Raw genomic sequence first — 72,089 nt, 5'->3', positions numbered from 1 at the left:
ATCTTCGCACTCTGCTTATGGATGAAGCTCACAAGTCTCGTTATTCTATTCATCCTGGTGCAGACAAAATGTATAAGGATCTTCGAACCCAGTACTGGTGGCCGGGTATGAAGAAAGACATTACCTTATATGTTTCAGAATGCCTTACTTGTCTTAAGGTTAAGGCAGAACATCAACATCCCTCTGGATTATTAGAGCAACCAGAGATTCCGATTTGGAAATGGGAAAACATTTCTATGGATCTCATTACCAAGTTACCGCGCACTAAGAAGGGTCATGACGCCATTTGGGTTGTTGTTGATCGTCTTACAAAGTCAGCACACTTCTTGCCAATCCGTGAGAGTCTATCTGCTGACGATCTTGCCAAGATATATGTTGATGAGATTGTATCTCGACATGGTGTTCCTTTGAACATTATATCAGACAGAGATGCTCGATTCTCGTCTCGCTTTTGGAGAACCATGCAATCTGCCATGGGTACTCAACTTCATTTAAGCTCAGCGTACCATCCGCAGACAGATGGTCAATCTGAGAGAACAATCCAGACACTGGAGGATATGCTTAGAGCGTGTGTGATTGACTTTGGTGGTAGTTGGGATTCGCATCTACCTTTGATCGAATTCTCTTACAACAACAGTTATCACTCTAGCATCAATATGGCTCCTTTTGAAGCTTTATACGGTCGAAAATGTCGTTCACCGGTCTGCTGGAATGAGATAGGTGAAGCTCAGCTTACTGGACCTGAACTCATTCTAGAGACTACAGATAAGGTCAAGAAGATTCGTGAAAACCTTCAGACAGCTAGAAGCCGTCAGAAGTGTTACGCGGATCGACGACGCAAGCCCTTGGAATTCCAAGTTAGTGATCACGTCCTACTCAAGGTATCCCCCTGGAAAGGTGTGATTAGATTTGGGAAGAAAGGAAAACTTGCACCTCGTTATGTTGGACCATTTAAGATCGTTGAAAGAATCGGAAAAGTAGCCTACAGACTTGAGCTACCTCCTGAACTTGGAAATGTTCATCCAACATTCCACGTGTCCAATCTCAGAAAGTGTTTAGCTGATGAGAACCTCCACATACCACTTGATGAAATTCGTGTTGATAATACAATGCACTTCGTTGAGAAACCTGTGGAGATAGTAGACCGTTCGTTTAAACAGTTGAAAGGCAAGCGGATTAAATTGGTCAAAGTTCGCTGGGAATCTAAACGTGGCCCAGAGTTTACTTGGGAACGTGAAGATCAGATGAAAGCGAAATATCCGCATCTATTCTCACAAGTTTCCTCTAAATAAATTTCGGGACGAAATTTCCTGAAGTAGGGGAGACTGTGACATCTGTGCTTGTGATATCATTTTTACAAACTCTGAACAATACAATATTAATAAAACAGTTTGTTTTTATCCCAATGTTTGTCATTTATGTTTGGTTTTGTGCCCATGTTGATTTTTGATCGATTTTGAACTCTATATCGTTTTCTGGAAAGTTATACGCAAACTGATGCGTAAACACGATCAGTTTAACGCGACAAACACTCCGGAACATCATCATAAACTTAACATACCTTAAATAACCTTTACATAACTTAGAAATAAGTTTTAAAGGCTTTGGTATGGCAAAAACAAGTTTATTCGCTCTCAGGGACTATTTGCGTCAACTTGCGAAAGTCTGCCGTTTCGTAAGGCAACGTACAGTCCGAAACTTGATCATAAGTTAAACATACCATAAATAACCTAAACATGGCTTAGAAATAAGCTTTGATAGGTTCGGTGTGCAAAAACATGCTTACATGATCTTACAGGGACTAAAAGTGTCAAAAACGACGTAAGTTTGCATTTTCGCGCATATCTTACGTTCTGGACACATCTGGACATCCAAAATTTTTGTACACACTAAAATATTTTTATTTTAGTGATCGCCATGCAAAAATTCCATTCGTCACTTAATTTGGATCGGTTTTGCGTTCGTTACGACTTCCGTCGTAATTAACCGAACAACGCAATTTTACGATCAAACGAACCGACATCCGAGATGTTTTTGAGCATGTTTTGAGTCCCCTATACTTTAACTTCATTTTAGAGCCTTGAAATAAGGATAACGGGGTTTAAACGCATCGAAAAAGGCTTTAAACACGTGCAGGGACCATTTCTGCCATTTTTGAAACTTTGCTGAACCTGATACATGGTAGCGTAGCGCGAGCACCTACTGCCTATGCCGTCGCGCTACGCGAGCATCACATCTGGGCAGAAAGTGTGTTTTCAGCAACAGTTTGTAAATTCCAGGGCCAATCTTGCAATTTCTTTGTGTGGTAACCAAGTTACCACCTCTCCAAGGCTTTGCACCTGCTCCTAACAAATGTATGGTTGTGATTTCATGCTTAATGACTAAGAAAAACACTTGGAGTGATCTTGTTCTTCTCCAACTATAAATACCATGCTCCATCAACTCATTTCTTTGCTCATTCACTCATTCCTCTCTTCACATCTGCTTTGGAGCTCTCTCTCAAGCATTTGGGACTTTGTCTTCTTGTAGAAAAGATAGCAAGGACCTTAAGTGAGCTTCTTTCATTCTTTTTATTTCCTTTTTCCTTATGTAGTGCAGAAAGTCAAACGTTTGGCCAACAGTTTGACTTTCGGTTTTGACCATCAATTGGTCAAGTCAAAGTTCAATTGAACTTTGAAACGTGATTGTAATCACGATAGTTATAATCCTTCGTGATTATAACCGCTGATTACCACGTTAGCTAGTTGTAGTGTCGAGTCAAAGTTTCGGTCAAAATGCGTTTTAGCACGCATTTTGCAACGGAACTACTTTAGGGTATCAAAACACTTTGTTTTGATACCAAATCAGTAGGTTAGACATGTTTTGACATGTCTAACTCGACACTATTAGTTTGTGCTTATTTAGGATCGCAAGGTAAGCGGTCTAAACAACCGCTTATACTTCCGAACCCGACCCGTTTGGTCGATCTTTAGGATCCGACCAAGCTTAGTTAGTGATCATAGATGCATAGGTAATAACCACTGAGGTTATACCTTATGATCACATAGGAATGGTTAGTCATTTGCTTGTTAGCTTGTATGCCCATAGGAAATGACCAAAATGCCCTTTTTGAAGCATAAATCCGTATTTTGACTATGTGAACATAATTTTGACATGTAATCTGATTTAGTAACATGTTTAGGGATAATTGGGCATGTAAGACTTGACATAGCACATAGTTAACCATCCGATCATAGTTTTACGCTAACGACGCCTTATAGTAGCTTATGTTACCATAATGTGTCGAAACGGGTCAAAAGCACTTAGGTAGGCCTTCCAATCAGAATGTTGGGACTAATAAATCATATCATATGAGTTCAATCACTCATTTGATTTATAGAACCTCATTCTATCCTATCTCCCGATTTAGGAGCCGATTATTAACATAGTTACCTATACTAGGTGTCGGTTGATTCCGTGACCCTTGGAGCTTAAATTGGTCTTATTCTCAAGACTAATTAGCAACCCAAGTGAGTACATAGTTCCCCTCTTTTACCGTTTTCAAATATTTTGGGGTGATACACATGTACATACATGTTACTTTTGTGCATTTCATGCTTTTATGACATAAACATGCTAGTTTCACCTAGTACATATATAGTACATGCTTTCCATTGTGTTTTGCTATGTATGTCAAGCATGCTAGCACATTGATTTGTTACACATTTGTTGCATATGTTTACTTAGCATATGTAGCACATTGTTTTACATGACGTTTCTGCTATGTATGTTTACTGAGCATGCTAGCACATTGCTTTTACATGAACATTTCTACTAGGCATGTTTACTTAGCATTCCTAGTACATGGTTTTCACATGCTACATTGGTTATGACATTTGGTATGTTCAATCGGGACAATAATACATTCATTAACATTAGCTACGCCGCTCGGACTTATGTAATGGTACCATAGGAATTGACAACTCTCGTTTCCGACTTCCTGGGTTTGTTTGGAAGTTGGGGATGACAGAATCCGACAACATAACTTTAGATGAACCTTTAATTCGTTTAAGGGTTTGTCGCCACAGTCTCAAGGCTTGAATGTATGTGATTAACATTACTGCATAAATGTTTGTAATCATAAAGCATTGTTTTTCTGCAAAGCATAACATTTGATTTAAACTTAGGTTTATTCAAAAACATGTTTTGTACATTTTCTATGGGGTTGAGTAACTTCTAGTTATTCACCATACATGACATTTGTTTTCACATTAGACATCATTACATAGTTAAGCAGATGATTTCCTACTTGCTATGCATTTCATTGGTTATACCTGATACACATGACATCGTACACGGTTTACACATACACATTTTGACATGAAACAAGACATTTTGATTGGTTATCGATAAGTGACTTATGTAACGGGGCTATGTGTCATATGATAAAAGCATGGTGGATACGCCGCTGGTACTTCCTATATATAAGTGCTTTTATCGTATTATACATCGTTGCGTTATATAAACCACTTGGGCAACACATGAAACATTTCATACATAAACATGACATTGTTTTACAAATTACATATTTTATACAAATTCACTTTTACTTGGTTATTCATTTAACCATGCATTATCATTTCATCATCATTTGATTTTCATTGATTTTCACATGGTTTTACAAAGGAAAACATTTTACAAGGTTCATGACTACATTTTATTAAACTCTCCTTTCAAATACAAGTCATGAATCTGCATAAACAAAACCTATGTATCCCACAGGCATTTTTATGCTGACGTACCTATTTTTACATGTGTTTCAGGTGCTAATGCATGATGATGCTTGTGCTACACTTAGGCGGACTCGGGCCTTAGTGACTTAAAAGACAGTTATTATGTTAGTTTAGTGTGAACTCAAAGACAATGTAACTTAAATTTTAATAATACATAACTTTAATTGCCATGGTTGTTGAAACAATAATTCTGTCGCCACTCACCTCCCCGGCGTTCCCGCCGCGGTTTGTTGTTTTACGCGGCCGGGGTGTGACAGAAGAGTTGGTATCAATAAGAAGAGTTGGTATCAGAGCCAATGGTTATAGGGAATTAGGTTATTAGCATTGCTTTGACCTAGACTATAACTTTAGGACCCTAACACAAGTTTACTTGTGTTTAGAAATTTTAAAACAATATTGTCACCTATCCTTAGGTGATAACCACAACAAGAACACAATAACGAATCCGCTTCGAAAATTAATCATCTATCCTTAGATGATTGATTACTAGGTTTTGAACCTTCTATTATAAGGTTTTGAACCCTTCCAGTCTGATTCATCTTTGGCTTTGTGCCTTTCGAGTTTTCAAAATCTCGTCAAAGTTTGGGTTTAAATAATGTGAACACGTGCAAACTGGAAGAGTGAATGCCTGTACCCTGAGTTTTCTGTCTAAGGCTAGAGTGTTCGTACAAATCCGCATTATCGGACCAGTCACTCTTACCTGGGAACTCTTGGGGTGAGTGTTCACTTATAGGCGAGCATGTCTTCGCGATACATTATTTTGACCTATTTACTTTGATTTGTCACTGCGTGTCGTTTGTTTGTTCAAGGTAACGAACAAATGATCGCCTTCCTTGTGTGGTGTTGATATTTTCAATACCTCTTTTGTTCCTCCAATTGTCAACCTCACGCGTTTCCCATGTTTCCTTTTTAGACAATGCCTCCACGACGCAATACTCAAACCAATGCTCGAACTTATACTGCTGAGGAACTCGCAGCCCTTGTCTCTCAACAAATGGCTGCTGTGCTTCCAGGCATTGTGACCCAAATCCACGAGCTATACAATAACAATAATAACAACAACAATGCACCGTGTAATTTCAAGAATTTCAATTCTGCGAAGCCGCTTAAGTTTTCTGGGTCACAAGGAGCAACCGCACTCCTGCAATGGTTTGAGAGTATCGAGAGCACATTCAGACATGTGCAGTGTCCGAATGCGCGCAAAGTTGAGTTTGCTTCAAGCGTATTTGAGAAGCGAGCTCTTACATGGTGGAACGGAGTGATGCGTGATAGGGGTGCCGAAGTGGCACTAGCACAGACTTGGGATGAGCTCCGAGCTCTCATGATGAGAGAGTTCTGTCCCCGACACGAGATTCGAGTGTTGGAACGAGAATTTGACGATTTGAAACAAGTCGGGGGAGAACACCGTGCTTATACGGATCGATTTGAAGAGCTTAGTTTGTTGTGTCCCACGATGGTTACCCCGTTGGATAAGGCAATTGAGAGGTATATCGATGGTTTACCCGACTCCATTCAGGACATCCTGACTGGCGTTAATCCTACTACCGTTCGTCAAGCGATCGAGTTGTCTGCTACCCTGACTGAATCTCAAGTCAGGAAGGGTAAACTCACCCGCAAGGGTGATAAAAAGAAGTCAACCGATTCTGAAAAGGGTAAGGGTGAGAAGCAGGATGAGGCATCGAAGAAGTCAAGGAAGCGCAAGGCTTCCCAAAACTTCGCTGTCACCAATCAGACTGCACAGAACCCTCAGAACCCACCGACTCAACCTCCTGCAAAGAAAGCATATGCTGGTACCGCACCTCACTGCACTCGATGTAATGGTCACCATGTTGCCCAACAGGCCTGTAAACAGTGTGCTACATGTGGTAGGCTTGGGCATTTGGCCAATACTTGTCGTTTTGATCAAAATCAGGCTGCCCAGGTTCCAGCACAAGCTCAAGGGAATGCTGTGAGATTCCCACCTGGTTCATGTTTCAATTGCGGAGAAATGGGTCATTTTCGCAACAATTGCCCGAGATTGGTAAACGCGAATGCGAATGTTAACCCAAATCCGAACGCGAACGTGAATGTGAATCCCGCTCGTGGACGAGTGTTTAACATCAACGAGGTGATCGATGATGCAGCTTTAAACAATTAGTATTTTGTATTTCTTCTGGTTGTTATCTTTTAAACATTTAACAGACAATGCGGTTGTTATATAAATAAAATTTGTGGTTTTATTTTAAACTACTGCAATTGCATGAATGTTTGAAGCAACCTTGTAATGTCAACACAAAGACAAACTGCTCGTGTAGTTCTGTCAATCCCATGATCACTTGTGATCTCCCCTAGAACCTTAAACGCTCATTTCTTTTAAAAACCCATTGTTATTTGAGAAAAGGATCCATCTGTCCGAGCTTTTTCACCTTGGGGAGCTCCTGCCCTCTTTGTGAAAAGGAAAGATGGATCTTTTTGTATGTGTATCTATTATCGTAAGCTTGATAAGCTTACCATCAAGAACCGAATTCCTATTAAGATCTTCCTATCTTCATGGTTAGACTCTTGGAAATATTTAAAGTGCCAAATGAAATCCACGGATTGGATTCCTGGCGTACTTTAAATACCCTGGTCCAAAGATAACAAATTAAAGGTCGAATTAATCAATTATGCGATTTTGTGATTATGTGTTTATGTGTTCTCCTTTGTGTTTTGTGCGATCCGATTTGTTTTCGAAATCCTCATAGAATCTCCCATATCTTCATATGAGGGATTCATAGTAGGATATTCAAAGGTACTACCTTAAATCCTTAATGGGCTTCTACGTGGTAGTTAAGACCCTTGGATTATATAAGTGCCATTTCATATTTCGAAAAAGACCCCTTGAGTGGTCTAGTTAAAGATTGATTCAACATCTGGTCAAGAATGATATGTGATATAGCTGGAAAGACTTCTAGGTAGTCTGTTTTAAAAGATCATTTATTGATCTAAAGGACTCAATGATGGTCTAGTCATGCTCATCACAGGTTCGTTCATTTGGTTCCTCCCTACACATTATCAAATACACTGTGTGGACTATGCAAGGAATTACGTAATTATGGACGCGTACATAATTATGAAATTCAGTGCACAGAAACCACAATAGCATTTGATTTAAACTTAGGTTTATTCTTTTGGGTAAAGGGTTACCCCGGTGATTTTATATATCAACAAACAAATACAAACCAAGTAGTGTAGTGAGTCTACACTAGTTCAATCATGAGACATACCTCATGAAAGTAAACCAAATAAACCACAATCAAGCAACTACAAAACCAAACTCAAAAAACTACTAGCCTGACCACTAGGAAAACAAAAAACAATTCAACAACTAGTTAGCCACCATCGTCCAATAACTCTTTGCCATGAACATCCCATTCGCTTAGAAGCCTGCGAACGTTACCAGTATTCTTCAGTCTCGCACCCATTAATTTGTATCGAACCAATTGTATAATATGAGCACCAACAGTCTCTGGCGGTCTTAGCTGGTTTTTGAAAATCCTAGCATTTCGCTCCTGCCAAATAATGTAAGCCGTAGCCGCGACCACCACTCTAGCTACATAATCCGTAGCTAGTTTAGATTTGGATCGAATAATCAACCAATCTACAATATCTGCCCATTTGGGTTGAACCGAATCCATGCCCACCTTTCGTTTCACTATATCCCAAACCTTTGTCGAATAATTACATTCAAAGAACAAATGGCTATGGGAATCATGATTAGCATAGCATAATAAACAACACATCATGTTCATATTTTTCCGACGAGAGAAATCCCATTGTAGAATCTTATCCTGCGTAAGTAATTTACCTCGCATGATCAGCCACATGAGAAACGCATGCCGCGGTATACATTGAGCAAACCAGACTATAGTACTCCATTCCACTTCCGTCTCCTTAAACCGAATCGAATTCCACACACACGAGGTCGAAAAATCTGTCCTCTCATTACCATCTCGCCACATGACTCTGTCAAGTTTGTTCGGTGTGATTTGAAATTGATCAAGCTGAATTAGGACTGGGAATAAATCCCTCCAAGCAACCGGCCATTTCCACTCACCGTTTAACTGAATTTGAGAAACAGAATCCTCAAGCCGAAAACCTGCATTAGCAATAGTTCTAGGCAAGATGAAATTCCCAAGCGGCCCTAGCTCGCACCAAGAGTCATACCAAGCCGAGGTCCTAGTACCATCTCCGACATCAGACCAAAAATATTGTCTCATTTGTGGCCTAAGTTGGAGAAGTTTTCTCCAAGAGTAGCAGCTATTCGAAACTATCTTTGAGATCCAGAAATTTTTACCTCTTAACCTGTAGCTGTGCACCCACTCCACCCACAACGAATTTCTCTTCGTGATAATACTCCAAATATGATTAGTCATGAGAGCTTTGTTTACATCCCCTAATCGCCGAATTCCCAAACCACCTTCGTACTTGGGAAGACAAACGACTTTCCAAGACACCTTCGCTTTACCTCTATGGAACGCAACATCTTGAGACCACAAAAAATTCCTCATCTTAGCTTCCAATTCATGAATGACTCTATTCGGCAAAAGAAAGACAGATGACCAGAAAATGTGCATAGAAGACAAGACGGAAACAATGAGCTGCAATCTTCCAGCAAACGAAAGCAGTTTGTTACGCCAATGCTTGATTCGTTTGTCAAGGCTTTCCATCAAAACACTACAATCCTTATAAACGAGCCCTGAAGAGATTAAGGGAACACCAAGATAACGCACAGGCAAGGATCCCTCCTTAAACGGCATAATGTTCAGAATAGCACTTTTTATATAGCTTGGGACATTACAAAAGAACACCGTGCTTTTCTGGATACTAGGCATCAACCCCGACATTTTAGAAAAATCAGAGAGAGAATTCATAATACACCTGGCCGAAGCGATTTCCCCCCTAGCAAACAGGAACAAATCATCAGCAAAACATAAGTTGATTATCTGCTGCTTCTCACATTTATTATGAAATTTAAATGAAGAGTCGATCCTGATCATATGATGCAGAATACCCGTGAGAACCTCCATCACCAAAGTAAAAAGATAAGGGGAGAGCGGGTCACCCTGACGAAGCCCCCGACTACCTTTAAAATACCCGTGAACATTACCGTTAACACAAACAGAGTACGAAGCAGTAGAGACACACACCATGATCCAGTTGACCATCTTGCTATTAAAGCCAAAACCAAGCAGGATATTCTTAAGGAATTTCCAATCAACTGTGTCATAAGCCTTTTGGATATCAACTTTAAACGCACATCTTGGGGGACCAGAATTCCTATGATAATTGTGCATCAATTCTTGGGTTAACAGAATATTGTCAGAGATCTTCCTTCCTGGGACAAACGCAGACTGATTTATGCTGACAACATTATTCAAAGCCACCTTCACTCTCTCCGCCAGAATCTTGCTAATGCATTTATAAATGACATTACAACAAGCTATCGGCCTGAACTCAGTGACAACCGAAGGGGACGGAACCTTTGGCACTAGCACGATAAGAGTATGATTTAACTCTCGGAGAAGATTTCCCGTATCAAAAAAATCAATAATCGCTCTTGAGACGTCATTACCAACAATATGCCATGCACTCTTGAAGAACGCTGCTGTGAAGCCGTCAGGACCAGGAGCCTTGTCAATGCCAATAGAGAACATGGCCTTCTTAACCTCATCTTCAGTAACCTGTCTACACATATGACTAGCAATATTCGGATCCAATACATTAGTAAATAAATCCGGAGCCGGATTCAGTGGAGTATCGCCCCTACTACCCAAAAACTTTTCATAATGATCAACGATAGCCTGATACACCTGATTACCCTCATGTATAACACCCCCAGTATCACGGATAACATCTATACGGCTATGATGAGTTTTGCTCTTAAGCGATGAGTGGAAAAAAGCCGTGTTCATATCCCCCGCTCTCAACCAGTCTACCTTGGATTTCTGTTTCAGAAAACGCTCCTCATCCAATAAGGCTTCTTTGTATTCAGCACTTAACGTCGTTTCCTCTACCCGAAGACTCTCAACATCCGGATGTTTATCAATAGACTTCTGAATGACATCAAGTTTCTCTCGGAGAGTCTCAACTTTTTTATGCAAGTTACCTTGCTTAAATAACAGAGCACGGAGAGGCTTCTTAAGAAGCCGAAGACGTTTGACAACGCTGAACTGGTGCACTCCATTTATTCTAGTATCCCACATCCTCTTCACAATATCGCAAAATTCAGGTTTAAAAACAAGAAAGTTTGCGAATTTAAATGACCGATGTTTCAAGATATCTGCATCTGGGAGCTTTAAAACACACGGGCAATGATCCGAGAGACGATACGGCTGGAAAAAAGCAACAGCATTCGGAAATTTAGTTACGAAAGGGGTATTACCAAGAACTCTATCAATCTTCTTTAGCAGCCCAATTCCCTTTTTCGGCTTTTGACTCCATGTGAAATGAAGACCGGTTCGATTAATATCCAGCATTTCGAGATCATCTACACACTCTTGGAACTCTATCATACTACAAGTAACCGAAGAAGCCCCCACCGATTTATCCTCTAGATTTAACGCTGAGTTGAAATCTCCCATAATAACCCATGGATTATTGCCAACAAACCTTTTGTGCATAGAAAGATGGTGCCATAGCTCCCTTCGCGTCACATAATAATTAGCCGCATAAACAACCGAGCAAAAAGCTAATTTGTTATCTTTCTTGAAAACTAGTTGTAAATGAATAACCTGATCAGTCTGAGACAACACCATAACATCAAAAACAGCTGGATTCCATCCTATAATGATCCTAGTACCTTTACTACATCGAGCTCCATTAGAAGTCCAATCCCATGAGCGAAAAACAGATCTGCACACTTGACTCAGTCTACTAACATCAACATGCGACTCGAGAATAGCACACAAACTCAAACTATAGTCCTTAACAGCTTGACGAACCTCCGTTTGTTTCAGAGGGCGGTTCAACCCCCTTACATTCCAAGACGCAAGACTAACCATTATTAACCGCTGAAAAAGGAGTGCTTGCCCCTTGTTTAGTTACAGGTTTACTCGCGTCGTTAACAAGAAATTCATCCGTCTCGTTGTAGACCTCCTGGACCTCATCATCATCCGAGTCATCTTTCGTGTCCCCTGCTCCGCTTCCACCAGCTTCATGGTCATTACTCGAGCCGTTTAACACATCAAAGGGGTTCCTTGAAAAGAAACTCGAAGATGGGGCTGATTTATTCGGTTCTCCACTGGTTTTTAACCCAACCGGACGGTACTCAAATCTTTGTTTTTGTTTGTTAACCGGAAACCCAGTTCTCTTTGCCGTTTTCCTAGCATCCACATCCGTGAACCCGTCTTTGTCTACCACTGGTTTTTTCGTAGTCCCTTTAGAGTTAGGAGCTTTATGAGCTTTTGGAACACTAGCCGGAGCCTTCGTAACCTGCCTGATTTGCCTCGGACAATCCCCATCATTATGCCCAAAAACCTTGCAAAGAGAGCATCGATGAGGGCTCCATTCATATTCCACATACAACTTTACCTTAGCAAACCCATCCCCTTCCAAATCTGGAACAGCAATCACGATCTCCTCCTTGAAGTCATTGTCCGCCGAGATTTCTACTAGAGCTCTCGCAAAGCTGCTCCGACCCCATGAATCTAAGCACATTGAGGTAGTATATGAATCTAAAGCTATTGGTTTACCAATGGCCGTTGCAATCATGCTTAAGCCATCCTCTGTATATGCCGCAAGAGGAACCTCGTGAATTTTAACCCAAAGCTGCACCGTTTTAACTTCCTTCTTTTCCAGTTTCGAGGATGGAGACCATACATTCAGAAAAAGCGGTTGTGATCGGATGATCCAAGGACCTTCTTTCATAGCATTCATCATACCACTCTCATCAGCAAACTTGAAAAAGAAAAAACCACTAGCATTCATCATAGTCTTTTGGAGGCCAAATTTCTTCCAGTTGTTCCTCACGAAATACTCGACTACCGGGTAAGCAACACGATCACCAAGAAAGTAACCATATAACGTATTAGCAAGCTTATCTTTAACAACCCTAACAGATTCTTTCGGCAACACTACATCACAACCCTCCTTCTCAACCGGACTTGCAAGCGTTCGAAAATTTACCTTTCTGCCACTAGACGCCCCAATAGAATCCGCATACGACAACGGAGATTTACCTGAATCCCTACTAACATTCTGACTTCCTTGCACACCAAGCTGACTGCCCAAGACCCCCATATCTGCCGTGCTAGGGTTTAGATTCGAAACTCCACTAGGGTTTGCATGGGAGGTATTCATCGCCGCCAAGTTATTCTCTCCACATGTAGTATTCAATTCCACCGGTTTAGAGATTTCCAACAACCCATCAAGAACCGAATGATTGTTGGTAGAGTAAATACCACGCCTAGAGAACATATTGTTACCCTCAATGTTCGTCACCCGCAATCCTATACCACGAATTGGAGGTGTTTTGTCTTCCGTCCCTGGAGTGCCTCCACCCTCCATCGTACTGTTTCCATCACTCCTACCCTCCATGCACACGTAACACCAACAGAAAACTCAACTCCAGCCACCAACCAACGAAATCAGAAAAACCCTAATCCTGAAACCCTATTGCCGAAATCAAAATCCTTAACACATTAATCCAGTGTATCAATCTAGCTAAATTAAACTCAGTTAACCGCGACCAATAACACTCAGATTAATAAGTCAGGACCTCAAAGACAGCAACTAAGGCGGCGATTTTAGAAAGAAACGAAAAACCCTACTTAACAGATCGATTACTATTGCTAACGAGTTCGTTATAGAGATTGGATGAACAATCCCTAATCACAGACTGTTATACAAACGAATCTCAATGAGAATTAGGGTTCATAGTGCGCAAGAAATCGCCCAGGAGAGAGGGAGGGTTTTTTTTTTAAAACTTAGGTTTATTCAAAAACATGTTTTGTACATTTTCTATGGGGTTGAGTAACTTCTAGTTATTCACCATACATGACATTTGTTTTCACATTAGACATCATTACATAGTTAAGTAGATGATTTCCTACTTGCTATGCATTTCATTGGTTTTACATGATATACATGACATTGTACATGGTTTACACATACACATTTTGACATGGAACACGACATTTTGGTTGGTTATTGATAAGTGACTTATGTAACGGGGCTATGTGTTATATGATAAAAGCATGGTGGATACGCCGCTGGTACTTCCTATATATAAGTGCTTTTATCGTATTATACATCGTTGCGTTATATAAACCACTTGGGCAATACATGAAACATTTCATACATAAACATGACATTGTTTTACAAATTACATATTTTATACAAATTCACTTTTACTTGGTTATTCATTTAACCATGCATAATCATTTCATCATCATACGATTTTCATTGATTTTCACATGGTTTTACAAAGGAAAACATTTTACAAGGTTCATGACTACATTTTATTAAACTCTCCTTTCAAATACAAGTCATGAATCTGCATAAACAAAACCTATGTATCTCACAGGCATTTTTAGGCTGACGTACCTATTTTTACATGTGTTTCAGGTGCTAATGCATGATGATGCTTGTGCTTCACTTAAGCGGACTTGGGCCTTAGTGACTTAAAAGACAGTTATTATGTTAGTTTAGTTTGAACTCAAAGACAATGTAACTTTAAATTTTAATAATACATAACTTTATTTGCCATGGTTGTTGAAACAATAATTCTGTCGCCACTCACCTCCCCGGCGTTTCCGCCGCGGTTTGTTGTTTTACGCGGCCGGGGTGTGACAGAAGAGTACTCTTCTGTCACACCCCGACCACATTAAAACAACAAACCGTGGCGGAAACGTCGGGGAGTGTTGCAACAGAATTATTGTTTCACAACCATGGTAACCAAATGTTTTGTTTTATTGAATTATTATGTAATGTATATTGTCTTTAAAACAAACAAACTACATATTGTTTATTGCTGTTTTTAGATCACTAAGGTCTCGTCCAGGTCCTATGTGACGCAAACTTCCTAGCAAGCAACATCAAGCAATATCTCCTGAAACATATGTAAAAAAATAAAGTCAGCAAACTAGGTTGCCAGTAGAATGATATATGGGTGGAATGATATATGTTTGCCAAAAGCGGAAGGTGGTTTGGGTATTAGATGTATTGCGGATGTCAACAGGGCCCTCATTACTAAGCATATTTGGAGTATCCTCTCAAAAAGGAACTCGTTATGGGTGCAGTGGATCTATACTCATAAACTGAAAAATCAGAATTTTTGGGAGGTTCAAGGTAAAGGTAGTATGACGTGGGGTTGGAGGAAGATTTTATCCATTCGGAATGCGGTTCGGCCGTTTTTTTGGAGCATTATTCGGAGTGGTAAGCAAACGAATGTGTGGAGCGATAATTGGTGTCACTTGAGTCCTCTTAGGTCTTTTATAACACCAAGACACATTGCGAACGCGGGGTTTAATCTTCAAGACACGGTGGCAGAATTACTAGATGAGAATGGGCAGTGGAAATGGCCCCAAGCATGGTACGATGTATACCCGGTTCTGATTGGGTTAACTGTTAATCAACAGGACCCCCAGTTAGCGGACCGAATGGTTTGGAAGGACGTAGAGGGTCATGATCAGCACTTTAGCTCATTGGAAGTATGGCATACATTACGGACTCGTGACACTCCAGTTAAGTGGGCTAGTATGGTTTGGTTTAGTCAATGTATCCCGAGACACTCATTTCATCTTTGGTTAGTCATAAAAAACAAGCTCAAAACACAAGATCGATTGGCGGTATGGGAAGTGGGCAGCGAAACGAACCGGAGACTCATGTGTTGTCCTCTTTGTAAACATGGTACGGATTCTAGAGATCATTTATTTTTCGTGTGTCGTTTTGCTTCACAAGTCTGGTCGAACATAAGGATGTTGGTGGAATTGGATAACGTTAATGATTCTTGGACCTCGATTGCGGATTGGATGGAACACAATTCGGATTCCAAAAGATTCAAACACATCGTGTGTAAGCTAGCAATATCGGCCTCATCTTATTACATATGGCAAGAGCGGAATAATCGGCTGTTTACGTCAAAGGAGTGTACGGCTAAACAGGTGATCGAGAAGATTAAAAACATTGTCCGGCTTCGGCTAATGGGTTTCGTTTACAAAGGAGATATGGATTATCAAAGGACGCTTACAAAGTGGCAGAACCTGTGTAGGGCATCGGATGAAGACCCGGGCTAAGAACCAAGATTTTGTGTTGTCCGTTTGGTTGTAATTGTTTGTCTTGTTGGTAGTTTTTTTGGGCTGTGTGTCGTCTTTGGTTGTACGTTGATGTTGGTCGTGTTTTCTTGTTGCCTAGTCTTGGTATGCCAGGACTAGTTGCGTGTGCTATGTCAGGCACATGCTTTGTTCTTAGTGGTTATTTATAAAATTTACCGGGGTAACCCTTTACCCAAAAAAAAAATAAAGTCAGCAAAGAAATGCTGGTGAGTACATAGGTTTTGTGGGAGTATTGGATTCATGGCTCGTTTATATGTTGCAGTACCTCGTTAGACTACAAGAGTCAAAAATACAAACCTCGTTTTGAAAAGTGTATTGCAACATAATTAACCAACTCAAATCAAATTGGTTATAGTTTATAAAATCTCGTAGCCATGAGTCTTAACCCAAAAACATTTGTTTTAGTAAAATAATTTGGAAACATCTCGTAAAAGCTCGTTAATAAAACTCGTATGGTTTATATCGTTTCGAAAACCTCGTTGTGTGATATCGTTTCAAATCGTTTTCCCAAGTGAACTAAATAATGACACGCAATGTAATATGATAGAATCACTTATATATAAGAAGTACCAGCGGCGTATCTACCATGATTCTAGCATACTACACTCGTTCCATTATTTAATCACTACCCAAATCCAATCGTTTAATTCGTTTATCTCGTTTCAAATCGTGTATCTCGTTTCAAATCGTTTAACTCGACCCAAAATCGTATTCGTTTTAATAGTGAAAAATACTTTTGGTCGTCTCGTTAACAACATTTAAACCTTCGTGACTCGTTTAACTCGTTTCTCGTTTCGTATTAACAAACCACCAAAGGGTAAGTTAACAATCATCAGGTCCGGTCGTTACCTACATAACCCCCACACATAACCATGGGTGTAGTCTGATAACGGGATTTGTCAGATCCTATGGTACCATAACCTAATACTGGTCGGCTTGATCAGAGCTAATGAATGTCATTTGTTATGTAAATACAACCAACAAGTCTTGTTCACCTTATTGAAATCGTTATTAGTTTTGTATAAACCATCTTAATCGTTTTTGATATCATCGTTTAAACCTTGAAAATCGTTTTGTACATATGTTTCACCCCAAAACAATTGAAAACAATAAAATAGGGGAACTATGTACTCACTTGAGATTGTAGGGTATCCTTGATTTTGTGAACTATCGATGCACGGGCAATCAAGGAATCAAGTGGTACCTAGTATCGGATTGCTAGATAAATAAATCGACACCTAAATCGGGAGATAGGATAGAATGAGGTTCTATAAATCAAAGGAGTATTTGAACTCATATGGTATGATTTAATAGGCCCTACATTCTGATTGAAAGGCCTACCTAAGTGCTTTTGACCCGTTTCGACCCATTATGGTAACATAAGCTACTATAATGCGTCGTTAGCGTATAACTATGATCGGACGGTAATCTATGTGCTATGCCAAGTCTTACATGCCCAATTATCCCTAAACATGTTACTAAATCAGATTACAAATCAAAAATATGTTCACATAGTCAAATTACGGATTTTAGCTTCAAAAGGGCATTTTGGTCATTTCCTATGGGCATACAAGCTAACTAGCAAATGACTAACCGATCCTACGTGATCATAAGGTATAACCTCAGTGGTTATTCCCTATGTAATTATGATCACTAACTAAGCTTGGTCGGATCCAAAGATCGACCAAACGGGTCGGGTTCGGAAGTATAAGCGGTTGTTTAGACCGCTTATCTTACGACCCTAAACAAGCACAAACTAATAGTGCCGAGTTAGATATGTCAAAACATGTCTAACCTACTGATTTGGTATCAAAACAAAGTGTTTTGATACCCTAAAGTAGTTCCGTTGCAAAATGCGTGCTAAAACGCATTTTGACCGAAACTTTGACACTACAACTAGATAACGTGGTAATCAGCGGTTATAATCGCGAAGGATTATAAGTATCGTGATTACAATCACGTGTCAAAGTTCAATTGAACTTTGACTTGACCAATTGATGGTCAAAACCGAAAGTCAAACTGTTGGCCAAACTGTTTGACTTTCTGCACTACATAAGGAAAAAGCAAGAAAAAGAATGAAAGAAGCTCACTTAACTCTTGATCAAAGATTGCAAAATTTTGGTGGAGCGTATGTCTTCCAAAGGGAGCTAAACCCTAATTCTCTCTCTAGCTTATGGCGATTTTGTTCCCTCATCCGAAACCCTAGCCTCTTCAGCGTATTTTCGTCAAGATCAGATTAGGGTTTAGAGTTTCGAACATCTAATTCTCAATTCTGGTTTGCGGATATCTTTGATTTGTCCCTAGGGTTTTTTTTCTCTTCAATCGCCGCCGTCACTTCTGCTTCAAGCTTATTGGATTGAGTTTTTGGTTCGATCAGCCTGATTTATCAATTTCTTGGTCCGATTGGTAAGAATCATGGGTTAGGGCAATTGCTAGTTTAGGGTTTCGGTTTTTCGTTTTGTTATTTGTTGTCGGCTGGTTGTGTGGTTTCTTTTGATTCGTCTTTGATTGATTGGGTATAGAGAGTTGTTTTGCTTTGATATGGATGACCGGTTTAAGTCTGGTGGAAGGTCACCTTTGACGTTCCAACAGATTGCTGATCGTCTTCTGGATGTTAATGGTAACTCGGTGCAGCCAAAACGTGGGATTAACATTATTGATGAACTCACAAAGGTTTCTCGTCCCGTTCAAGTGCTTAATCTGGAGTCATCAACAGCTGAGGAATTGGCTAAGGATTCGGGGCACACCAAGGATGGATATTTACGGTCAAGCTCTAGCAGTACTTATATGCCTCCAAATTCTGATCATGTTGCTGAATCGGATGGGTTAGAGAACTTAAGACCGTCCGGGATGTCTAGTAATAGTGGTAACAACTCAAAACCGATGTCATATGTAGAATCGGTTTTAGCAGCCAAACCTGTTAAGGTTAATTTCAGATCTCTTGCTAGCACTGGTACGTATGAGGGTTGTGATGTGGTTCTACCTCGTGATTCGATTAGAGCAGTGCAAGAAAAATTAGCGAACACTCTGTACGGTTACTTCCTAGGTGACAGAGTTGCATATCCGGTTGTGGACTATTTTGTGAAGAACCAGTGGAAGAGGTTTGGATTACAGAAATCAATGATGAATGCTAATGGGTTCTTTTTCTTTAAGTTTGCTGATGAAGCTGGTATGTTGAATGTTCTTAAAGAAGGCCCTTGGATTATCCGGTCACAGCCTTTGTTTTTGCATATTTGGTCTCCTACTTCTAAGTTAGAAAAGAAGGAGGTAAAGAAGTTGCAAGTGTGGGTTAAAATCCATGATGTTCCGCTTGCTGCGTATACGGAGGATGGATTGAGTATGATTGCTACGGCTATTGGTGAGCCTAAGATGTTGGACACGTATACTTCATCTATGTGCATAGATAATTGGGGGAGGAGTAGCTACGCGAGAGCGTTAGTAGAAATTTCAGCTGAAAATGGGTTTAAGGAGGAGATAGTTATGGCAGTTCCAGAGTTGGAGGGGGAAGGCTTTAGTAAAGTGGTTTTGTCGGTTGAATATGAATGGAGTCCTCTTAGGTGTGCTCATTGTAAGGTGTTTGGTCATTCTGATGATTCCTGCCCGAGTCAGCCTAGGAGGGCTCCTAAGGGGCCGATCACTGGTCAGAACAAACAAGAGGGAAGCAATTCCCGGAAGCAAGTGAAACAGCCGGCTGTAGACAAAGAGGGGTTTACGGATGTGGAGCGCAAAAAAGCGGCTTGGAAATCAGGGTTTCCTGTTAATAAGCAGAAGCAGAAATTCGAATATCGGCCGATTGGATCCAAGCCGCAGGGTGGGGCTACTACCTCAGGTCCGCCACCTAGTGTCAAAACGCACAATCCGTTTGATGTTCTATCGGATACGGGTAAGAATGTGGGTAAAAATGGTGAAGCTCAGCATGACCAGCAGGATTCGGAGGAGGAGGAGGTTGAAGAAGTCTACAATGAAACTAGTGCATTTATGACATCGGGCACTCATCCTTTCTCCTCGCAAGCAGGGGCAAGCACCTCTTCTACCAAGTCCTCGAATGGATAGGCTAGCTGTTTTTCGTCTGAAGGGGCTGCTGTTTTGTGGCTTCTTTATATTTGATGATGGTGGTTGAGGATTTTGTTTTGTGTTTTTGCATTGTTTGTCTACTAGATGTCGTGTCATGATGTATAGTAGACTAGGATATGGGGGTTTTTGGTATTTGGTTTGTTTGTTTTACATATATGGGGCATGTCCTGTATATGAACTAGTGTGGAACATATCCTCACTACTTGTACTTAATTGCGGTTGCATTTTAATAGAATCACCGGGGTAACCCTTTACCCAAAAGAAGCTCACTTAAGGTCCTTGCTATCTTTTCTACAAGAAGACAAAGTCCCAAATGCTTGAGAGAGAGCTCCAAAGCAGATGTGAAGAGAGGAATGAGTGAATGAGCAAAGAAATGAGTTGATGGAGCATGGTATTTATAGTTGGACATGAAGAACAAGATCACTCCAAGTGTTTTTCTTAGCCATTAAGCATGAAATCACAACCATACATTTGTTAGGAGCAGGTGCAAAGCCTTGGAGAGGTGGTAACTTGGTTACCACACAAAGAAATTGCAAGATTGGCCCCTGAATTTACAAACTGTTGCTGAAAACACACTTTCTGCCCAGATGTGATGCTCGCGTAGCGCGACAGCATAGGCAGTAGGTGCTCGCGCTACGCTACCATGTATCAGGTTCAGCAAAGTTTCAAAAATGGCAGAAATGGTCCCTGCACGTGTTTAAAGACTTTTTCGATGCGTTTAAACCCCGTTAACCTCATTTCAAGGCTCTAAAATGAAGCTAAAGCATATGGGACTCAAAACATGCTCAAAAATATCTCGGATGTCGTTTCGTTTGGTCGTACGATCGCGTTGTTCGGTTAATTACGACGGAAGTCGTAACGAACGCAAAATCGATCCAAATTAAGCGACGAATGGAATTTTTGCATGGCGATCACTAAAATAAAAATATTTTAGTGTGTACAAAAATTTTGGATGTCCAGATGTGTCCAGAACGTAAGATACGCGCGAAAATGCAAACTTACGCCGTTTTTGACACTTTTAGTCCCTGTAAGATCATATAAGCATGTTTTCGCACACCGAACCTATCAAAGCTTATTTCTAAGCCATTTTTAGGTTATATATGGTATGTTTAACTTATGATCAAGTTCCGGACTATTCGACACCATACGAATCGTTATAGTTTCGCAGTTTGACACAAATAGTCCCTGCGATCGAATAAACTTGATTTCGGCATACCAAACCATCCAAAACTTATTTCTAAGTTATGTAAAGGTTATTTAAGGTATGTTAAGCCTATGTCACTATTCCGGAGTGTTTGTTGCATTAAACTGGTTATATTTACGCATCAGATCGCGTATAACTTTCCAGAAAGCGATTTAGAGCTTGAAATCGAACGAGAATTGATATGTGCAAACGATACACATATTTATAAAAATTCCAAGTATGAAATACAATATTTCATTGATTTGGTATTTGTTCGATGGTCTTGGAGGCACAGATGTCACAGTCTCCCCTACTTCAGGAAATTTCGTCCCGAAATTTAATCAGAGGAAACTTGTGAGAGCTCGAAACATGAAGTCGAAAAGATAAGACAATACTGGTTGGGTTCTGAACTTCTAGTAACTTTAATAACATTATGCTTGCAGTGTAAGAGGGACACTTATATACAAGTATATGAAGTGTCATTGGTGCGTCCATCGTACCTCATTACATCGTTCACATTCCGTCATTGTTGCCACTATCAGTTCTTACACATGATAAATCTTGTTGTGGTTTTTTGGGTAAAGGGTTACCCCGGTGAATCTATTAAAAATGCAACCGCAAATAAGTACAAGTAGTGAGGATGTGTTCCACACTAGTTCATATATGGGACATGCCCCATATATGTATGACCCAGCAAAAACAAAAACAACTATGACAACCCGTAACCTAGTCTACTATATATCATGATCTAGTAGACAAACAATGGAAAAAACAATACAAACTCCTCAGCCGCCATCATCAAAAATAAAGTTGCCACAAACCGGCAACCCCTTCAAACGAACCAAAAGCAGCCTATCCATTTGAGAATTTTGTGGAAGAGGTGCTTGCCCCTGCTTTCGAAGAGAACGGATGAGTACCCGATGTCATAAATGCACTAGTTTCATTGTATACTTCTTCGACCTCCTCTTCATCCGAATCCTGCCTGTCACTCGACTTTTTCTCCTTCTTCTCTCTACGACCCACAGTACTACCTCCCTGACCACCATCATCATCCTTAAGAGCATCAAAGGGGTTGGACGTTGATACCTGATTGTTCACCGGCTTCTTCAAGGACGAGATTGGTTTAGGGTTTACAACTGGTCTGTACACTACCTTAGGCTTCTGATTCTTCATGGGAAGACCTTGATTAGTAGATTTCTTCTTCTTTGCACCCACAACCTGAAAATCATCAATTTTCTTACTAGTCTCCCCACTCGAAGCGACCTGAGGCCTCTTTGGACACGAGTTATCCTCATGACCAAACACACAACAAGAGGAGCACCGTAAAGGCTCCCAATCATATTCTATTCTCACCTCCACCTTTGAATACCCACTACCATCCATAGATGGGATAGCAACCGTAACACTCTTTTTTAAATCAGCCCCCGCTTGCACTTCAATAAGCGCTCTAGCATAGCTACTCCTTCCCCAAGATTCAGCACACATCGAGGCAGTATACGTATCCAACATCTTTGGTGTCCCAATCATAGAAGCAACCAGGCTAAGTCCATCCTCAGTAAATGCCGCTAACGGCACATCATGCATCTTGACCCACACTGGAACCACATTAATATCCTCCTTTTCCATCTTGATAGAGGGCGACCACTCCTTCAAAATTATGGGAACACTTCTGATTAACCAAGGCCCATCCTCTAGCATTTGATTCATCCCTTCCTTAGAAGTAAACTTAAAGAAAAAGAAGCCGTTTGCATTCATCATGAGACGGGAAAGACCATATTTCGCCCAATTGTTTTTTGCAAAGTAATCGACCACAGGAAACGCCAAGCGTTTACCCAGAAAATATCCAAATAAGGTGTTAGCATACCTATCAGTAACTTGTTGAACCGAAGACAAAGGAATAACAACATCAGCCCCATCCACTCTCTCGGCAGATTCCATCGCCCGAAAGTTCACTCTAACCTTTTCTTTAGCATTCTTTACAATGTGAGCGAAGGAAGCAGGGCTTGCAGTCCCCGAAGAACGATCTTTACCATGAGCATCCCTATTATCCGCCGACGAAGCTGCACCAAGAAAACCTGAATTTGGCGAATACTTACTAGGGTACTCCCAAAATTTTTCAGATTTTTCAACATCCCTCTTTTCCTCATGAACCGGAACCGAGACCTTGGCAAGATTGTCTATGATGTTAAACCTTGCTGCAATTTCTTCAAACGTTGCCCTCGGTTTGACACGAATATCCTGTTGCTTACCACCAGAACCTGTTATATCATCCATCCCAAAAAAACTTCGTACAAGATCACCCACTAGTCAAATGTAGTGCAAACAGATTAACCTCTAATATGTATGAACGGCTGGAATTAGACAAAATATGGTTGACAAAAAGAAAACCCTAATAGCCGTAAGAGACAACCTCGATCAATGTAACAAAGAATCAGTCAAATGAAATTTATGAAGCCTCGTAAAGCATGAACTGTCTTTGTCAAAAAGGAAAACCCTAGCAGCCGAAAGCAATAACCTCGATCAAGGGAACAATAATCCGACAAAGAAATTAATGTAACCTCGTAAGAAACAAACTGTTTCTGCCAGCCCCACTAAGATACGAAACCCTAGTCAAAGATGAAAGAAGCAGCCGCCAACTTCAACTAAACACAGATCCCAAGAACGCAAAACCCTAATATGATAATACCAAACCTGACGATTTTGATTGATTAGTGCCTATGAGCAAGAAGAAATCTGATTCTTAGACACTAATCCAAAGATCAATTGAGACCAGGATTGAGATAATTCTCCTAGGGTTTCTTGTTCGCCGTTTTCGCCCAGAGTCCTTCAATTGGCATTACAAATCTTGTTGTGGTTTCTGTGCACTGAATTTCATAATTATGTACGCGTCCATAATTACGTAATTCCTTGCATAGTCCACACAGTGTATTTGATAATGTGTAGGGAGGAACCAAATGAACGAACCTGTGATGAGCGTGACTAGACCATCATTGAGTCCTTTAGATCAATAAATGATCTTTTGAAACAGACTACCTGGAAGTCTTTCCAGCTATATCACATATCATTCTTGACCAGATGTTGAATCAATCTTTAACTAGACCACTCAAGGGGTCTTTTTCGAAATATGAAATGGCACTTATATAATCCAAGGGTCTTAACTACCACGTAGAAGCCCATTAAGGATTTAAGGTAGTACCTTTGAATATCCTACTATGAATCCATCATATGAAGATATGGGAGATTCTATGCGGATTTTGAAAACAAAATCGGATCGCACCAAACACAAAGGAGAACACATAATCACAAAATCGCATAATTGATTAATTCGACCTTTAATTTGTTATCTTTGGACCCGGGTATTTAAAGTACACCAGGAATCCAATCCGTGGATTTTATTTGGCACTTTAAATATTTCCAAGAGTCTAACTATGAAGATAGGAAGATCTTAATAGGAATTCGGTTCTTGATGGTAAGCTTATCAAGCTTACGATAATAGATACACATACAAAAAGATCCATCTTTCCTTTTCACAAAGAGGGCAGGAGCTCCCCAAGGTGAAAAAGCTCGGACAGATGAATCCTTTTCTCAAATAACAATGGGTTTTTAAAAGAAATGAGCGTTTAAGGTTCTAGGGGAGATCACAAGTGATCATGGGATTGACAGAACCACACGAGCAATTTGTCTTTGTGTTGACATTACAAGGTTGCTTCAAACATTCATGCAATTGCAGTAGTTTAAAATAAAACCACAAATTTTATTTATATAACAACCGCATTGTCTGTTAAATGTTTAAAAGATAACAACCAGAAGAAATACAAAATACTAATTGTTTAAAGCTGCATCATCGATCGCCAAAGAGTGGTGTAACAAGTACAACTCAAAGTGACCAGAAGAATTCGGCTCCTATCCGAATAGGTAATCTGGATGCGAATTTCTGGGATTCCCCGGGTATGGGATACACGCCATGGTCAAGTTTGGAGAAACTGAAGTCGATGGCCGATCAGGGTGTGGAAAAATCGTCCGGTAGTACAGCTCCTATGTCCTTTTTTTTTTTTTTTTTTTTTTTGGGTAAAGGGTTACCCCGGTTAAATTTCATTCATCAACCAATAAATACAAGTGAGGAATAGAGTACACCTCAATTCTCTAGAATGACATGCCATTGCTAGAGTACACATAAAAGAAAACAAGAAATAAAGAAACATAACTCGCAATTGCATAACCACGTCACATAGCGACACACCCGAGCCCACACGGCCCTACGCAAAACTATTACCGAAAGTCAGCCACACTCATCTTGATCCATCAATAGCTCACGTGGGAGCCGCCAATCATTTAACACTTGGGAGATGTTACCCGTTCTTTTGAACTTCATAGTGTGCAATTTCATTCTGATCGTCATTAGAATTACCTCTATTAGCTGGTTTGCACTCCGTTTCTTCGAAGTGAACAATCTGTTATTTCGCTCTTGCCAAACCAAATACGCCGACGCTGCCACCACTAGCTTCCCAATAATGTGAATGGCCCGTTTAGACCCCGCGTGCTGCGTAAGATAATTCATAATTTCCTCCCATCTTTCCCCTATCGTTTGCATGCCCGCCTTTTCCCGAACTCCATACCAAATTTGTGAAGCATATTCACACTCAAAAAATAGATGATTGTGCGAGTCAGGCCCCGAAACACATAACGAACAACACATCAGGTTATAATTTGCATTACCTGAAGATCGCCATTTGCTCATAACATCTTGAGTTTTCAACTTCTTACAAACTATCAACCACATGAGAAAAGCATGTCTAGGAATCGCTTGAGGATACCATACTACATTCTCCCAAGTAACCTTTTCTTGACTCACCCGAATATCATTCCACACTTCGTAGGTGTTGTAATCTGTGTCTTTACCATCTCTAGTTCTCCAAATGACCCTATCTTGCACTTGAGGCACTAGTGTAACATTAGCAAGCTGGTGCAAAACGGGAAATCTATTTACCCATGAGATCGGCCAACCCCACTCTCCATTATGATACACGTTAGCGACCCTTTCCCCCATATCATAACCTGCATTTGCAATCATTCTAGGAGTAATAAAGAGATTCAAAGGACATACGTTATCCCATGTATCGAACCACACTCGAGTGTTGCTTCCATTTCCCATCTTGATCCAAACATGTCTGCGAATAATTGTTCTCATTTGAAGCATCTTTCGCCAACCCCAAGTAATGTTGTTCCTGACCGGCAACTCCCAGAAACTTCTATTTCGAATACGGTACGAGTGCACCCATTTAACCCATAATGATTCCCTATGTGTCAAAAGACTCCATATATGAGCAACCATTAGCGCATTATTCATATCTGAGATTTTTCTTATACCCAAACCCCCTTCTTCCTTCGGCAAACACACCCGACTCCACTTGACCTTCGCCTTACCCTTTATGTTGTTACCTTGGGCCCAAAGAAATCGTCGCATTCTGTCTTCGAGTTCGCTAATAATTCTCTTTGGTAAAATAAAGACAGATGACCAGTAAACATGCATAGATGATAAAACTGATCTGACTAGTTGGAGCCGCCCCGCAAAAGACAGACTTTTTGCTTTCCAATCCGTAATTCGCGACTCCAAATTATCCACAAGCCTCTTACAATCAGAATAATTCAATCTGGATGAAATGAGTGGAACCCCAAGGTACCTGACCGGAAGATTACCTTCATCAAACTGCATGATACTTCGGATTTGAGCCTTAACATGATTCGGAACACCTCCAAAGAAGACAGTGCTCTTCGTCATGCTAAGGACCAATCCCGACATATCCTTGAATAAGTTCAGCGACTCCAGAATAACTGCTGCAGAAGGAGGATCACCGCGAGCAAATAAGAATAAATCATCTGCAAAACATAAATTTATGATCCTTTGCTCGTCACATTTATGGTGGAACTTAAAGTCTGCCGTATCGTCAACTCGTTTTTGGAGAATCAATGTGAGGACCTCCATAACCAGTGTGAATAGATATGGAGACATAGGGTCCCCCTGACGAAGACCCCGCTTCCCTTTAAAATATCCATGTAGGTTACCGTTTATGGAAAGCGAAAAAGTTGTAGATGTAACACAAGCCAACACCCACTCGATCATCTTCTTGTGAAAGCCGAAACCATGTAAGATGGTCTCTAGGAAACCCCAATCTACAGTATCATAAGCCTTTTGAATATCAACTTTAAACGCACATCTCGGAGGACCATGACTGTGATGATAGTTGTGCATAAGCTCCTGTGTTAGAAGGATATTATCTGATATCTTCCTGCCCGGAATGAACGCTGACTGGTTAATATTGACAATATCTCCTAAACCCTCTTTAATACGAGTCGTGATGATCTTGCTTATACACTTGTACAGCGTATTGCAGCAAGAAATAGGCCTATAATCTGTAACTGAAGCCGGAGTTTTCACCTTCGGGATAAGAGAAATTACCGTATGATTTAGCTGGTTTAGAAGCTTTCCATTCAGAAAAAATTCTTTTACCGCTAAGTAGACATCTTTCCCAACAACATCCCATGCTTTTTTAAAAAACACCGAGGTATAACCATCCGGACCAGGCGCCTTGTTCCCTGCGATTGAGAACATAGCTGTTTTTATTTCCTCATCAGTCACTTGACGGACCATGTTATTAGCTTTCACCTGAGTTAACTTGTTCCGAAATATATCCATATCCGGCCTACATACGACCTGACCCACATTCCCAAAAAAATTCGAGTAGTGATTGACGAAAGCTAAAGCCGCCGCCCCCCCCCCCCCCTCATGCACACTCCCATCCGTATCCTGAATCAAAAAAATACGGCTTCGGTGGTTTTTGGCTTTGACAACGTTATGAAAATATTTAGTATTAGAATCCCCGAGCGTTAACCAGTCCACTTTTGATTTTTGTTGAAGAAAAGCAGCTTCATCATGAACAGCTTCTTTATAGTTCTTTAGAAGAAGACTATGCTTCGCTAACACATCCCCATTAGACGGGACCTGATCCATAACAAGCTGACATTCATCCAGTTCCTTTCTAGCCTTCTTAACATTCTCATGCAGGTTCCCTTGCTGGAAGAAAAGCTTACGTAACGGAGTTTTAAGCAACTTCATTTTAATAACAACCTGGTACATGCGAAATCCTGTAATCTCTTTTCCCCAGATCTGATTAATAGCTTCCATAAAACCATGCTTTTCAGCAATTAGATTCACAAATTTAAACGGTCTTGGTTTGTCTCTTGTCACAGTTGGCAACTTTAATATGCAAGGGGCGTGGTCAGATATCCGAAATGGGTGAAAATAAGCTCCAGCGTTTGGAAACTCAGCAACCAGGTTAATATTGCCCATGATTCGGTCCAGTTTTTTAAAAATAATACCTCCTCTATGCTGGTTATTCGACCAAGTGTAATGCAGCCCCGTGCTATTAACATCAAACATATCTATGGATTGAACACACTCTCGAAACTCCCTGGTTCCAATGCTATAAGAAGACGAACCTGCACTCGAGTCATCATGAGATAGGGAAGCATTGAAATCTCCCATCACAACCCACGGTTTGTCTTTCATAATAGAGTTGTGCGCACACAAGTTGTTCCACAAGTCCCTTCGCAATTTATAATTATTATCCGCATAGACAAAAGAACAAAACAAGGATTTGCTATCTCGTTTAAACATCACTTGAGTATGAACCACCTGATCCGTTTGCGCTAAAACCATCACATCAGCCATATTCGGGTCCCAACCAAGCATGATCCGAGTACCCTTAACACAACAGCTAGCATTTGAGTTCCACATCCACGAGCTAAAAACTTTTTGACACACCTTTGTAACATTCGCCGTGTCAACATGGGTCTCCATAATAGCACACACCTGAACATGATTATCCATAACAACCTGACGAACCTCCTTCTGTTTGAGGGAGCGGTTCAACCCCCTAATATTCCATGAAGCAACACTACCCATTAAAAACCATCGTAACCGGGTGTGCTTGCACCCTCAGAATTGTTTGCAATCTTGTTCTCCATAAACTTTGGAATATCAGCCAAAAGAGTATCAACATCGGTCTCATCGGTCATCAATACCTCATCCGTAATATGGCTCTTTCCTTTTGCATGCTTTCTTGCTTGTACATTAGCTCCTTCCCCTTTATCATCATCCACATTGCTAGTCTCCTCACCTAAAATGTCAAAAGGGTTAGAAGTTTCAATCTTTTGCTTATTCAATTCTGCATTGCCCTGATTTGACTTCGGTTTCACCACGGGCCTATACGTAAACTTTGGTTTCTGGTTCTTGACGTTCACACCCTGAATGTACGGTTTCTTTGTTTTCACAACGTTTCCCTGAATATCATCATTATGCTTATTGCTTCCATCACGCGTAACCTGGACCGGATTCTTTGGACATGAGTTTTCATTATGGCCGAACACACAACATGAGGAGCATCTCAATGGTTCCCAATCATAGTCAACTTTAACTTCCACTTTCACATGACCAGTTCCCTCCAAACTAGGAATAGCTACCGTGATACTTTTCTTTAGGTCCTTCTCCGCATGTATCTCAACCATAGCCCTTGCAAAACTGCTCCTCCCCCATGATTCCGTACACATTGTCGCGGTGTAGGAATCTAACATTTTTGGTGTTCCAACCTTTGAAGCCAACAAGCTCAATCCATCCTCTGTAAATGCCGTCAAGGGAACATCGTGCATTTTAATCCAAACTGGAACAGTTTTAATATCCTGCTTCTCAACTATGACATTCGACGACCATTCATTCAAAATAATTGGCACATTCCTGATTGTCCACGGACCATCTTCCAAAAGCTTATCCATCCCCTCTTTCGTTTTAAATTTAAAGAAAAAGAAACCCTTCGCGTTCATCATTAACCTTGAAAGGCCATATTTTACCCAGTTATTTTTAGCAAAGTAGTCCACAACCGGATAGGCTAGTCTTTTTCCCAAAAAATAGCCATACAACGTATTTTCATATCTATCATTCACCTGTTTCACTGACGAGATAGGAATCACAACATCCGCCCCCTCAACGGTTTCATTTGACTCCATAGCCCTGAAGTTTTCGGATAGGCTCCTATGTCCTTCTCAAACAGCTATGTTTCGGATCAGGGGGAGAAGTTGCAGAAGGCAACTAGGTTTTCGGATAATGTGAATTTTGGTCAGGAGGTTCAGGTTAACCGAAGTGTTGAAGAAAGCTCAAATTCGGTTGTGGCAGCCAACCCTGTCAAGGTAAATTTCAGAACTCTTGCTAGTTCTGATGTGCATGAAGGCTGTGATGTGGTGCTTCCTCGAGACTCTATTCGGGCTGTTCAGGACAAGTTAGCATATACTCTTTACGGATATTTCTTGGGGGATCGAGTTGCCTACCCAGTAGTGGATTATTATGTACGGAATAACTGGAAAAAGTTTGGATTGCAAAAATCCATGATGAATGCAAAGGGGTTTTTCTTTTTCAAGTTTGCTGATGAAGCTGGGATGATGAATGTGCTTAAGGAGGGTCCTTGGATTATCCGAGCTCAGCCTATTTTTCTAAATATCTGGTCGCCAACTTCAAAGCTTGAAAAGAAGGAGGTAAAGAAAGTGCAAGTGTGGGTCAAAATACATGATGTTCCAATTGTTGCTTACACGGAGGATGGATTGAGTATGATTGCTACAGCTATTGGCGAGCCGAAATTGTTGGATACTTACACTTCATCAATGTGTATGGATTCGTGGGGAAGGAGTAGTTATGCTCGAGCTCTGTTAGAAATCTCAGCTGATAATGATTTTAAGGATGAGATAGTTGTAGCGATTCCAAATCTGGAGGGTGAAGGTTTTTGTAAACAGAAACTTTATGTGGAGTATGAATGGAGTCCTCATAGATGCGCTCACAGTAAAGTCTTTGGCCATTCTGATGATACTTGTCCGAGGCAGATTAGGAGGGCTCCTAAAGAGCCTATGAAGAGCCAGAAACAGCAGGTTGTGAACAATAATCGTAAGCAAGAGAAATCGCCTGTTGTAGACAAGGATGGTTTCATGGATGTGGATCGCAAGAAAGTGGCGAGAAAAACGGGATTTCCTGTTAATAAGCAGAAGAAGCAGTTTGAATACAGACCGGTTGGTCCGAAACCGAGTGGGGGAGCGTCATCTTCGGTCCCTCCATCAAAGGTTAAAATTCAAAATAGGTTCGGTGTGTTACAGGATGACGATCCGGTTCGGGGTTGTAAAAATGGTGAAGCTCAGCATGACCAGCAGGAATCGGATGAGGAGGAGGTTGAAGAAGTCTACAATGAAACTAGTGCATTTATGACATCGGGCACTCATGCTTTCTCCTCGAAAGCAGGGGCAAGCACCTCTTCTACCAGGTCCTCGAATGGATAGGCTAGCTGTTTTTCGTCTGAAGGGGCTGCTGTTTTGTGGCTACTTTATATTTGATGATGGTGGTTGAGGATTTTGTCTTGTGTTTTTGTATTGTCTGTCTACTAGATGTCGTGTCATGATGTATAGTAGACGAGGATATGGGGTGTTATTGGTCTTTGGTTTGTTTTGTTTTACATATATGGGGCATGTCCTGTATATGAACTAGTGTGGAACCTATCCTCACTACTTGTACTTAATTGCGGTTGCATTTTAATAGAATCACCGGGGTAACCCTTTACCCAAAAAAAAAAAAAAAAAAAAAATCATCGATCGCCTCGTTGATGTTAAATACTCGTCCACGAGCGGGATTCACATTCACGTTCGCGTTCGGATTTGGGTTAACATTCGCATTCGCGTTTACCAATCTCGGGCAATTGTTGCGAAAATGACCCATTTCTCCGCAATTGAAACATGAACCAGGTGGGAATCTCACAGCATTCCATTGAGCTTGTGCTGGAACCTGGGCAGCCTGATTTTGATCAAAACGACAAGTATTGGCCAAATGCCCAAGCCTACCACATGTAGCACACTGTTTACAGGCCTGTTGGGCAACATGGTGACCATTACATCGAGTGCAGTGAGGTGCGGTACCAGCATATGCTTTCTTTGCAGGAGGTTGAGTCGGTGGGTTCTGAGGGTTCTGTGCAGTCTGATTGGTGACAGCGAAGTTTTGGGAAGCCTTGCGCTTCCTTGACTTCTTCGATGCCTCATCCTGCTTCTCACCCTTACCCTTTTCAGAATCGGTTGACTTCTTTTTATCACCCTTGCGGGTGAGTTTACCCTTCCTGACTTGAGATTCAGTCAGGGTAGCAGACAACTCGATCGCTTGACGAACGGTAGTAGGATTAACGCCAGTCAGGATGTCCTGAATGGAGTCGGGTAAACCATCGATATACCTCTCAATTGCCTTATCCAACGGGGTAACCATCGTGGGACACAACAAACTAAGCTCCTCAAATCGATCCGTATAAGCACGGTGTTCTCCCCCGACTTGTTTCAAATCGTCAAATTCTCGTTCCAACACTCGAATCTCGTGTCGGGGACAGAACTCTCTCATCATGAGAGCTCGGAGCTCATCCCAAGTCTGTGCTAGTGCCACTTCGGCACCCCTATCACGCATCACTCCGTTCCACCATGTAAGAGCTCGCTTCTCAAATACGCTTGAAGCAAACTCAACTTTGCGCGCATTCGGACACTGCACATGTCTGAATGTGCTCTCGATACTCTCAAACCATTGCAGGAGTGCGGTTGCTCCTTGTGACCCAGAAAACTTAAGCGGCTTCGCAGAATTGAAATTCTTGAAATTACACGGTGCATTGTTGTTGTTATTATTGTTATTGTATAGCTCGTGGATTTGGGTCACAATGCCTGGAAGCACAGCAGCCATTTGTTGAGAGACAAGGGCTGCGAGTTCCTCAGCAGTATAAGTTCGAGCATCGGTTTGAGTATTGCGTCGTGGAGGCATTGTCTAAAAAGGAAACATGGGAAACGCGTGAGGTTGACAATTGGAGGAACAAAAGAGGTATTGAAAATATCGACACCACACAAGGAAGGCGATCATTTGTTCGTTACCTTGAACAAACAAACGACACGCAGTGACAAATCAAAGTAAATAGGTCAAAATAATGTATCGCGAAGACATGGTCGCCTATAAGTGAACACTCACCCCAAGAGTTCCCAGGTAAGAGTGACTGGTCCGATAATGCGGATTTGTACGAACACTCTAGCCTTAGACAGAAAACTCAGGGTACAGGCATTCACTCTTCCAGTTTGCACGTGTTCACATTATTTAGACTCAAACTTTGACGATTTGAAAACTCGAAAGGCACAAAGCCAAAGATGAATCAGACTGGAAGGGTTCAAAACCTTATAATAGAAGGTTCAAAACCTAGTAATCAATCATCCAAGGATAGATGATTAATTTTCAAAGCGGATTCGTTATTGTGTTCTTGTTGTGGTTATCACCTAAGGATAGGTGACAGTATTGTTTTAAAATTTCTAAACACAAGTAAACTTGTGTTAGGGTCCTAAAGTTATAGTCTAGGTCAAAGCAATGCTAATAACCTAATTCCCTATAACCATTGGCTCTGATACCAACTCTTCTGTCACACCCCGACCACGTTAAAACAACAAACCGTGGCGGAAACGTCGGGGAGTGTTGCAACAGAATTATTGTTTCACAACCATGGTAACCAAATGTTTTGTTTTATTGAATTATTATGTAATGTATATTGTCTTTAAAACAAACAAACTACATATTGTTTATTGCTGTTTTTAGATCACTAAGGCCTCGTCCAGGTCCTATGTGACGCAAACTTCCTAGCAAGCAACATCAAGCAATATCTCCTGAAACATATGTAAAAAAATAAAGTCAGCAAAGAAATGCTGGCGAGTACATAGGTTTTGTGGGAGTATTGGATTCATGGCTCGTTTATATGTTGCAGTACCTCGTTAGACTACAAGAGTCAAAAATACAAACCTCGTTTTGAAAAGTGTATTGCAACATAATTAACCAACTCAAATCAAATTGGTTATAGTTTATAAAATCTCGTAGCCATGAGTCTTAACCCAAAAACATTTGTTTTAGTAAAATAATTTGGAAACATCTCGTAAAAGCTCGTTAATAAAACTCGTATGGTTTATATCGTTTCGAAAACCTCGTTGTGTGATATCGTTTCAAATCGTTTTCCCAAGTGAACTAAATAATGACACGCAATGTAATATGATAGAATCACTTATATATAAGAAGTACCAGCGGCGTATCTACCATGATTCTAGCATACTACACTCGTTCCATTATTTAATCACTACCCAAATCCAATCGTTTAATTCGTTTATCTCGTTTCAAATCGTGTATCTCGTTTCAAATTGTTTAACTCGACCCAAAATCGTATTCGTTTTAATAGTGAAAAATACTTTTGGTCGTCTCGTTAACAACATTCAAACCTTCGTGACTCGTTTAACTCGTTTCTCGTTTCCTATTAACAAACCACCAAAGGGTAAGTTAACAATCATCAGGTTCGGTCGTTACCTACATAACCCCCACACATAACCATGGGTGTAGTCTGATAACGGGATTTGTCAGATCCTATGGTACCATAACCTAATACTGGTCGGCTTGATCAGAGCTAATGAATGTCATTTGTTATGTAAATACAACCAACAAGTCTTGTTCACCTTATTGAAATCGTTATTAGTTTTGTATAAACCATCTTAATCGTTTTTGATATCATCGTTTAAACCTTGAAAATCGTTTTGTACATATGTCTCACCCCAAAACAATTGAAAACAATAAAATAGGGGAACTATGTACTCACTTGAGATTGTAGGGTATCCTTGATTTTGTGAACTATCGATGCACGGGCAATCAAGGAATCAAGTGGTACCTAGTATCGGATTGCTAGATAAATAAATCGACACCTAAATCGGGAGATAGGATAGAATGAGGTTCTATAAATCAAAGGAGTATTTGAACTCATATGGTATGATTTAATAGGCCCTACATTCTGATTGAAAGGCCTACCTAAGTGCTTTTGACCCGTTTCGACCCATTATGGTAACATAAGCTACTATAATGCGTCGTTAGCGTATAACTATGATCGGACGGTAATCTATGTGCTATGCCAAGTCTTACATGCCCAATTATCCCTAAACATGTTACTAAATCAGATTACAAGTCAAAAATATGTTCACATAGTCAAATTACGGATTTTAGCTTCAAAAGGGCATTTTGGTCATTTCCTATGGGCATACAAGCTAACTAGCAAATGACTAACCGATCCTACGTGATCATAAGGTATAACCTCAGTGGTTATTCCCTATGTAATTATGATCACTAACTAAGCTTGGTCGGATCCAAAGATCGACCAAACGGGTCGGGTTCGGAAGTATAAGCGGTTGTTTAGACCGCTTATCTTACGACCCTAAGCAAGCACAAACTAATAGTGCCGAGTTAGATATGTCAAAACATGTCTAACCTACTGATTTGGTATCAAAACAAAGTGTTTTGATACCCTAAAGTAGTTCCGTTGCAAAATGCGTGCTAAAACGCATTTTGACCGAAACTTTGACACTACAACTAGATAACGTGGTAATCAGCGGTTATAATCGCGAAGGATTATAACTATCGTCATTACAATCACGTGTCAAAGTTCAATTGAACTTTGACTTGAACAATTGATGGTCAAAACCGAAAGTCAAACTGTTGGCCAAACTGTTTGACTTTCTGCACTACATAAGGAAAAAGCAAGAAAAAGAATGAAAGAAGCTCACTTAAGGTCCTTGCTATCTTTTCTACAAGAAGACAAAGTCCCAAATGCTTGAGAGAGAGCTCCAAAGCAGATGTGAAGAGAGGAATGAGTGAATGAGCAAAGAAATGAGTTGATGGAGCATGGTATTTATAGTTGGACATGAAGAACAAGATCACTCCAAGTGTTTTTCTTAGCCATTAAGCATGAAATCACAACCATACATTTGTTAGGAGCAGGTGCAAAGCCTTGGAGAGGTGGTAACTTGGTTACCACACAAAGAAATTGCAAGATTGGCCCCTGAATTTACAAACTGTTGCTGAAAACACACTTTCTGCCCAGATGTGATGCTCGCGTAGCGCGACGGCATAGGCAGTAGGTGCTCGCGCTACGCTACCATGTATCAGGTTCAGCAAAGTTTCAAAAATGGCAGAAATGGTCCCTGCACGTGTTTAAAGCCTTTTTCGATGCGTTTAAACCCCGATAACCTCATTTCAAGGCTCTAAAATGAAGTTAAAGCATAGGGGACTCAAAACATGCTCAAAAATATCAAGAAGATTCATGAAAACCTTCAGACAGCTAGAAGCCGTCAGAAGTGTTACGCGGATCGACGACGCAAGCCCTTGGAATTCCAAGTTGGTGATCACGTCCTACTCAAGGTATCCCCTTGGAAAGGTGTGATTAGATTTGGAAAGAAAGGAAAACTTGCACCTCGTTATGTTGGACCATTCAAGATCGTTGAAAGAATCGGAAAAGTAGCCTACAGATTAGAGCTACCTCCTGAACTTGGAAATGTTCATCCAACATTCCACGTGTCCAATCTCAGAAAGTGTTTAGCTGATGAGAACCTCCACATACCACTTGATGAAATTCGTGTTGATAATACAATGCACTTCGTTGAGAAACCTGTGGAGATAGTGGACCGTTCGTTTAAACAGTTGAAAGGCAAGCGGATTAAATTGGTCAAAGTTCGCTGGGAATCTAAACGTGGCCCAGAGTTTACTTGGGAACGTGAAGATCAGATGAAAGCGAAATATCCACATCTATTCTCATAAGTTTCCTCTAAATAAATTTCGGGACGAAATTTTACAAACCCTGAACAATACAATATTAATAAAACAGTGTGTTTTGATCCCAATGTTTGTCATTTATGTTTGGTTTTGTGCCCATGTTGATTTTTGATTGATTTTAAACTCTATATCGTTTTCTGGAAAGTTATACGTGAACGGATGCGTAAACACGATCAGTTAACCGCGACAAACACTCCGGAACATCATCATAAACTTAACATACCTTAAATAACCTTTACATAACTTAGAAATAAGTTTTAAAGGCTTTGGTATGGCAAAAACAAGTTTATTCGCTCTCAGGGACTATTTGCGTCAACTTGCGAAAGTCTGCCGTTTCGTAAGGCAACGTACGGTCCGGAACTTGATCATAAGTTAAACATACCATAAATAACCTAAACATGGCTTAGAAATAAGCTTTGATAAGTTCGGTGTGCAAAAACATGCTTACATGATCTTACAGGGACTAAAAGTGTCAAAAACGACGTAAGTTTGCATTTTCGCGCATATCTTACGTTCTGGACACATCTGGACATCCAAAATTTTTGTACACACTAAAATATTTTTATTTTAGTGATCGGCATGCAAAAATTCCATTCGTCGCTTAATTTGGATCGGTTTTGCGTTCGTTACGACTTCCGTCGTAATTAACCGAACAACGCGATCGTACGACCAAACGAACCAACATCCAAGATGTTTTCGAGCATGTTTTGAGTCCCCTATACTTTAACTTCATTTTAGAGCCTTGAAATGAGGTTAACGGAGGTTAAAAACGTCAAAAACAAGCTTAAACACGTGCAGGGACCATTTCTGTCATTTTTGAAACTTTGCTGAATCTGATACATGGTAGCGTAGCGCGAGCACCTACTGCCTATGCCGTCGCGCTACGCGAGCATCACATCTGGGCAGAAAGTGTGTTTTCAGCAACAATTTGTAAATTCAGGGGCCAATCTTGCAATTTCTTTGTGTGGTAACCAAGTTACCACCTCTCCAAGGCTTTGCACCTGCATCAAACAAGTGTATGGTTGTGATTTCATGCTTAATGACTAAGAAAAACACTTGGAGTGATCTTGTTCTTCATGTCCAACTATAAATACCATGCTCCATCAACTCATTTCTTTGCTCATTCACTCATTCCTCTCTTCACTTCTGCTTTGGAGCTCTCTCTCAAGCATTTGGGACTTTGTCTTCTTGTAGAAAAGATAGCAAGGACCTTAAGTGAGCTTCTTTCATTCTTTTTCTTGCTTTTTCCTTATGTAGTGCAGAAAGTCAAACAGTTTGGCCAACAGTTTGACTTTCGGTTTTGACCATTAATTGGTCAAGTCAAAGTTCAATTGAACTTTGACACGTGATTGTAATCACGATAGTTATAATCCTTCGCGATTATAACCGCTGATTACCACGTTATCTAGTTGTAGTGTCGAGTCAAAGTTTCGGTCAAAATGCGTTTTAGCACGCATTTTGCAACGGAACTACTTTAGGGTATCAAAACACTTTGTTTTGATACCAAATCAGTAGGTTAGACATGTTTTGACATGTCTAACTCGACACTATTAGTTTGTGCTTGTTTAGGGTCGTAAGATATGCGGTCTAAACAACCGCTTATACTTCCGAACCCGACCCGTTTGGTCGATCTTTGGATCCGACCAAGCTTAGTTAGTGATCATAATTTCATAGGGAATAACCACTGAGGTTATACCTTATGATCACATAGGATTGGTTAGTCATATGCTTGTTAGCTTGTATGCCCATAGGAAATGACCAAAATGCCCTTTTGAAGCATAAATCCGTATTTTGACTATGTGAACATAATTTTGACATATAACCTGATTTAGTAACATGTTTAGGGATTATTGGGCATGTAAGACTTGGCATAGCACATAGTTAACCATCCGAACATAGTTTTATGCTAATGACGCCTTATAGTGACTTATGTTACCATAATGTGTCGAAACGGGTCAAAAGCACTTAGGTAGGCCTTTCAATCAGAATGTTGGGACTATTAAATCATACCATATGAGTTTAATTACTCATTTGATTTATAGAACCTCATTCTATCCTATCTCCCGATTTAGGTGTCGATTTATTTATCTAGCAATCCGATACTAGGTACCACTTGATTCCTTGATTGCCCGTGCATCGATAGTTCACAAAATCAAGGATACCCTACAAATCTCAAGTGAGTACATAGTTCCCCTATTTTATTGTTTTCAATTGTTTTGGGGTGAATCATATGTATAAAACGATTTTCAAGGTATAAACGATGATTTCAAAAACGATTAAGATGGTTTATACAAAACTAATAACGATTTCAATAAGGTGAACAAGACTTGTTGGTTGTAATTACATAACAAATGACATTCATTAGCTCTGATCAAGCCGACCAGTATTAGGTTATGGTACCATAGGATCTGACAAATCCCGTTATCAGACTACACCCATGGTTATGTGTGGGGGTTATGTAGGTAACGACCGAACCTGATGATTGTTAACTTACCCTTTGGTGGTTTGTTAATACGAAACGAGAAACGAGTTAAACGAGTCACGAAGGTTTGAATGTTGTTAACGAGACGACCAAAAGTATTTTTCACTATTAAAACGAATACGATTTTGGGTCGAGTAAAACGATTTGAAACGAGATACACGATTTGAAACGAGATAAACGAATTAAACGATTGGCTTTGGGTAGTGATTAAATAATGGGATGAGTGTAATATGATAGAATCATGGTAGATACGCCGCTGGTACTTCTTATATATAAGTGATTCTATCATATTACATTGCGTGTCATTATTTAGTGCACTTGGGAAAACGATTTGAAACGATATCACACAACGAGGTTTTCGAAACGATATAAACCATACGAGTTTTATTAACGAGCCTTTACGAGATGTTTCCGAATTATTTTACTAAAACAAATGTTTTTGGGTTAGGAGTCATGGCTACGAGATTTTATAAACTATAACCATCTTGATTTGAGTTGGTTAAACTATGTTGCAATACACTTTTCAAAACGAGGTTTGTATTTTGACTCTTGTAGTCTAACGAGGTATTGCAACATACAAACAAGCCATGAACCCGATACTCCCACAAAACTATGTACTCGCCAGCAATTTCTTTGCTGACTTTACTTTTTTTTACATATGTTTCAGGTGATATTGCTTGATGTTGCTTGTTAGGAAGTTTGTGTCACATAGGACCTGGACGAGGCCTTAGTGACTTAAAAACAGTCATAACAATATGTAGTTTGTTTGTTTTGATTTAAAGACAATGTACATTACATAATAATTCAATAAAACAAAACATTTGGTTACCATGGTTATGAAACAATAATTCTGTTACAGCACTCCCCGACGTTTCCGCCACGGTTTGTTGTTTTAACGTGGTCGGGCATTTTCAATTATGTCTTGTGCAGCACTCCCCTATTTTACGTAATTATGGACGCGTACATAATTATGAAATTCAGTGCACAGAAACCACAGTAAGATTTATGATGTGTAAGAACTGATAGTGGCAACAATGACGGAATGTGAACGATGTAATGAGGTACGATGGACGCACCAATGACACTTCATATACTTGTATATAAGTGTCCCTCTTACACTGCAAGCATAATGTTATTAAAGTTACTAGAAGTTCAGAACCCAACTAGTATTGTCTTATCTTTCCGACTTCATGTTTCGAGCTCTCACAAGTTTCCTCTGATTAAATTTCGGGACGAAATTTCCTCAAGTAGGGGAGACTGTGACATCTGTGCCTCCAAGACCATCGAACAAATACCAAATCAATGAAATATTGTATTTCATACTTGGAATTTTTATAAATATGTGTATCGTTTGCACATATCAATTCTCGTTCGATTTCAAGCTCTAAATCGCTTTCTGGAAAGTTATACGCGATCTGATGCGTAAATATAACCAGTTTAATGCAACAAACACTCCGGAATAGTGACATAGGCTTAACATACCTTAAATAACCTTCACATAACTTAGAAATAAGTTTTGGATGGGTTGGTGTGTCGAAAACAAGTTTGTTCAATCGCAGGGACTATTTGTGTCAAACTGCGAAACTATACCGATTCGTATGGTGTCGAACAGTCCGGAACTTGATCATAAGTTAAACATACCATATATAACCTAAAAATGGCTTAGAAATAAGCTTTGATAGGTTCGGTGTGCGAAAACATGCTTATATGATCTTACAGGGACTAAAAGTGTCAAAAACGGCGTAAGTTTGCATTTTCGCGCGTATCTTATGTTCTGGACACATCTGGACATCCAAAATTTTTGTACACACTAAAATATTTTTATTTTAGTGATCGCCATGCAAAAATTCCATTCGTCGCTTAATTTGGATCGATTTTGCGTTCGTTACGACTTCCGTCGTAATTAACCGAACAACGCGATCGTACGACCAAACAAACCGACATCCGAGATATTTTTGAGCATGTTTTGAGTCCCCTATGCTTTAACTTCATTTTAGAGCCTTGAAATGAGGTTAACGGGGTTTAAACGCATCGAAAAAGGCTTTAAACACGTGCAGGGACCATTTCTGCCATTTTTGAAACTTTGCTGAACCTGATACATGGTAGCGTAGCGCGAGCACCTACTGCCTATGCCGTCGCGCTACGCGAGCATCACATCTGGGCAGAAAGTGTGTTTTCAGCAACAGTTTGTAAATTCAGGGGCCAATCTTGCAATTTCTTTGTGTGGTAACCAAGTTACCACCTCTCCAAGGCTTTGCACTTGCTCCTAACAAATGTATGGTTGTGATTTCATGCTTAATGGCTAAGAAAAACACTTGGAGTGATCTTGTTGTTCATGTCCAACTATAAATACCATGCTCCATCAACTCATTTCTTTGCTCATTCACTCATTCCTCTCTTCACATCTGCTTTGGAGCTCTCTCTCAAGCATTTGGGACTTTGTCTTCTTGTAGAAAAGATAGCAAGGACCTTAAGTGAGCTTCTTTCATTCTTTTTATTTCCTTTTTCCTTATGTAGTGCAGAAAGTCAAACGTTTGGCCAACAGTTTGACTTTCGGTTTTGACCATCAGTTGGTCAAGTCAAAGTTCAATTGAACTTTGAAACGTGATTGTAATCACGATAGTTATAATCCTTCGTGATTATAGCCGCTGATTACCACGTTAGCTAGTTCTAGTGTCGAGTCAAAGTTTCGGTCAAAATGCGTTTTAGCACGCATTTTGCAACGGAACTACTTTAGGGTATCAAAACACTTTGTTTTGATACCAAATCAGTAGGTTAGACATGTTTTGACATATCTAACTCGACACTATTAGTTTGTGCTTGTTTAGGGTCGTAAGATAAGCGGACTAAACAACCGCTTATACTTCCGAACCCGACCCGTTTGGTCGATCTTTGGATCCGACCAAGCTTAGTTAGTGATCATAATTACATAGGGAATAACCACTGAGGTTATACCTTATGATCACGTAGGATCGGTTAGTCATTTGCTAGTTAGCTTGTATGCCCATAGGAAATGACCAAAATGCCCTTTTGAAGCTAAAATCCGTAATTTGACTATGTGAACATATTTTTGACTTGTAATCTGATTTAGTAACATGTTTAGGGATAATTGGGCATGTAAGACTTGGCATAGCACATAGATTACCGTCCGATCATAGTTATACGCTAACGACGCATTATAGTAGCTTATGTTACCATAATGGGTCGAAACGGGTCAAAAGCACTTAGGTAGGCCTTTCAATCAGAATGTTGGGACTATTAAATCATACCACATGAGTTTAATTACTCATTTGATTTATAGAACCTCATTCTATCCTATCTCCCGATTTAGGTGTCGATTTATTTATCTAGCAATCCGATACTAGTTACCACTTGATTCCTTGATTGCCCGTGCATCGATAGTTCACAAAAATCAAGGATACCCTACAATCTCAAGTGAGTACATAGTTCCCCTATTTTACTGTTTTCAATTGTTTTGGGGTGAATCATATGTACAAAACGATTTTCAAGGTTTAAACGATGATTTCAAGAACGATTAAGATGGTTTATACAAAACTAATAACGATTTCAATAAGGTGAACAAGACTTGTTGGTTGTAATTACATAACGAATGACATTTATTAGCTCTGATCAAGCCGACCAGTATTAGGTTATGGTACCATAGGATCTGACAAATCCCGTTATCAGACTACACCCATGGTTATGTGTGGGGGTTATGTAGGTAACGACCGAACCTGATGATTGTTAACTTACCCTTTGGTGGTTTGTTAATACGAAACGAGAAACGAGTTAAACGAGTCACGAAGGTTTGAATGTTGTTAACGAGACGACCAAATGTATTTTTCACTATTAAAACGAATACGATTTTGGGTCGAGTTAAACGATTTGAAACGAGATACACGATTTGAAACGAGATAAACGAATTAAACGATTGGCTTTGGTTAGTGATTAGATAATGGAACGAGTGTAGTATGCTAGAATCATGGTAGATACGCCGCTGGTACTTCTTATATATAAGTGATTCTATCATATTACATTGCGTGTCATTATTTAGTTCACTTGGGAAAACGATTTGAAACGATATCACACAACGAGGTTTTCGAAACGATATAAACCATACGAGTTTTATTAACGAGCTTTTACGAGATGTTTCCAAATTATTTTACTAAAACAAATGTTTTTGGGTTAAGACTCATGGCTACGAGATTTTATAAACTATAACCAATTTGATTTGAGTTGGTTAATTATGTTGCAATACACTTTTCAAAACGAGGTTTGTATTTTTGACTCTTGTAGTCTAACGAGGTACTGCAACATATAAACGAGCCATGAATCCAATACTCCCACAAAACCTATGTACTCGCCAGCATTTCTTTGCTGACTTTATTTTTTTTACATATGTTTCAGGAGATATTGCTTGATGTTGCTTGCTAGGAAGTTTGCGTCACATAGGACCTGGACGAGGCCTTAGTGATCTAAAAACAGCAATAAACAATATGTAGTTTGTTTGTTTTAAAGACAATATACATTACATAATAATTCAATAAAACAAAACATTTGGTTACCATGGTTGTGAAACAATAATTCTGTTGCAACACTCCCCGACGTTTCCGCCACGGTTTGTTGTTTTAACGTGGTCGGGGTGTGACAGAAAAGTTGCTATACCAACTTTTCTGTCACACCCCGACCACGTAAAACAACAAAACGTGGCGGAAACGTTGGGGAGTGTTGTAATAGAATCATTGTTTCACAACCATGGGTTAAATAGTTTTGTTTTATTGAATTATTGAATTCAATGTTTTGGTACAATTTATAATAAAACAAATAATTGTTTCTCAGTTTTAAATCGCTAAGGCACAAGTCCATCCTATATGTAGCGTGTATTAACAATCATCACATAGCAGTACCTGAAACATATATGAAAATATGGTACGTCAGCATAAAAATTCCTGTGAGTAACATAGGTTTTTGTGTATTAGATTCATGGCTTTAGATAATACGAGAAAAGGTTTTATGTTTTCAAAATAGCCATGAATCTAATGTAAAAGTTTTGTTTCTGAAAATGTGTCGTTTTGGAAAACGGGTTTATAGTATAGACAAAAATATACTTTGGTTTTTGAAAAGTTTGTACAAATAGTATATCATAGTATACTTTAGTTTTGAAATAGTTAAATGGATAGTATATCAAAATATACTTTAGTAATTAAAATAATAGTTTCGGTAGTATATCTCAAGTATACTTTGGTTTAAGAATAAAAGTATTGGTAGTATATCAAATTATACTTTGGTTTGTAAATAGCATATCAACTATGCTTTGGTTAAAAGTAGCATATCAACTATGCTTTAGATATTATATCAAAATATACTTTAGTTTAAAATAACAAAGTTGGTAGTATATCAAACTATACTTTGGAAAATAGTAGCATATCAAACTATGCTTTGGATAGTATATCAAAATATACTTTAGTTTAAAATAACAAAGTATGTTAAAACATATGTTGGATTTTGTACTTAGTATATCAAAATATACTTTGGTAGATCACATTTGACAGCACATCAAACTGTACTTTTGTAGTATATCAACATATACAAAGAGAGTGTGATTTGGTATTCAACAAAGCCTTAGTGTATCAAACTACACTTTGGAGACTATAGAAATACCACGAAGGCAATTTCTATTTGGTTTAAATTTGGTTTCTGACATTCCATATAACAGGAATGGGGTGTCTAGTCCTATAGCGCTATATCATACTACCAATCGGCTGGGTGAATGTATAAAAATAGGTACAGTCCAACAATTAGTTTTATAAGTTTTGGAAAATCAGTGTTTAAACCATAGGTAATTGTTTAAATTGTCAAAAGAATATGTATTAAGCATGTGTAATCATATAGTTTAAAATCAGGAAAATAACAGATAGGCATATATGTTTCACCCCAAAACAATTGAAAACAGTAAAAGAGGGGACTATGTACTCACTTGAGATTGCAAGTATCCTTGATTAAGTGTCCTAACAAAGCTCGGGAAATCAAGGAATCAAGTGGCACCTAGTATGGATCACTATGTTAAACAATTGGATCCTAAGTCGGAAGATAGGATAGAATGAAGTTCTATAAATCAAATGAGTATTGCAACTCATATGGCATGATTTAATAGACCTAACATTCTGATTTGGAAGTTTACCTAAGTGCTTTTGACCCGTTTCAACCCATTATGGTAGTATAAGCCACTATAATGCGTCGTTTGCGTAAAACTAGGTTCGGATGGTTAACTATGTGCTATGTCAAGTCTTACATGCCCAATTATCCCTAAACATGTTACTAATTCAGATTATATGTCAAAAATATGTTCACATAACCAAAATACGGATTTTAGCTTCAAAAGGGCATTTTGGTCATTTCCTATGGGCATACAAGCTAACTAGCATACGACTAACCAATCCTATGTGATCATAAGGTATAACCTCAGTGGTTATTCCCTATGCAACTATGATCACTAACTAAGCTTGGTCGGATCTTAAAGATCGACCAAATGGGTCGGGTTCGAAAGGCTAAGCGGTTGTTTAGACCGCTTACCTTACGACCCTAAACAAGCACAAACTAATAGTGTCGTGTTAGACACGTCAAAACATGTCTAACCTACTGATTTGGTATCAAAACAAAGTGTTTTGATACCCTAAAGTAGTTCCGAGGCAAAATGCGTGCTAAAACGCATTTTGACCGAAACTTTGACTCGACACTACAACTAGCTAACGTGGTAATCAGCAGCTATAATCACGAAGGATTATAACTATCGTGATTACAATCACGTTTCAAAGCTCAATTGAACTTTGACTTGACCAATTGATGGTCAAAACCGAAAGTCAAACTGTTGGCCAAACTGTTTGACTTTCTGCTTAAACATAAAGAACAAGCATGAAAGAAGACTTACAAAGGGTCCTAGCTATCTTTTCTACAAAGAATAAAGTTCCAAGCAGATTAGAAAGCTCCCAAATCAGATTAGAGAGGTGAAGAGAAGGAAATGAGCAAAGAATGAAGTGAACTTGGATGGCTATTTATAGTGTTCATGAATTCACAAGATCATGACACTTGTTTTGCTTGGTCATTAAGCATGAAATCCTAGCCATACATGTGTTAGGGACAGCTGGTATTACTTGGAGAGCACATAACTTGCTCAACACACCAAGCCATCCATTGTTTCATTTGCTCATTCCTCATTTCCTCCCTTCTTATCTGCTTTGGAAGCTCTCTCAACTGATTTGGGACTTTGTCTTCTTGTAGAAAAGATAGCTAGGACCCTTTGTAAGTCTTCTTTCATGCTTGTTCTTTATGTTAGTGCAGAAAGTCAAACAGTTTGGCCAACAGTTTGACTTTCGGTTTTGACCATCAATTGGTCAAGTCAAAGTTCAATTGAACTTTGAAACGTGATTGTAATCACGATAGTTATAATCCTTCGTTATTATAGCCGCTGATTACCACGTTAGCTAGTTCTAGTGTCGAGTCAAAGTTTCGGTCAAAATGCGTTTTAGCACGCATTTTGCCTCGGAACTACTTTAGGGTATCAAAACACTTTGTTTTGATACCAAATCAGTAGGTTAGACATGTTTTGACATGTCTAACTCGACACTATTAGTTTGTGCTTGTTTAGGGTCGTAAGATATGCGGTCTAAACAACCGCTTATACTTCCGAACCCGACCCGTTTGGTCGATCTTTGGATCCGACCAAGCTTAGTTAGTGATCATAATTGCATAGGGAATAACCACTGAGGTTATACCTTATGATCACGTAGGATCGGTTAATCATTTGCTAGTTAGCTTGTATGCCCATAGGAAATGACCAAAATGCCCTTTTGAAGCTAGAATCCGTAATTTGACTATGTGAACATATTTTTGACTTGTAATCTGATTTAGTAACATGTTTAGGGATAATTGGGCATGTAAGACTTGGCATAGCACATAGATTACCGTCCGAACATAGTTTTACGCTAACGACGCATTATAGTGGCTTATGTTACCATAATGGGTCGAAACGGGTCAAAAGCACTTAGGTAGGCTTTTCAATCAGAATGTTGGGACTATTAAATCATACCATATGAGTCTAATTACTCATTTGATTTATAGAACCTCATTCTATCTTATCTCCCGATTTAGGTGTCGATTTATTTATCTAGCAATCCGATACTAGGTACCACTTGATTCCTTGATTGCCCGTGCATCGATAGTTCACAAAATCAAGGATACCCTACAATCTCAAGTGAGTACATAGTTACCCTATTTTACTGTTTTCAATTGTTTTGGGGTGAATCATATGTACAAAACGATTTTCAAGGTTTAAACGATGATTCCAAAAACGATTAAGATGGTTTATACAAAACTAATAACGATTTCAATAAGGTGAACAAGACTTGTTGGTTGTAATTACATAACGAATGACATTCATTAGCTCTGATCAAGCCGACCAGTATTAGGTTATGGTACCATAGGATCTGACAAATCCCGTTATCAGACTACACCCATGGTTATGTGTGGGGGTTATGTAGGTAACGACCGAACCTGATGATTGTTAACTTACCCTTTGGTGGTTTGTTAATACGAAACGAGAAACGAGTTAAACGAGTCACGAAGGTTTGAATGTTGTTAACGAGACGACCAAAAGTATTTTTTTTCACTATTAAAACGAATACGATTTTGGGTCGAGTTAAATGATTTGAAACGAGATACACGATTTGAAACGAGATAAACGAATTAAACGATTGGCTTTGGGTAGTGATTAGATAATGGAACGAGTGTAGTATGCTAGAATCATGGTAGATACGCCACTGGTACTTCTTATATATAAGTGATTCTACCATATTACATTGCGTGTCATTATTTAGTTCACTTTGGTGATCTAGTCGAGTCATTTCATGGTTATTCGATTGATTTTACCCTACACATTATGAGATGAACTGTGCGGACTGTGCAAGGAATTACGTAATTATGGATGCATACGTAATTATGGAATTCAGTGCACAGAAACCACAACAAGTTTTGTCATGTGTTAAGACCTATAGTGATAAGAATCACGAGACGGGAACAATGTAAAAAGGGCATGGTGGATACGCTGCTAGTACTTCCTATATATAAGTGTTCCTTATTACATTGCGAAAGTAGCGTTATTTAAATTACTAGAAGTACTGGACCTTGACCAATGTCATTCTATTTTGGAATCTCCGACTTTGATTTCGAGCACACACAAGTTTCCTATAATAGTCTTCATAGGAAACATCCTCCTATCCGTCGTTCGAAACCCCATGTGTTTGTTACTGCAACATTCTGGCAGTTAACAGATTCGCTAAGAATCCAAACGTGACCCAGAATTCTACTTGGGAAACGAGGGATTCATTTGAAAGCGAAACGATCACAGCTGTCTTCACAAGTTTCCTCTAGAATTAAATTTCGGGACGAAATTTCCTAAAGTAGGGGAGACTGTGACACCTGTGTCACCATGAACACCAAACAAATGCCAAACCTATGAAACATTGTGTTTCATACCTGGGATTTGTATAAATATGTGTATCTTTCGCACATATCAATTCTTGTTCAATTCCGAGCTTTAAATCGCTTTCCGGAAAGTTATACGCGCACTGGTGCGTAAACGTAATCAGTTTAGCGCGACAAACACTCCGGAATAGTGAAATAGGCTTAACATACCTTAAATGACCTTTACATAACTTAGAAATAAGTTTTGGAAGGTTTGGTATGGCAAAAACAAGTTTATTCGATCGCAGGGACTATTTGCGTCAAACTGCGAAACTATACCGATTCGTATGGTGTCGAACAGTCCAGAGCTTGATCATAAGCTAAACATACCATATATAGCCTAAACATAGCTTAGAAATAAGCTTTGATAGGTTCGGTGTGCGAAAACATGCTTATATGATCTTTCAGGGACTAAAAGTGTCAAAAACGACGTAAGTTTGCATTTTCGCGCATATCTTACGTTCTGGACACATCTGGACATCCAAAATTTTTGTACACACTAAAATATTTTTTATTTTAGTGATCGCCATGCAAAAATTCCATTCGTCGCTTAATTTGGATCGGTTTTGCGTTCGTTACGACTTCCGTCGTAATTAACCGAACAACGCGATTTTACGATCAAACGAACCGACATCCGAGATATTTTTGAGCATGTTTTGAATTCCCTATGCTTTAACTTCATTTTAGAGCCTTGAAATGAGGTTAACGGGGTTTAAACGCATCGAAAAAGGCTTTAAACACGTGCAGGGACCATTTCTGTCATTTTTGAAACTTTGCTGAACCTGATACATGGTAGCGTAGCGCGAGCACCTACTGCCTATGCCGTCGCGCTACGCGAGCATCACATCTGGGCAGAAAGTCTGTTTTCAGCAACAGTTTGCAAATTCAGGGGCTGTTTTGGTAAATTCTTGGTGTGTTGAGCAAGTTATGTGCTCTCCAAGTAATACCAGCTGTCCCTAACACATGTATGGTTGTGATTCATTGCTTAATGGCTAATCAAACCACTTGTAATGATCTTGTTCATCATCAACAACTATAAATAGCTTGGCCAACTTCCTCATTCTTTGCTCATTTCCTTCTCTTCACCTCTCTAATCTGATTTGGGAGCTTTCTAATCTGCTTGGAACTTTATTCTTTGTAGAAAAGATAGCTAGGACCCTTTGTAAGTCTTCTTTCATGCTTGTTCTTTATGTTTAAGCAGACAGTCAAACAGTTTGGCCAACAGTTTGACTTTCGGTTTTGACCATCAATTGGTCAAGTCAAAGTTCAATTGAACTTTGAAACGTGATTGTAATCACGATAGTTATAATCCTTCGTGATTATAGCCGCTGATTACCACGTTAACTAGTTGTAGTGTCGAGTCAAAGTTTCGGTCAAAATGCGTTTTAGCACGCATTTTGCAACGGAACTACTTTAGGGTATCAAAACGCTTTGTTTTGATACCAAATCAGTAGGTTAGACATGTTTTGACATGTTTAACTCGACCCGTTTGGTCAAAATGCGTTTAGTGCTTGTTTAGGGTCGTAAGGTAAGCAGTCTAAACAACCGCTTAGACTTTCGAACCCGACCCGTTTGGTCGATCTTTGAGATCCGACCAAGCTTAGTTAGTGATCATAGTTTCATAGGGAATAACCACTGAGGTTATACCATATGATCACATAGGATTGGTTAGTCGTATGCTAGTTAGCTTGTATGCCCATAGGAAATGACCAAAATGCCCTTTTGAAGCTAAAATCCATATTTTGATTATGTGAACATATTTTTGACATATAATCTGAATTAGTAACATGTTTAGGGATAATTGGGCATGTAAGACTTGACATAGCACATAGTTAACCATCCGAACCTAGTTTTACGCAAACGACGCATTATAGTGGCTTATACTACCATAATGGGTCGAAACGGGTCAAAAGCACTTAGGTAAACTTCCAAATCAGAATGTTAGATCTACTAAATCATGCCATATGAGTTGCAATACTCATTTGATTTATAGAACTTCATTCTATCCTATCTTCCGATTTAGGATCCGATTGTTTAACATAGTGATCCATACTAGGTGCCACTTGACTCCTTGATTTCCCGAGCTTTGTTAGGACACTTAATCAAGGATACTTGCAATCTCAAGTGAGTACATAGTCCCCTCTTTTACTGTTTTCAATTGTTTTGGGGTGAAACATATATGCCTATCTGTTATTTTCCTGATTTTAAACTATATGATTACACATGCTTAATACATATTCTTTTGACAAATTAAACAATTACCTATGGTTTAAACACTGATTTTCCAAAACTTAATAAACAAATTGTTGGATTGTACCATTTTTACACATTCACCCAGCCGATTGGTAGTATGATATAGCGCTATAGGACTAGACACCCCATTCCTGTTGTATGGAATGTCAGAAACCAAATTTAAACCAAATAGAAATTGCCTTCGTGGTATTTCTATAGTCTCCAAAGTGTAGTTTGATACACTAAGGCTTTGTTGAATACCAAATCACACTTTCTTTGTATATGTTGATATACTACAAAAGTACAGTTTGATGTGCTCTCAAATGTGATCTACCAAAGTATATCTTGATATACTGAGTACAAAATCCAACATGTGTTTTAATATACTACTTTAAACCAAAGCATAGTTTGATATGCTACTGTTTTCCAAAGTATAGTTTGATATACTACCTACTGTGCTATTTTCAAAACCAAAGTATAATTTGATATACTACCAAAGCATAGTTGATATGCTATTTTTAAAACCAAAGCATAGTTGATATGCTATTTTTAAACCAAAGCATAGTTGATATGCTATTTTTAAACCAAAGCATAGTTGATATGCTATTTTCAAAACCAAAGTATAATTTGATATACTACCAATACTTTTATCCTTAAACCAAAGTATATTTGAGATATACTACCAAAACTATTATTTTAATTACTAAAGTATATTCGGATATACTATCCATTTAACTAATTTAAAACCTAAGTATACTTCGTTCTATTATTTATACAAACTTTTCAAAACCAAAGTATATTTTTGTCTATACTATAAATCCTTTTCCAAAACGGCACGTTTTCAGAAACAAAACTTTTACATTAGAATCATGGCTATTTGGAAAACATAAAACCTTTTCTCGTACTATCTAAAGCCATGAATCTAATACACAAAACCCTATGTTACTCACAGGCATTTTTATGCTGACGTACCATATTTTCATATATGTTTCAGGTACTGCTAGGTGATGATTGTTGATGCACGCTACATATAGGATGGACTTGTGCCTTAGCGACTTTAAAACTGAGAAACAATTGATTGTATTTATCTTAGTTATACCAAAACATTGAATTCAATAATTCAATAAAACAAAACTATTTAATCCATGGTTGTGGAACAATGATTCTGTTACAACACTCCCCGACGTTTCCGCCACGTTTTGTTGTTTTACGTGGTCGGGGTGTGACAGAAAAGTTGGTATCAGAGCTAATGAATGTCATTCGTTATGTAATTACAACCAACAAGTCTTGTTCACCTTATTGAAATCGTTATTAGTTTTGTATAAACCATCTTAATCGTTTTTGAAATCATCGTTTAAACCTTGAAAATCGTTTTGTACATATGAAAATAGTCCTGGTGGAATCTTCCGTATTTTCATATGTTAGATTCTCAGAAGGATACTCAAAGTACTGTTTTTTTTTTTTGGGTAAAGGGGTTACCCCGGTGATTCTATATATTCACAACCAAACCAAAACAAGTAGTGTAGTGAGTCTACACTAGTTCAATCATGGGACAAGCCCCCACGAAAGTAAACCAACAATCCCACAAAACAAAACAAAATAAACACAACTAGACTACAATCTAGAAAATGGAAATCGAACACAAGTGCCTACTCAATCGCCATCTCCATTCGTATCCGCATCTGGAATCCCCCATTCTCCTAAGAGTCTTCGCACTCTATCATTCCATACTCAAAGTACTGTTTTAAATCCTTAAGGGGCTTCTATGCAAATAGTAAGAACCTTGGATTCCAAAGTGCTGTATCGAAACGATTATTTGGTTCCGAGTTATAAAGATCCCTTAAATGGTCTATTTAAAGAGATCATACGACGATTTAGATAAGGAGATCATGTGTTGATCTAGTTAAAAAGATCGTTCGTTGATTTAATTAAAAAGATCTTTTGGTGATCTAGTCAAGTCATTTCATGTTTATTCGATTGATTTTACCCCACACATTATGAAATGAATTGTGCGGACTGTGCAAGGGATTACGTAATTATGGATGCATACGTAATTATGGAATTCAGTGCACAAAAACCATAGCAAGTTTTGTCATGTGTTAAGACCTATAGTGATAAGAATAACGAGACGGGAGCAATGTAAAAGGGCATGGTGGATACGCCGCTGGTACTTCCTATATATAAGTGTTCCTTATTACATTGTGAAAGTAGCGTTATTTAAATTGCTAGAAGTCCTGGACCTTGACCAATGTCAATCTTATTTTGCATTCTCCGACTCTGATTTCGAGCACACACAAGTTTCCTATAATAGTCTTCATAGGAAACATCCTCCTATCCGTCGTTCAAAACCCCATGTGTTTGTTACTGCAACATTCTGGCAGTTAACAGATTCGCTAAGAATCCAAACGTGACCCAGAATTCTACTTGGGAAACGAAGAATTCATTTGAAAGCGAAACGATCACAGTTGTCTTCACAAGTTTCCTCTAGAATTAAATTTCGGGACGAAATTTCCTAAAGTAGGGGAGACTGTGACACCTGTGTCACCTCAAACATCAAACAAATGCCAAACCTATGAAACATTGTGTTTCATACTGGGGATTTGTATAAATATGTGTATATTTCGCACATATCAATTCGTGATCAATTCCGAGCTTTAAATCGCTTTCCGGAAAGTTATACGCGCACTGTTGCGTAAACGTAATCAGTTTTAGCGCAACAAACACTCCGGAATAGTGAAATAGGCTTAACATACTTTAAATGACCTTTACATAACTTAGAAATAAGTTTTGGAAGGTTTGGTATGGCAAAAACAAGTTTATTCAATCGCAGGGACTATTTGCGTCAAACTGCGAAACTATACCGATTCGTAAGGTAACGAATAGTCCGGAACTTGATCATAAGTTAAACATACCATATATAACCTAATCATAGCTTAGAAACAAGCTTTGAGTGGTTCGGTGTGCGAAAACATGCTTATGTGATCTTTCAGGGACTAAAAGTGTCAAAAACGGCGTAAGTTTGCATTTTCGCGCATATCTTACGTTCTGACCACATCTGGACATCCAAAATTTTTGTACACACTAAAATATTTTTATTTTAGTGATCGCCATGCAAAAATTCCATTCGTCGCTTAATTTGGTTCGTTTTCGCGTCCGTTTGAGTTTCGTCATAAATTAGCGAACAACGCGACCGTACGACCAAACGAGCCGACATCCGAGAGTGTTCCAAGCATATTTTGAGTCCTCTAAACCTTATTGACCTTGTAGAGCCTTGAAAATGGCTTAACGGGGGTCAAAAGGGCCTGAAATGAGCTCAAAACACATGCAGGGACCTAATCTGCCATTTTTGAAACTTTGCTGAACCTGATACATGGTAGCGTAGCGCGAGCACCTCCTGCCTATGCCGTCGCGCTACGCGAGCATCATATCTGGGCAGAAAGTCTGTTTTCAGCAACAGTTTGCAAATTCAGGGGCTGTTTTGGTAAATTCTTGGTGTGTTGAGCAAGTTATGTGCTCTCCAAGTAATACCAGCTGTCCCTAACACATGTATGGTTGTGATTCATTGCTTAATGGCTAATCAAACCACTTGTAATGATCTTGTTCATCATCAACAACTATAAATAGCTTGGCCAACTTCCTCATTCTTTGCTCATTTCCTTCTCTTCACCTCTCTAATCTGATTTGGGAGCTTTCTAATCTGCTTGGAACTTTATTCTTTGTAGAAAAGATAGCTAGGACCCTTTGTAAGTCTTCTTTCATGCTTGTTCTTTATGTTTAAGCAGAAAGTCAAACAGTTTGGCCAACAGTTTGACTTTCGGTTTTGACCATCAATTGGTCAAGTCAAAGTTCAATTGAACTTTGAAACGTGATTGTAGTCACGATAGTTATAATCCTTCGTGATTATAGCCGCTGATTACCACGTTAACTAGTTGTAGTGTCGAGTCAAAGTTTTGGTCAAAATGCGTTTTAGCACGCATTTTGCGACGGAACTACTTTAGGGTATCAAAACGCTTTGTTTTGATACCAAATCAGTAGGTTAGACATGTTTTGACATGTTTAACTCGACACTATTAGTTTAGTGCTTGTTTAGGGTCGTAAGGTAAGCGGTCTAAACAACCGCTAAGCCTTTCGAACCCGACCCATTTGGTCGATCTTTAAGATCCGACCAAGCTTAGTTAGTGATCATAGTTGCATAGGGAATAACCACTGAGGTTATACCTTATGATCACATAGGATTGGTTAGTCGTATGCTAATTAGCTTGTATGCCCATAGGAAATGACCAAAATGCCCTTTTGAAGCTAAAATCCGTATTTTGATTATGTGAAAATATTTTTGACATATAATCTGAATTAGTAACATGTTTAGGGATAATTGGGCATGTAAGACTTGACATAGCACATAGTTAACCATCCGAACCTAGTTTTACGCAAACGACGCATTATAGTGGCTTATACTACCATAATGGGTCGAAACGGGTCAAAAGCACTTAGGTAAACTTCCAAATCAGAATGTTAGGTCTATTAAATCATGCCATATGAGTTGCAATACTCATTTGATTTATAGAACTTCATTCTATCCTATCTTCCGATTTAGGATCCGATTGTTTAACATAGTGATCCATACTAGGTGCCACTTGATTCCTTGATTTCCCGAGCTTTATTAGGACACTTAATCAAGGATACTTGCAATCTCAAGTGAGTACATAGTCCCCTCTTTTACTGTTTTCAATTGTTTTGGGGTGAAACATATATGCCTATCTGTTATTTTCCTGATTTTAAACTATATGATTACACATGCTTAATACATATTCTTTTGACAAATTAAACAATTACCTATGGTTTAAACACTAATTTTCCAAAACTTAATAAACAAATTGTTGGATTGTACCATTTTTACACATTCACCCAGCCGATTGGTAGTATGATATAGCGCTATAGGACTAGACACCCCATTCCTGTTGTATGGAATGTCAGAAACCAAATTTAAACCAAATAGAAATTGCCTTCGTGGTATTTCTATAGTCTCCAAAGTGTAGTTTGATACACTAAGGTTTGAATGAATACCAAATCACACTTTCTTTGTATATGTTGATATACTACAAAAGTACAGTCTGATGTACTCTCAAATGTGATCTACCAAAGTATATTTTGATATACTAAGTACAAAATCCAACATATGTTTTAACATACTACTTTGTTATTTTTTTTTTTTTTTTTTTTGGGTAAAGGGTTACCCCGGTGAATCTATTAAAACAATCCCAAATAAGTACAAGTAGTGAGGATGAGTTCCACACTAGTTCATATACAGGACATGCCCCATATATGTTAGCCAAACAAAACAAAACAACTATGACACCCCGTAACCTAGCCTACTAAACATCATGATCTAGTAGACAAAACAATGGAAAAGAACAAAACAAAATCCTCAACCGCCATCATCAAAAATAAAGCTGCCACAAACCGGCAACCCCTTCAAACGAACCAAATGACGCCTATCCATTTGAGAATTTTGTAGAAGAGGTGCTTGCCCCTGCTTTCGAAGAGAACGGATGAGTACCCGATGTCATAAAAGCACTAGTTTCATTGTAGACTTCTTCGACCTCCTCTTCATCTGAATCTTGCCTGTCACTCGACTTTTCCTCCTTCTTCTCTAAACGGCCCACAGTACTACCTCCCTGATCACCATCATCATCCCTAAGCGCATCAAAAGGGTTTGACGTCGCTACCTGAGTGTTCACCGGCTTCTTCACTGACGAGATTGGTTTAGGGTTTACAACCGGTCTGTACACTACCTTAGGCTTCTGATTCTTAATATGCAGACCCTGGTTAGTAGCTTTCTTCTTCTTTGCACCAACAACCTGAAAATCATCAATCTTCTTCCCAGGATCCCCACTCGAAACAACCTGAGCCCTTTTTGGGCACGAATTATCATCATGACCAAACACGCAGCAAGAAGAGCACCTTAATGGCTCCCAATCATATTCAATTTTAACCTCCTCCATTGCGTGACCCTTACCTTCTAAAGACGGGATTGCGACCATAACACTTCTCTTTAACTCAGCCCCGACTTGAATTTCAATGAGAGCTCTAGCATAACTGCTTCTTCCCCATGACTCAGCACACATTGTAGTAGTGTACGAATCAAGCAACTTAGGCACCCCTATCTTAGAAGCAAGCAAACTAAGACCGTCCTCAGTATAAGCTGCTAACGGCACTTCATGCATCTTAACCCAAACTGGAATAGCTTTTATATCCTCTTTTTCCAACTTAATGGATGTCGACCACTCTTTCAAGATAATAGGAACGTTTCTGATCATCCAAGGCCCATCCTCTAACATCTGGTTCATCCCTTCTTTAGTCTTGAACTTAAAGAAAAAGAACCCATTCGCATTCATCATAAGTCTAGTCAAACCATATTTCACCCAGTTGTTCTTTGCAAAGAAATCCACCACAGGAAATGCCAAACGTTTACCCAGAAAATATCCATACAAAGTGTTTGCATACCTGTCTGTAACTTGTTTAACCGAAGATAAAGGAATCACCACATCTGCTCCTTCAACACTCTCATTAGACTCCAAAGCCCTAAAATTCACTTTTACTGCTTCTTTAGAATTTGCAGCCACGTTAGCATAAGAAACCCGATCCGCAACCCCCGGTGTTCCTCGATCAGCCAACATACTCAGTCCATTTGAGCCGGTTACTGCTGGGAATTCCCTGTTTAGGTTACCAGACCCTTCACAATCAGAAAATAGTGGAACAGCCAATTTCGTAAGCTTTTCAATTGAACTGTAAGTTGAAGCTTCCATAGGGCTTTGAACCGACCCTCTTCGGGGTAACCAAGTGGTACCTTCGACATCAATGAACCGTTTGGCTAATTCATCAAAAGAGACTGAATGTTTACCGCGGTCTTGCGGAAAAACCCCAGCTGAATTCTCTTCCATACGTTACAGGCCAAACAACCGTGTCTAGTGTTTTCGTCAAACCCTGCACACGATTACAATACCTAATAACACCACCAATAACACTAGCCGAACAAACAGAACCACCAACCCTAATCAGAGGATAGCCGCCGCAAACCCTATGCAGATTGAATTATCGATGAAAAGGATTACCGAATCAGAAGAAGACAGCCGTGACCAGAACCCTAGCCGCCGTCAATCTTAATCTGAAGCGCCGCAAACCTGAACCGGACAATTAGTTGATCTTGCTTAAACCCTGATGCAAATCGGCAATCCAAAAAGTAAACAGATTTCCGAAGACAAAAACAAACGAACAGAATATCCCCAAAAACCGAAACCCTAGGAACAATAAAACCCTAAACCGATTTCAATTGATTAGAGAAAGGATCGAATGAATCGAAATCCCTAGTTGCTAAACAAAATCAATCGGTATTAGGATCTGATCGAAAGAATTGAGGGTTTCACGGTTTTCTCCTAATCGCCCAGAGCTCCTCTCTTCCGAGATTCCTATTTCGCATTTTTTTACTACTTTGTTATTTACCAAAGCATAGTTTGATATGCTAACTGTTTACCAAAGTATAGTTTGATATACTACCAACTTTGTTATTTTAAACTAAAGTATATTTTGATATACTATCTAAAGCATAGTTGATATGCTACTTTTAACCAAAGCATAGTTGATATGCTATTTACAAACCAAAGTATAATTTGATATACTACCAATACTTTTATTCTTAAACCAAAGTATACTTGAGATATACTACCGAAACTATTATTTTAATTACTAAAGTATATTTTGATATACTATCCATTTAACTATTTCAAAACTAAAGTATACTATGATATACTATTTGTACAAACTTTTCAAAACCAAAGTATATTTTTGTCTATACTATAAACCCGTTTTCCAAAACGACACATTTTCAGAAACAAAACATTTACATTAGATTCATGGCTATTTTGAAAACATAAAACCTTTTCTCATATTATCTAAAGCCATGAATCTAATACACAAAATCCTATGTTACTCACAGGCATTTTTATGCTGACGTACCATATTTTCATATATGTTTCAGGTACTGCTATGTGATGATTGTTGATGCACGCTACATATAGGATGGACTTGTGCCTTAGCGACTTAAAACTGAGAAACAATTGATTGTATTTATCTTAGTTATACCAAAACAATGAGTTCAATAATTCAATAAAACAAAACTATTTGATCCATGGTTGTGAAACAATGATTCTGTTACAACACTCCCCGACGTTTCCGCCACGTTTTGTTGTTTTACGTGTTCGGGGTGTGACAGAAGAGTTGGTATCAGAGCCAATGGTTATAGGGAATTAGGTTATTAGCAATGCTTTGACCTAGACTATAACTTTAGGACCCTAACACAAGTTTACTTGTGTTTAGATTTTAAAACAATACCGTCACCTATCCTTAGGTGATAACCACAACAAGAACACAATAACGAATCCGCTTCGAAAATTAATCATCTATCCTTAGATGATTGATTACTAGGTTTTGAACCTTCTATTATGAGGCTTTGAACCCTTCCAGTCTGATTCATCTTTGGCTTTGTGCCTTTTGAGTTTTCAAAATCTCGTCAAAGTTTGGGTTTAAATAATGTGAACACGTGCAAACTGGAAGAGTGAATGCCTGTACCCTGAGTTTTCTGTCTAAGGCTAGAGTGTTCGTACAAATCCGCATTATCGGACAGTCACTCTTACCTGGGAACTCTTGGGGTGAGTGTTCACTTATAGGCGAGCATGTCTTCGCGATACATTATTTTGACCTATTTACTTTGATTTGTCACTGCGTGTCGTTTGTTTGTTCAAGGTAACGAACAAATGATCGCCTTCCTTGTGTGGTGTCGATATTTTCAATACCTCTTTTGTTACTCCAATTGTCAACCTCACGCGTTTCCCATGTTTCCTTTTTAGACAATGCCTCCACGACGCAATACTCAAACCGATGCTCGAACTTATACTGCTGAGGAACTCGCAGCCCTTGTCTCTCAACAAATGGTTGCTGTGCTTCCAGGCATTGTGACCCAAATCCACGAGCTATACAATAACAATAATAACAACAACAATGCACCATGTAATTTTAAGAATTTCAATTCTGCGAAGCCGCTTAAGTTTTCTGGGTCACAAGGAGCAACCGCACTCCTGCAATGGTTTGAGAGTATCGAGAGCACATTCAGACATGTGCAGTGTCCGAATGCGCGCAAGGTTGAGTTTGCTTCAAGCGTATTTGAGAAGCGAGCTCTTACATGGTGGAACGGAGTGATGCGTGATAGGGGTGCTGAAGTGGCACTAGCACAGACTTGGGATGAGCTCCGAGCTCTCATGATGAGAGAGTTCTGTCCCCGACACGAGATTCGAGTGTTGGAACGAGAATTTGACGAATTGAAACAAGTCGGGGGAGAACACCGTGCTTATACGGATCGATTTGAGGAGCTTAGTTTGTTGTGTCCCACGATGGTTACCCCGTTAGATAAGGCAATCGAGAGGTATATCGATGGTTTACCCGACTCCATTCAGGACATTCTGACGGGCGTTAATCCTACTACCGTTCGTCAAGCGATCGAGTTGTCTGCTACCCTGACTGAATCTCAAGTCAGGAAGGGTAAACTCACCCGCAAGGGTGATAAAAAGAAGTCAACCGATTCTGAAAAGGGTAAGGGTGAGAAGCAGGTTGAGGTTTCGAAGAAGTCAAGGAAGCGCAAGGCTTCCCAAAACTTTGCTGTCACCAATCAAGCTGCTCAGAACCCTCAGAACCCACTGACTCAACCTCCTGCAAAGAAAGCATATGCTGGTACCGCACCTCACTGCACTCGATGTAATGGTCACCATGTTGCCCAACAGGCCTGTAAACAGTGTGCTACGTGTGGTAGGCTTGGGCATTTGGCCAATACTTGTCGTTTTGGTCAAAATCAGGCTGCCCAGGTCCCAGCACAAGCTCAAGGGAACGCTGCGAGATTCCCACCTGGTTCATGTTTCAATTGCGGAGAAATGGGTCATTTTCGCAACAATTGCCCGAGATTGGTAAATGCGAATGCGAATGTTAATCCAAATCCGAACGCGAACGTGAATGTGAATCCCGCTCGTGGACGAGTGTTTAACATCAACGAGGCGATCGATGATGCAGCTTTAAACAATTAGTATTTTGTATTTCTTCTGGTTGTTATCTTTTAAACATTTAACAGACAATGCGGTTGTTATATAAATAAAATTTGTGGTTTTATTTTAAACTACTGCAATTGCATGAATGTTTGAAGCAACCTTGTAATGTCAACACAAAGACAAACTTCTCGTGTAGTTCTGTCAATCCCATGATCACTTGTGATCTCCCCTAGAACCTTAAACGCTCATTTCTTTTAAAAACCCATTGTTATTTGAGAAAAGGATTCATCTGTCCGAGCTTTTTCACCTTGAGGAGCTCCTGCCCTCTTTGTGAAAAGGAAAGATGGATCTTTTTGTATGTGTATCTATTATCGTAAGCTTGATAAGCTTACCATCAAGAACCGAATTCCTATTAAGATCTTCCTATCTTCATGGTTAGACTCTTGGAAATATTTAAAGTGCCAAATGAAATCCACGGATTGGATTCCTGGCGTACTTTAAATACCCTGGTCCAAAGATAACAAATTAAAGGTCGAATTAATCAATTATGCGATTTTGTGATTATGTGTTTATGTGTTCTCCTTTGTGTTTTGTGCGATCCGATTTGTTTTCGAAATCCTCATAGAATCTCCCATATCTTCATATGAGGGATTCATAGTAGGATATTCAAAGGTACTACCTTAAATCCTTAATGGGCTTCTACGTGGTAGTTAAGACCCTTGGATTATATAAGTGCCATTTCATATTTCGAAAAAGACCCCTTGAGTGGTCTAGTTAAAGATTGATTCAACATCTGGTCAGGAATGACATGTGATATAGCTGGAAAGACTTCTAGGTAGTCTGTTTTAAAAGATCATTTATTGATCTAAAGGACTCAATGATGGTCTAGTCACGCTCATCACAGGTTCGTTCATTTGGTTCCTCCCTACACATTATCAAATACACTGTGTGGACTATGCAAGGAATTACGTAATTATGGACGCGTACATAATTATGAAATTCAGTGCACGGAAACCACAGTAAGATTTATCATGTGTAAGAACTGATAGTGGCAACAATGACGGAATGTGAACGATGTAATGGAGGTACGGTGGACGCACCAATGACACTTCATATACTTGTATATAAGTGTCCCTCTTTTTTTTTTGGGTAAAGGGTTACCCCGGTGAATCTATTAAAACAATCCCAAATAAGTACAAGTAGTGAGGATGAGTTCCACACTAGTTCATATACAGGACATGCCCCATATATGTTAGCCAAGCAAAACAAAAACAACTATAACACCCCGTAACCTAGCCTACTAAACATCATGATCTAGTAGACAAACAAAGGAAAAGAACAAAACAAAATCCTCAACCGCCATCATCAAAAATAAAGCTGCCACAAACCGGCAACCCCTTCAAACGAACCAAATGACGCCTACCCATTTGAGAATTTTGTAGAAGAGGTGCTTGCCCCTGCTTTCGAAGAGAACGGATGAGAACCCGATGTCATAAAAGCACTAGTTTCATTGTAAACTTCTTCTACCTCCTCTTCATCTGAATCCTGCCTGTCACACGACTTTTCCTCCTTCTTCTCTAAACGGCCCACAGTACTACCTCCCTGATCACCATCATCATCCTTAAGCGCATCAAAAGGGTTTGACGTTGATACCTGATTGTGCACCGGCTTCTTCACGGACGAGATTGGTTTAGGGTTTACAACCGGTCTGTACACTACCTTAGGCTTCTGATTCTTAATATGCAGACCCTGGTTGGTAGCTTTCTTCTTCTTTGCACCAACAACCTGAAAATCATCAATCTTCTTCCCAGGATCCCCACTCGAAACAACCTGAGCCCTTTTTGGGCACGAATTATCATCATGACCAAACACGCAGCAAGAAGAGCACCTTAACGGCTCCCAATCATATTCAATTTTAACCTCCTCCATTGAGTGACCCTTACCTTCTAAAGACGGGATTGCGACCATAACACTTCTTTTTAACTCAGACCCGGCTTGAATTTCAATGAGAGCTCTAGCATAACTGCTTCTTCCCCATGACTCAGCACACATTGTAGTAGTGTACGAATCAAGCATCTTAGGCACCCCTATCTTAGAAGCGAGCAAACTAAGACCGTCCTCAGTATAAGCTGCTAACGGCACTTCATGCATCTTAACCCAAACTGGAATAGCTTTTATATCCTCTTTTTCCAACTTAATGGAAGCCGACCACTCTTTCAAGATAATAGGAACGTTTCTGATCATCCAAGGCCCATCCTCTAACATCTGGTTCATCCCTTCTTTAGTCTTGAACTTAAAGAAAAAGAACCCATTCGCATTCATCATAAGTCTAGTCAAACCATATTTCACCCAGTTGTTCTTTGCAAAGAAATCCACCACAGGAAATGCCAAACGTTTACCCAGAAAATATCCATACAAAGTGTTTGCATACCTGTCTGTAACTTGTTTAACCGAAGATAAAGGAATCACCACATCTGCTCCTTCAACACTCTCATTAGACTCCAACACCCTAAAATTCACTTTTACTGTTTCTTTAGAATTTGCAGCCACTTTAGCAAAAGAAACCCGTTCCGCAACCCCCGGTGTTCCTCTATCAGCCAACATATTCAGACCTTTTGAGCCGGTTGCTGCTGGGAATTCCCTGTTTAGGTTACCAGACCCTTCACAATCCGAAAATAGTGGACCAGCCAATTTCGTAAGCTTTTCAATAGAACTGTAAGTTGAAGCTTCCATAGGGCTTTGAACCGACCCTCTTCGGGGTAACCAAGTAGCACCGTCGACATCAATGAACCGTTTAGCTAATTCATCAAAAGAGACTGAATTTTTACCGCGGTCTTGCGGAAAAACACCAGCTGAATTCTCTTCCATACGGTACAGGCAAAAACAACCGTGTCTTGTGTTTTCGTCAAACCCTGCACACGATTACAATACCTGATAACACCACCAAGAATCAAAATCTGTGATTAAACCCTAGCAGCCGTCAAGAGTAGAATCGAACAACAAATGAAACACAATCACAATCGGAAAATCAGATGACCGATTAGAGTGCTTCTGCCAAACCAAAACCCTAACTCCAAGTGCCGTTGAGTTAAGGATAGCCGAACCCTAATTCGCAGCCGCTAAACCAATTCAAACGAACAGCAAAACAAACCCTAATACTGAATTAGAAATTGATTACCGAATCAGAAAGACCGAGTATAATCTGAACACCGCACAACCCTGCTCTGAACGGACAAAGATTGAAGTAGTGAAACCCTAACACAAACCAACGATGTGATAAGTTTCAGATCTTTAATCCCGTAATCAAGTGACCGCCGAACAGGAAGAGAACAAAAACCGAAACCCTAGAAAGATAATAACCCTAATCTGATTTCAAAAAGTTAGAAATAGAGATTCAATTGATGATAATCGAACCCCTAGATGCTAACCAGATCGATCAAGACTCGGATTTGATGAACGAATTGAAGGTTTCAAGTTTTTCCCCAAGATCGCCCAAGATCGCCCAGAATCGCCCAGAATCAACCTTTGGTTTCACTGATGTTCCGGTTAGTTTGTTATGTTGTTAAGTGTCCCTCTTACACTGCAAGCATAATGTTATTAAAGTTACTAGAAGTTCAGAACCCAACCAGTATTGTCTTATCTTTCCGACTTCATGTTTCGAGCTCTCACAAGTTTCCTCTGATTAAATTTCGGGACGAAATTTCCTGAAGTAGGGGAGACTGTGACATCTGTGCCTCCAAGACCATCGAACAAATACCAAATCAATGAAATATTGTATTTCATACTTGGAATTTGTATAAATATGTGTATCGTTTACACATATCAATTCTCGTTCGATTTCAAGCTCTAAATCGCTTTCTGGAAGGTTATACGCGATCTGATGCGTAAATATAACCAGTTTAATGCAACAAACACTCCGGAATAGTGACATAGGCTTAACATACCTTAAATAACCTTTACATAACTTAGAAATAAGTTTTGGATGGTTTGGTATGCCGAAATCAAGTTTATTCGATCGCAGGGACTATTTGTGTCAAACTGCGAAACTATACCGATTCGTATGGTGTCGAACAGTCCGGAACTTGATCATAAGTTAAACATACCATATATAACCTAAAAATGGCTTAGAAATAAGCTTTGATAGGTTCGGTGTGCGAAAACATGCTTATATGATCTTTCAGGGACTAAAAGTGTCAAAAACGACGTAAGTTTGTATTTTCGCGCATATCTTACGTTCTGGACACATCTGGACATCCAAAATTTTTGTACACACTAAAATATTTTTATTTTAGTGATCGCCATGCAAAAATTCCATTCGTCGCTTAATTTGGATCGGTTTTGCGTTCGTTACGACTTCCGTCGTAATTAACCTAACAACGCAATTTTACGATCAAACGAACCGACATCCGAGATGTTTTTGAGCATGTTTTGAGTCCCCTATACTTTAACTTCATTTTAGAGCCTTGAAATGAGGTTAACGGGGTTTAAACGCATCGAAAAAGGCTTTAAACACGTGCAGGGACCATTTCTGCCATTTTTGAAACTTTGCTGAACCTGATACATGGTAGCGTAGCGCGAGCACCTACTGCCTATGCCGTCGCGCTACGCGAGCATCACATCTGGGCAGAAAGTGTGTTTTCAGCAACAGTTTGTAAATTCAGGGGCCAATCTTGCAATTTCTTTGTGTGGTAACCAAGTTACCACCTCTCCAAGGCTTTGCACCTGCATCAAACAAGTGTATGGTTGTGATTTCATGCTTAATGACTAAGAAAAACACTTGGAGTGATCTTGTTCTTCATGTCCAACTATAAATACCATGCTCCATCAACTCATTTCTTTGCTCATTCACTCATTCCTCTCTTCACATCTGCTTTGGAGCTCTCTCTCAAGCATTTGGGACTTTGTCTTCTTGTAGAAAAGATAGCAAGGACCTTAAGTGAGCTTCTTTCATTCTTTTTCTTGCTTTTTCCTTATGTAGTGCAGAAAGTCAAACAGTTTGGCCAACAGTTTGACTTTCGGTTTTGACCATTAATTGGTCAAGTCAAAGTTCAATTGAACTTTGACACGTGATTGTAATCACGATAGTTATAATCCTTCGCGATTATAACCGCTGATTACCACGTTATCTAGTTGTAGTGTCGAGTCAAAGTTTCGGTCAAAATGCGTTTTAGCACGCATTTTGCAACGGAACTACTTTAGGGTATCAAAACACTTTGTTTTGATACCAAATCAGTAGGTTAGACATGTTTTGACATGTCTAACTCGACACTATTAGTTTGTGCTTGTTTAGGGTCGTAAGATATGCGGTCTAAACAACCGCTTATACTTCCGAACCCGACCCGTTTGGTCGATCTTTGGATCCGACCAAGCTTAGTTAGTGATCATAATTTCATAGGGAATAACCACTGAGGTTATACCTTATGATCACATAGGATTGGTTAGTCATATGCTTGTTAGCTTGTATGCCCATAGGAAATGACCAAAATGCCCTTTTGAAGCATAAATCCGTATTTTGACTATGTGAACATAATTTTGACATATAACCTGATTTAGTAACATGTTTAGGGATTATTGGGCATGTAAGACTTGGCATAGCACATAGTTAACCATCCGAACATAGTTTTACGCTAATGACGCCTTATAGTGACTTATGTTACCATAATGTGTCGAAACGGGTCAAAAGCACTTAGGTAGGCCTTTCAATCAGAATCTTGGGACTATTAAATCATACCATATGAGTTTAATTACTCATTTGATTTATAGAACCTCATTCTATCCTATCTCCCGATTTAGGTGTCGATTTATTTATCTAGCAATCCGATACTAGGTACCACTTGATTCCTTGATTGCCCGTGCATCGATAGTTCATAAAATCAAGGATGTCATAAATTCACTAGTTTCATTGTAAACTTCAAGGACCTCCTCTTCATCCGAATCATGCCTGTCACTCGACTGTTTCTCCTTCTTCTCTATTCGCCCCATAGTGGTACCTTCCTGATCACCATCATCGTCCTTAAGGGCATCAAACGGGTTTGATGTTGAAACCCGGTTCAAACTCCTCAAAGGCGGTTTTGGTTTAGGATTGATAACTGGTCTATAAACAAACTTAGGTTTCTGATTTTTCATGAAAATCATCACCATTTTTTCCAGAATCCCCATTTGGAACAATCTGAGGGTTCTTTGGGCATGAACTATCATCATGACCAAATACACAGCAAGAAGAACACCTTAAAGGCTCCCAATCATACTCAATTTTGACTTCCACCTTAGAATAACCATTACCATCTAAAGATGGAATTGCAACAGTGACACTTCTTTTTAAGTCAGCCCCCGCCTGCACTTCAATTAGAGCTCTAGCATAACTACTTCTTCCCCAAGATTCAGCACATATCGTGGCAGTATACGAATCCAACATCTTAGGCACCCCTATCTTAGAAGCAACCAAACTAAGACCATCCTCGGTATATGCCGCTAACGGCACATCATGCATCTTAACCCACACTGGAATAGCTTTAATATCCTCTTTCTCCAGTTTGATAGAGGCCGACCACTCCTTCAAAATAATCGGAACATTTCTAATCAACCATGGCCCATCCTCTAACATCTTGTCCATCCCTTCCTTAGTGTTGAACTTAAAGAAAAAGAATCCATTCGCATTCATCATCAATCTAGCCAGACCATACTTAACCCAGTTGTTCTTAGCAAAATAATCAACCACCATAAACGCTAACCGTTTACCCAAAAAATACCCATAGAGTGTATTTGCATACCTGTCCGTGACTTGTTTAAACGAAGACAATGGAATAACAACATCAGCTCCATCCACAGTCTCGGTGGACTCCATCTCCCTAAAATTCACCTTCACCTTCTCCTGAGTGTTGTTAACTACATTAGCAAATGATACCGGAACCGTCGAGCCTGAAGTTTTTACGTTCCCTTGACCAGCCGATGCAGCAACTGAGCTTGGCACATCAGGAATCCTAATGGCTGGCCGCAGGTTTTCAGCATCGATTGGAAATGAAACCTTTGCCAATTCATCGATTAAATTAACCTTACAGGGTTCAGATTGAGCCGACTGAAGTGTGCCCCATCGGGGTAACCAAGTATTACCGTCTACATCAATAACCCGGCTGGCCAAAGTTTCAAACGAGTATGTGGGTCTGCCGCCATCAACAAGAGGTTTACCACGATCAACCGGAGGAAACAACCCATCCGATTTTAGATGACTCATTGGAAACCCTAACTGAAGTCGCACAAGAACAGGACACCAAACCAGTCGATACGAATCACTTATGAAACCACAAAATCGTACCCACCTTAATCAGCGACAGAGGATGCGGCCCGCCGAAACCCTAATTGATTGCAGAAAGTCATCCGATCAGCCAATACCTCGTCGTCAATCAGAAAACAACCGGAAAAAATGGAAAACGGAACCCTAATGATTAAAACCCTAATCTGATTTCAAACTGTATAGCGTCTAAAGGATGAATGGAAATCCTTAGATGCTAACCAATATCGATCAAGATCAGGGATAGATTGAATTTTCTAGGGTTTCACGCTTGTCTCCAAAAATCGCCCAGAGCCCCATATCATCACAAAATCGGACCTCATATAACATCACAAAGCATAACATCAGTCCCACTGCTCCTTCAGTGCCACTAAACGTGCTTGGACGACAGTCCATGAAGTTCTTGAAAGTGCAAACAGGTTGCTGTGCGGGTTGACCTATTGTGTACGAATAGGACAGAGTTAAACACAAGAGTTGGTTTAGGAGTGTAGGATCTAAAGATCCTAGTGTGAGTTATGACTATAGGATATACCTCCTGCTTGTGCGGCTGCAAGTGCCGCAGCAACTTGTTTGTTATTGAGTGCCGTCAACTGGGCTTGAGTCATGTTAATTCATCCAGACATGATCTTCATAGCAAAGATAACATAGGTAAGAGAGAGAGGTTCGCGAAAAGTGCGACGACAGAAGAGAGTAAGCACACAAGTGTTCTCAAGCATTAGTAGTTATGTGTATCTAAGCATACCCTGAGCAAAGTTCTATGTCTAGCAAGTAGGCAATATAAACATAAACCATATTACCTAGAATGTCGAGTCTTGCACGTGGAGCGAAGCGTCGTTGTGGATCGTTGAGAGCACTGTTCTGGTTATAGTCTGGTTTTAATAAAAACGTTTTTCCCTTATTAAAACCAAGTTCTCTATAACCAATGGCTCTGATACCAATCTGTCACACCCCCAAAATCCACACGCGGAGTACCACCGGTTGGAGGCGTGACATGACCAGGATCAAGCCACCAATCATATCGAATATAGTAAGTAATAAATGTAAATCAACCATCAATATGAAAGGTGTTCAAAACAAGACATATTAAGTGTTTAGCGGAAGCATTAATGTAAACCCAATGTAAGTAATAAGTTCAAATGTTTAAATGTTTTAGCATGGCATCCACGATCCATGTCCCACAATGACTGTGCCTCCCGTGCAAGCTCCATGTATACCTAAGGTCCTGCAAGGCATGTAACAGAGAGTCAACAACTAGTTGAGCGAGTTCACAGTGATTTGTTCAGTTATAGTAATCGTATTGTTCGTTTAGAAATCCATGTTTAGTATGTGTTTGTATCGCAGCCCTCTAGGCATGTGTGCGAAGATTAGTGGGAGTTTCCCAAGTATTCTAGACTAGGTATATTTGTATCGCAGCCACCTGGCATGTGTGCGAAGTTTAGTATATGGTTCGCAGCCATCCCAGGCATGTGTGCGAAGATTAGTCATATTATCGCAGCCAACCCCGGCGTGTGTGCGAAGATCAGTTCTATTAGTATCACTAGTCTAGTCGTATCTTATCAATAACCCTTCCTCACCCGAGGACCATATCAGTAAGTTCCATTAGCTAGGTAAGTACAAGTAAATCATCTAATCCCATTCCCACCCTGGGAACCCCATGCCTTGGCTGTGTGAACTCACCTTGGTTTGCTCGGCAGATACACAAAAGGTCACTTGAACTAAGAGTGGTCAACCCCGTCCTAACAGGGTTACCATACAAGTTAGGTCTAGGTTCAAGTAACGCACGTATGATTACACATAGTTAACATTACGAGCACGTAACGATCATGGCAACATTTTAACAGTCAAGCAATCAATACATTCAACTTGTGCGATTTAACTGTCTAAGCCCAAAAGATAGTCGGCCCAATTATCATAACAGTCCAATAACATATCGGCCCAAATAAAATAACGTATAAGTGACTTGTGCGGTCCGGTTGACCTTGTACGATCCGGACAGCTTGTGCGATGGTGGTTTGGGCTTGTTCGATGGTGATTTGGGCTGCTCGGCCCAACAGCGTATCAGGATTCAATACATAAGTGTGTGTGGCCCAAGACCTTGTGCGATCGGCACCGTCTTGTGCGATCCACAAGATCTTGTGCGATCATGCAATGTGGGGTTGTACGTTGTGCTTATCCATTTGTACATAACTTGTGCGATCTTACTTGTGCGTTCAGCTTGTGCGATCAGATCAGGTCTTACATGACCTGATCTTGTGCGATCGAGCGGGACATGTGTGATCAGTTTAAACATTCCATAAATCAAGCAATCTGTTAAAATCATGCCATAGTTTCCTTATTTACCCTTATCAATTAACAATTTTCCAACTATTCTTTTAACATACAACCGATCAAACTAAATATTTTCTAAGCAATTCTTATGAACCCTAACATGATCATAATTACAAACAATAATCAAGATATTTAAACATATCCATTTAAGGGTTTCGAATCTTCAAAATCAAACCGTGATCGACCCTACACTAACCTGATTTCAGCAAACGAGTATCTGATTAACAAGCATTCGGTTCTTAAGTTAACATTACAACATCCGATTTACATGAACATCATCCTATATACGCATAACCGAATTCGAGTGCATAGTTTTCAATCGTTTACTAGCATGGATAACCCTAATGTAATCATATACAATCAAAACATCCTCTATCAAAGCAAATAACATCAAACACTAACCGGTTGAGAGAATCGATCCGGTTCAAGAGCTTCGAAGGGTGCTTGCCGTCGGGTTCGTGAGGGAGAGAGAAAGAGCTAGGGTTTTGAGTGTGTGAGGATGTTTTGCAAAAAGTACGAGAAAGTTACTAACACCCTAGTGTTATGCGTGTAAGGTGGGTGGGCCGAGCCCTCTATTGGGTCGCCCTTGGTCCGTGTACAAAGGTAAGGCCCGGATGGGTTTGTGCGATCGGGTGTGAGTGGTGTATTTGGGCCGATTGCATACATACATACATACAAGCACAAATCAAACATAACATTCATTTAATCAACAAGGTTCACATAAGCACGTAACGTTACACAAAGTAGGTTCGAATTACGAGTTGTCACAATTCTGATTCTCCTAACCAGCAATACGCTAAGGTTGTTGACAAACGAAAAGTTGCTTTTGTGCTTCCGTTTAATGACGTTAGCCCTCTCCCCCGTGTTCATTCTCAACACCAATCATACGCTAATGTGGTTTCAAATGAACAAGCTGAACAGGGTGGTGCTAAAATGGATTTGGGTGCGATGAAAGTTGCTAATTCAGCTATGAACACTACTGAATCAGCTGATCAAACTCCCAAGATTAATTTTCGAGCACTAAAGTCTGATGTCTCAGTGGAGGGAGTGGATGTTGTCTTACCAATCGCCTCTGTGCATCAGGTCAACAACAGGTTAGCTA

General features: G+C 39.6%; 2 protein-coding genes across 2 annotated transcripts; both read left to right on the top strand.

Annotated features, from left to right (window-relative positions):
- The first annotated feature begins 18,607 nt into the window (after window positions 1-18,607).
- LOC110889597 lies at window positions 18,608-20,896 on the top strand. The gene is made up of 2 exons (XM_022137161.1): window positions 18,608-20,011; window positions 20,885-20,896. The coding sequence occupies exons 1-2, from the start codon at window positions 18,608-18,610 to the stop codon at window positions 20,894-20,896; spliced, it is 1,416 nt and encodes a 471-aa protein (XP_021992853.1).
- Window positions 20,897-30,410: 9,514 nt separating this feature from the next.
- LOC110889610 lies at window positions 30,411-31,820 on the top strand. Its single transcript, XM_022137173.1, has 2 exons — window positions 30,411-31,586; window positions 31,800-31,820. The coding sequence occupies exons 1-2, from the start codon at window positions 30,411-30,413 to the stop codon at window positions 31,818-31,820; spliced, it is 1,197 nt and encodes a 398-aa protein (XP_021992865.1).
- The last annotated feature ends 40,269 nt before the right edge of the window (window positions 31,821-72,089 follow it).

Source organism: Helianthus annuus, chromosome 2, assembly GCF_002127325.2.
Source record: "Helianthus annuus cultivar XRQ/B chromosome 2, HanXRQr2.0-SUNRISE, whole genome shotgun sequence".
NCBI lineage: Eukaryota > Viridiplantae > Streptophyta > Magnoliopsida > Asterales > Asteraceae > Helianthus > Helianthus annuus.
This window is presented reverse-complemented; position numbering and strand designations above follow the sequence as displayed.

Bases quoted from the DNA above. Each gene is read 5' to 3' on its own strand.
- LOC110889597 (XM_022137161.1), top strand. From the start codon at position 18,608: ATGGATGACCGGTTTAAGTCTGGTGGAAGGTCACCTTTGACGTTCCAA.
- LOC110889610 (XM_022137173.1), top strand. From the start codon at position 30,411: ATGTCCTTCTCAAACAGCTATGTTTCGGATCAGGGGGAGAAGTTGCAG. The intron at 31,587-31,799 runs GTTGAAGAAGTC...TCTGTCTACTAG, and splicing joins AGGAATCGGATGAGGAGGAG to ATGTCGTGTCATGATGTATA.